The sequence below is a fragment of the Adiantum capillus-veneris genome, chromosome 16, assembly GCF_014529385.1.
Source record: "Adiantum capillus-veneris isolate H3 chromosome 16, ASM1452938v2, whole genome shotgun sequence".
NCBI lineage: Eukaryota > Viridiplantae > Streptophyta > Polypodiopsida > Polypodiales > Pteridaceae > Adiantum > Adiantum capillus-veneris.
The window spans coordinates 40,840,601-40,912,689 of NC_140946.1; the positions used below are offsets into that span (position 1 = coordinate 40,840,601).

Here is a 72,089-nt window from a genome sequence, read left to right on the forward strand (position 1 = left end):
GCTCGTGCTATATAGCACAACCCGCAGTAGACTATATAGGACTTGTTATGCAAAAAACGGCACTAACAAAAAATTTGCACTAAATGACAAAATTGCATATGTAGACCTGCCCTGTAGTGGAAACGGAGGCCGAAATGAGCCCGAATCAAAAATCTGAGCAGACTAAGCTCTACGTGCTTTCCCGAAATTTTTGTCGACCTGCAAACGCTCGCCAAAGCTCACTAAAATTGGAAAAAGTGAGCAAGCGTGTGCTGGAGCTACTAGCGACTAAGCCCGAGAGGACGCAACCTACTTTGATACCAATTGTTGGAATTAGGGTTGCAAAGAAACGCCCACAGCTTGGAGAAGACGAAGGAAGCTCAAGGCACACAACTGAGAGTGTATTACTTAGTGTGCAATGGAAAGATAGATAGCCCTATAGTGATGGGCCCCAGCGGTCCTAGTGTGTTCACACACATCACTACCACATGCTGGCATGCTTGTTTTTAGGGTAGAGGGGACACCATCGAAAACTATGATCTTAATAATGGAGGCTTTTAGACTTGTCTATGGCTTAACCATTATTGAGCTATGAGCTTCTTAATAGGAACCAATGTCAGGCTGACACTATGTTAGGCAGATATAGTGTACGAGCGCTCACCTAGCCGGCCACCTATGTGGATACAATGTACGAGCGCCCACTTAGCCAGACACCGCATTTTTTATGAATTTGTACTTTATTATTTTTTTGAGCTAGTGTAGCTACACTATGTGTAAGTCTATCCTAGAGTAACACGTCAATTCCATGAGTTGTCATTCTGTCAGGATATGTGGAAAGGCCCATGTGAGCCGACCATTGGCCATTTAGAAAGCCCTAGGTATAAAAGATAATAGCATTAATGTGAAAAGGAGGCTTGTCTTTGGGAGAAGAAGGAGCTCTGTTGTACGTACGCTCAAGCGGCTTCTCAACTCAAGTTCCTCTTTCTTTGCTCTTTCAATTAAGTGTAAGCATTGCAAATTTTGTTGTGGTTTGCGACTATACATCTATGAGCTTAATCTTCAGATTTGAGTGCTTAAATCATTTTTTTTTAAAGGTTTTGCTCATAGGAGAGTGTTATTAGACCTTAGGACTACCTGTTTGGGCTGTTGCGTTGCAATTTTGTGACTTGGGTCATGATGCATCGTGATCCATGTACCTTGTTAGAATACAACGAGACTTGGTAGACATGTCTCCTTAGTCCTAATATAGCTTCCCTTAAAGTTTTGTGATGATCCAAGTCCGTTTACTCAACAAAATGACGTGATGACCTAGAGTGGTGAGAAAGGACATAGGCAGATCTCCTAATCATTGAGTGGTGATTTGCTTGTTAAGTTGATGCGTTTACTTGTTAGGTCCACTTCTTGAGGACTGACAATCTGAAAGATTGTGCGTAGTTGAAATACCATGCTCACCATCATGTGAACTGTTAGAGTGGGAAGACATGCCCCTAGCCTTGTCCATAGGGCTTTCAAGAGGGATTAGAGTGCTAGTTTGAAGGGGGGGCTTAACTATGTCATGTTGAGGTGCAACCACATCTTTTTGAGCTTCAATGAGTGTTTGAGAAGTGGAAGCATTATCCTTTGGGTCAGCCTCTCCATCATCATATGAAGGGTCAAGAACATCATCCAAAACTGCCCCAAACCTTTTGACATACTTATTGGCATTGTTCCTTGTTCGGGATCTATTTTTATTGCTACCCCTCTTATTAACTTGTTGGAAGCCTTGACTACTCTTGTTTGGCTCTCTAGCATTCTCTACATCCTTCACCACCTTGCTAGCTAGCTCAAAGGAGTCCTTAATCAAGTGACCATGTCTGAGATAGTGAAAATAACCATTAGGTAGGTATCTTTAAATAACTATATGAACATGCAAAAATTGTCCCAGCTGGTTTTGAAGCTGTATGGTTTCTTTGAGAGGAGCATCAATATCAACTTTTATAAGCAATTGAGGGTCCTACTTAGGGTTGATACCATTAGAGAATTTATGTCCCAACACTTTCCCTAGTTGAGCATCAATCTACTTAAGCCAAGGAAAGAACTCAATTGGGTAGTCTGGATGTCTACCCACATGAACCTTGGAAGGTTTTTGGCCCTTTGGATCAATCCCTTATGCCATTTAAAGACAAACATGGGAGTGTTCCTAATAAGCCATTGACCTTTTCTTATCACTTGTAAGGCACTGTCAGAATCATCAAAGAAGAACAGGTAGTAATTTAGGCAAATATCGAACCTGAGCTGGGAACAACTTTTTCAACTCCCACTCTTGAGAAATCCACTGTTTTAGAATTTCAATAGAAGGCCTGATTCCATATGGATCAGAGCCCAAATTGACTACTCTTTCCTGCAAATGCTTGAACCAATTATTGAGTTCAGCAGTCCCAACTATGACTTCCCCTTCATTAGAACCCTGATTCTTAGATTTTTCATATTTAATCTCATCATGACAGTCATCAAAGTTATCAGTATTGTCAACTTTATTCTCTACTTCAATAGATGAAGATTTATGTTTACCCTGGACATTATTGCTTACATTTTGGACATGGGGGTTCCCTTGATTAACATCCGGAGCTTGAGGAGGGTTATCAATGTTCTGCCAGACATTTGAGATCAAAGCAATTTTTCCATTAAGCAGAGAGGAATTAGGATTTACCTAGTTAGGTCTCTGCAAAGAAAATAGGTGAACTATTGCATTATATCCTTGACCAGTTGGGCAAGGCAAAAGAGAGTTAAACAGATTGTGTTGAAAGTGCTACTGCATAGCAACAGAAGGGTTTGAAATGGGTCTAGTTTGAATTGTATGATTGTATGATAGGGGCCCTTGAGCTCTAGGCTACATGGAGGGATAGACCCTCTTGGTCCCAAGTTATGAGCAGGGTTAGAAGCTCCACCCATTGGTGATGTTGTACATGAGAAAAGACCATTGTGAGCATTAGGTTTTCCTCACTACAAATAAGCCCATTGACCAATGCGTCATTTAAAGACATGCTCCCGCCTAAGGGGGAAGTGAGAAAGAGGAACTTAGCATCAAACAAAGAGAAAAACCAACAGAGGCAAGAAAGGAGAAGTAACTTTGCATGCCACAATAGCAGAGCCAGTACAAAGCTCAGCTCAGTTCAATCTCCAAAGCTGGATCGATCTAGGAAGATATTGTCTTGAGATCATTTTTAGGGCCTTTCATTTTCAAAAAGATCGTGGAAATCCTTAAAGCAAACCAAAGAGTTGTGAGTGTTTCAATTTGGATAGCTACCTTGAGTTGCAATTGGGGTATAGGCGTCTGTGCCTTGCCGGCCATCCACCCACTGATACCTTATTCTTGTGTACATATACAAAGAATAAGGGGCAGCTCATAGTAGAGTCTTGCTCCACCCACACACTGTGTACTCTCTCCTTCTCTCCCTCCCACACGCACACATTCGTATACATGCACTCTTCATTTGGTATCAGAGCGCATGGTGATTGCGGAGAGCATGACGGATTTAAGAGCTTTGAGGCGATAGCTCGCTTGCTCTTGATAGTGGAGAGATCAAGAAATCTTGGAAGCTTTGTGAGAATGCAATGGGAGCTTGTGAGATCAGTTGAGAGAGATGTATGCTCTTGTGGAAGCTAAAAAAGGAGTGTGGAAGATTGTGTGTAAGTGAAGGTGCTGCCCTCAAAATTGTGTGCTCAGCATCACTGTTTTCATATTCATTTTTCTCCTTGTAGAATGCGGATTTGAGAATTCCGTCCGTTATAGCTATGCGTTTTGACGTGGTCTACAACTTTGCAAAAGAAAGTTTTTGCAGATTTCTCACCGTTTTGTTGATATTCAACTCAAATTGACTATATACAGAAATTACAGGTTTTATGTTTTTGCATAGTGTGCAAGTTTGATGCACTTTTGGCAACATGGCAGATGCTCCAAGTGGGTGCATAAATTGTGAGCTAAAGATGAAATTCGAGCTTGTGTAGAGCTTGTGGTTTGACAGTTTTTTGGTAGATTTGGGCAAAGAGTCATGGAGGCGTTTACACACCATCGAAGCGGTCTCTTGAGAGACACGATTTTTGAAGCACGCAGGTGGAGCTTCTTTCACAAGTTTTCACATAATACTTTGGCAATAGTTTTATGCTTGGATTCATGGTCTTTGCAAATGGTTTTCATATGGTGATGGCACACGGTTGATGCCCATTGTACATGCATTTTGGCGAGCACTTTCAAGTGTTGGTGAGCTGTCTTGAGAGCATTGTTTTGGAATTAATCAAGTTTCCGGATTGCAACTCTTTTGGTGCTTGCTTATGCGCGTCACTCCGTTGATATACATTGAGTGCGGATTGCCATTGTATGTGAAAATGTGGAGCCATTTTGGCATTTCTACTCATTGGCATTGAGTAGTGTTATGGTTTATGGTAGAGATTGTACTTGAGTTTTTGCTCGATTTTTAGGGAAAACCCTGACGGATGATTTTTCTCAGATTCTTGCCATGGTTTGCACGTATTTGCAGTTTACTCTCTGATGGTTTAGTGGTCAAGTTGACTCTCACTCTGGTAGTTATCTGCAGTTTTTTGGCTTGCGATTTGCGTTGAATTTTGACTCACTCTGGAAAGGAAATTCTGTTTGTTTTTCCCCGTCTTCTCGCCATAAAAGTTTGCAGTGTTATGCCATCTTGTACAGTGGTGGATATATTCTCACTTTGACAGTGATCAAGTGTTTACTCTCACTTTGACAGGTTTTGTCAGTGTGAACACAGGTTGGTGTTCTTGTACCCACTCTCGCAGGAGTGAGGATTAGTGTATGCTTGTGTGGCTATAGATTTTTCCAATCACGGGTTTCACATATTTTTTTCAGAATTTTGCAAGTGGTTTCTCTTGTGGAATGTGTCTTGAGCGAGTCTGCTCTCTGAAGGGGATCGGGGAGCACCACAGACGGAGAGTGAGAGAGAGAGAGAAGGAGACACACATACGATGTGGGTGGGGAGACTGTGAAGTGGCAGCTCCCCCTATACAGTATACTCACTATAAGTATAGGGTAACAGTGGGCGGGCGTCCATGATCTGGGCGACCGGTCAAGGCACATAGGCCTTAACCCCAACAACCTCCCACTTAAAGGCCAATGTTCCTTTAAGCAAGATCTACTAGTGTACAACTAATAGAAGGTGAGATATTCTCTTAACCTATGCCCACTGACTCTCGATGAGCTAGTGCATCCTGCTCTAATGATAGACAAACATCTCGCTGCGGAAGCCACACAGAGCTAGTTCCAAGCTCTGCAAATAGTCTATAAGAGCTCATGCACTCCTGCAAGTATCGGTCTAATACCTGCAAACCTCCCCTATGCTCTATGCCAAGATTAGTCATCGAACAACTAATCAACCCTGCTACAAATGCTCCCACTGCAGCTGCTATGTCGGGCCTCGAGATCAGCATCTCGTACATGAGGACACCGAACGTTGATGCAACCCTGGCAACCTCTGCCACCTCCAACTCAGAACTCAACTCATGGCAATCCTGTCCCCTATCATAGAGACCATGGCACTCTGACTCCGAGCTCTGGAGTGACTCCTCGTGCCCACCACATATCACATGTGTACCAAGAGTATCCATCTGTCCTGAATCTGCATCAAGCTCTGGCATAAGCATATCAAGAAATGACTCCACAATAGTCGACATCTCAGCATCCATGCGAGTCATCTCTGTCATCACCTCTGATGACTCATCCTGCTGTGACTCACTAGAGCTGTCCCGCTCTACCTGTGCATCCGTAGACGCAACCTGCACAACAAAGTCACTGCTCTGCACTCCATGCAAAGAATCCTACAACCCACAAGCAAAAGAGACTCGCCTGCTCTCTCGCTCTCTACCTGGCTGCATGATCACAGAGACAACACTGTCTCTCACGTGATCCACATGCAATGGGTAACCTGTACCACTCCTGGCACCTCTCGCAATCACTAGCGAACCCAAATGCATCACAAAATCTCGCTCTCGTAGCAAAATCTGACATCCACAATCTCTAAGCTGACCAATCGAGATCAAATCCCGTCTCATATCTGGCACATAATGCACATGACGCAGGGTAAATCTCATACCACTGGGCAAGGACAAACATACGTCTCCTGCACCCTCAATGTCATACACAACACCATCAGCCATGTGCACACAACCAAGTCTCCCACTAGAAAACGTGCTAAACCACTCACGATGCGACGTGACATGGAAAGTAGCATCTGAATCTAGTAACCAATGTGAAGACAATGTGCAATCCGATATGTAATCCGTAGACATAAGATCGTCTGAAGACAAGCTAGATGTAAATGTGACATCGCCGTCACAAGCATACTCAGTAACCACCGTACTGATCTCACTAGCATATGTCATGCCCAAATTTGCATCACGCATCTGTCGCCTCCGTTGTCTCAAACGCATGAAACATCGACGCCTAATGTGCCCTCTATGTCCACAATGCCAACATGTCAAATCTCTATGCCGTCGAGACTTGCGTGTGGGACCAATCTCTCCCATGGACATAGAAGTGGGACTAGACTTCCCTGTAGACATGGATGTCGCGTACATAGCATGTAAACTCTGCCATAAAGCATGAGTTGTAGTCTCCCTCGAGACCTGCCAGTAAACAGACTCAACCAGATGCAAACAAATCGTAGACATGGCTAACTCATCAAGATCCTGCCAATCATCATCACACATAGAATTGGGCTTCGCCGATAAACCACGCAAGGGTTTATTCTGCCCCAAATCCGCCAGTGCAACAAGCATATGTTCCTTCCAAGCAACAAAATCTACACCATCAAACTGTGTCAGACCATAACGCTGGAAGTCAAATGAAAAATTAGCCATAATGCTCGCAAAAGAGCAACCAACAATGAGTAGCAAATGTCAACCAAATCAGCCCTAAACTGGCTCGAATCGCATCAACAAAAGTCTGCAAATATGGCTGTAAGATATGGCTGCAAATCAGCCCCAAAATTCAGCTCTAAAACAACTGCATAAACAAGTCACAAATGTGTCCCAAATCAGCCTACAACTGAGCCATACATGGACACCTGCAAAGAGGAAACAATGGCTGAAAATTCAACGCCCAAATAAGCCCTCAAACCTGCCTGTAAACTTGTAAACCTGTAGCTGAAACCTGCTGAAAAACCTCAAGCCATAAGTGCTCGAATCCGGCTACCTAGCTCGTAGCCACACAAGCATACATCACAATACTCACTCCTGTGAGTGTGCCAAGATAATTGTACGCCTGTCAAACCTGTGAGCTAATCACCAAGCCCACAATGTACGGTATCGATGCATACACATGCACAAATCTCCCACCTGCAGAGAACACCGCACGCAAATGCTGAGTGCAACCCGCAATCTGTACCTAGATCGCATAAATGATGCGCATAAAACTCATGGGAAAATTTCACCAGAGTTTCGTCAGTAAAACGGCCACAAAACAAGTAACCAAACTAACTGCACACTCAAAACCATGAGCAACCAAAGCGCATCAAACCGCACTCCAAATGCATGCACCAATCTCCACACTTTGCATACATCATTGCAAACACCTGCAAATCTAGTACACAAATATCTGCTCTACCTGTGACTGCCAAAAAACATGCTCGAGGCATACATTGCCGAGCTCAAAATGCAATCACATTAGTCTCCCTGAGCATCAAACCACATAAGGCATACATCGTATCCTCCCACCTGTGAGGAAACCTGCAGCAAATATCACTCTCACATCTGAGAGCAAACCATGTGTGGAATCCTCGACACACAATAAACAACTGCTGCTGCAGAAAATTCAGCGTTCAGAATTTTAAAATTTTGATATGACGAGCGCGTCCGGAGCGTGCCAAACCCCAAGGTAGACTCCTGGATCACATGTATCCGAGTCCGGGTGTGAAAGCTATGCCAAAAACCTTCGTTTCGACCCAAAAACGCAGCATAAACTGCCAAAAGAGGGCTGAAAATGCAGCTCCTCAACCGTAGCTCGAATGAAGTTTTTGATGGCTCGAATGGCTTCAAAAGGGGGGTAAAACGTCAGGATGCCTTGGGAAAAAGCTCTCGGAAAGCTGAATTTGCCGATGCCGAAGTCGAAACCCTATTTGCACTCTTGAAAGTGCGCACGCGCGGACACGATTTCGGGAATGAAACTGGCTCTCCACTGTCGTCGTGACTGTGCACACACGCGCTCCCTCCGCACCTACGCTCTGATACCAATTGAAGGGGATCGGGGAGCACCACAGACGGAGAGTGAGAGAGAGAGAAGGAGACACACATACGATGTGGGTGAGGAGACTGTGAAGTGGCAGCTCCCCCTATACAGTATACTCACTATAAGTATAGGGTAACAGTGGGCGGGCGTCCATGATCTGGGCGACCGGTCAAGGCACATAGGCCTTAACCCCAACACTCTCTACTTGCATATATGGTTATGCGCTTTACGCTCGGTTGAGCAATTTGTCCGAGATTATATGCTTGCAGATAGCATATTGTGGAGTTGTTTTATGCATATGCGAGCATCATTTTTTATGCGATTGGTCATGGTTTCATGATTGTGTAGTTGTTGAGTGATCTCCCACTTTTGTTGCCATTTTCGCGTTCACTTATGGCAGCAGATATGTGTGACAATGAGAGACGACGGTCTTGTTCTTGCCGATATGTACATTGTTGGCATTGTGGCCAGATATGGCACATTTACGTCGTTGTTTCAGACGTATGAGACATCATCGGACATGTATGTGAGATGTGGATATGGCTTTGACACATGTTAGAGAGGCAGTTCCAGTGGCAGTCTATGCCAGTGATGATGATGTCATGTTTGCCTCAAGTGTACCTCTTGCAGATATGTCTATGGATAGCACACTTTCTCCACAATGGTTACTAGGTAGCAATGCTGCTTTCCAGGTCACACCATGTGGTGAATGGTTTAGCACATTTTCTAGTGGGATACTTGGCTGTTTGCACTTGGCCGACGGTTTGGCGTTTGACATAGAGGGTGTAGGAGATGTTTATTTGTCTTTGCCCAGTGGTGCATCATACATGCTACGACATGCTCGCTATGTTCCTTAGCTGAGACACAGCTTGATCTCAATGAGACAATTAGCAGACTTTGGTTTTCAGATATTGCTTAGAGAGCAGTCTTTCCAGATGCATTGCGGTTCATTAGTGATTGCCGAAGGAGCCCATAGCGGCTTGGTATATCCTATGCATGTGTTTGAGGTACGAGATGACATAGTCTTGATTTTGTTGCTCACATGCTTTGAGCAAGATACGAGACATGTCTCCTTCACGGGTGATCTCCACCAGGCTCATGATACGGATACAGATCATTTAGCTATGCAGGATGTGCTAGCAGACTCTCTAGAGACAGAGATAGAGCAGCAGTGCTCTAGTGAGACACAACAGGTGTTGTTAGAGTTTGTGCAGGTAGAGGTAGAGCAGTTCTACTCCCTAGAGACACATACAAAGATGATAGATATGGAGTTTTTTTATATGCTCATGCTAGAGGTTGATGAGGTGATATCAAGACACGTGCATCAAGTCCGTATGGATGAGGCGGAGGTGGTCCTCCAAGAGACAAAGTCGACACGTCCATTTGTGACAACTAGTCCTAATAATGCAGAGTATGCACATAGCACAGGGGAGGCAAGTACAACTAGGTTTGCACAGATTTTGTCAATGTTTGGGCGTCTCATGTACGACATGTTAGTGTTGAGGCCCGACCTAGCAGCTGTAGTGGAAGCATTTGTAGTAGGGATTGTCAATCGTGCAATGACTGACACTAGCATGATGCATAGTGGAGTTTTGTAGACCATACATAGTAGTCTACAAGATTTACATGCAGGCTCTAGCATGGATACATACGCTCGCCTACCACGAGAGCCGATATGATTGAATGTAGATCAATTGAGCGTGCCAATGGGTGTAGGTTGAGAGAGTCTCTCGCATGTTTTCTTGTACATACTATTAGTTTAGCTAGTAGGACCCACTTATCAGCACATTCACCTTTAAGTGGGAGATTGTTGGGGTATAGGTGTTTGTGTCTTGCCTGGCCGCCCAGGCTACGGGCTCCCGCCCCCACTGATACCTTATTCTTGTGTATATATACAAAGAATAAGGGGCAGCTCATAGTAGAGTCTTGCTCCACCCAGACACTGTGTACTCTCTCCTTCTCTCCTCCCACACGCACATCGCACCATGCATGCACGCGTTCGTGCACATGCACTCTTTAGTTGCACCGCCACCATAAACATATATGGTTTGGATGCCTTAGTTCAAATTTGGATTGCTAAGTTTCCAAGATCCTCGTGTTTGTTGTATCCAGGTTGCAAGAAAAAAAAATTGTCATTCTCCTTCTTCTTTGTATCTCCCATCGTTGTATGTAAAAGTTTCCATAGCCACGATTGTTCTATGCCGAGGAGCATAGTCATAGCTTTGATACCACTACTGCAAGGCGAGAGCATAGACGGCCTTGCAAAATACTCAAAACAACAAATTTCACGGCGTAAAATAGCAAATCTGGCATTTTTCTCTTGCGCGTATTCACTTATAGATTTCTTGAATGCTAAAAATGAATACACGTTGGTCGGCCAGAAATAAATGGCCATAGCTCATAAAGAGCACTTGAATATAAAATGTACGTAAATGTGATGTCTCTTTGTATAGCCCTTAGATCGGTCATGCTTTTTTACACCTATCAGCTGGAGTAAATAACTATATATCAATTTCCATTACATCATTGCCTACTTTAGGAAAGAATGTTTTTTCTCTCTAGCCTAGATGTCAAAATCTATTTTCTTCTTCTTCTTCTTCTTCTTGTAACCTAGAGAGAGAAAAATATTCATCAAGCCCTATGCTTTCATTTTGATCACTCTATAGTGATCGAAATGATATTTGTTGCTTTTAGAGGTTTTTTAGCTTTACCACAATATTACTTTGGAGACAATTGCATAGGTATATTTATTTCAAGTTCGTGGAGGTCTCCTCAGGTGTTGTGTGAGGGATGGACCGTTGTCGAGAAATTTGCGGTCTTGACAGGAAAGCACCGGGCTTATGGCTAGGAGAGTTTGTGAGAGAACTCAAAAAAAACTATATGAAGGGGTTAAACCATAGATGCCATGAAGACTAGGGTTTGGAAAGAAGTGCAATCAAAGAAGACCCACTCTTTCTCTCTTGCACTCACACACACAAAGAAAGAACACAAAAGAGAATGTCAAAATAACACAAAAATGAAAACATCAAGGCTATGGTCATATTGTATCATGGGTAGTATGAAAAGGTTAATAGATGAGTTAATGGCATTCAATCTTGGCTGACCAAATAGGCTACGAATTGTTCTTTGGAATTGTAGTTTTGTGCTTACCATAATATATATATTTTCTCTAGTGATTGGGATTAATTGTGTATACAAATCTTCTTGGTTCATAGCAAGATAACTACGCTTACGTCAAAAGAAAAGTTATAGTCTATAAGAGGTAGTATAATGGGATCCGGTGATAGAAGTATTTCATTGAGCCTTTCTGGGCCAAAGAGAAACACTATACGTTGTTGAAAGTGTATTTTACGGATAATCCATATGTTAATTCTAATAGATTGTACCGAGTGAAAGCGATAGAAATTATCATCATGTGGATTATTCATCTAGGATAGTATGTGAGAAATGTAGATATGAGAGAAGTGAAGAGATGAGAAGTTTCCCTCCCAAGCCCTATTCTTGCCCGTAGGCAATAAGGATACTGCGGGGAGAGATGTACCTGTAGCAGAGAGAACCTAGAATTTGTAGAGAGGATGAATTACTGAGAATGAGAGAGATAGGTTTGGTTAAGAATATGAGATTAGATACATATATATATATGTTGGATTAGAGATGAAAAAGAAAACAACAAGAAATCAAGAAAACATCAATGTAGAACACATCTTACTTGACAAATCCTTCGGCACCATTATTGATGGAGAGAGAAGAAGAGTGGAGAATTCCACTTTGCTTGATACGCCAAATGCAAGACCTTCTTTGATTAGAGTTGATCTTCCAAGGTTAGCTTGTTGCAAGAATGGCTAGTCTCCTTCTAGGAGAAAGTGTAGGCTTAGGCTTATGTTAATGGCTAAGTACAATTAAGCATTACTACACACTCCCTCATGAATTCCTCTCATCAATGGCTTGAATGCTTGAGTTCTTTTCAAGGAAGAAAAGGTCCCCTTTTATAGGTGAAGGGAACCCCCAAGGGTTTACACAAGAAGAGAGGAGCCAGTGTGAACAGAAATTGGAAAAGTTGGAAATGAGTTGTCCCTGCATGATGTGGGCAAACTAGGGTCCAATATTTTGATCATATCTCCTCAACCGTGGCTCCAAATAAAAAAATAAAAATATGGGCAGAAAATTCAGCTCATTAGCTACGATTTTCATTTTAAAATCGTTTTCCAATTCGGATTGGAACCTTGTGTAAAAAATTCATCAAAATAGGGTCCATTTATGGCAGCAAAAGTCTTCCTGTGGTCCCCTTAGCCTTGACTTTCATTTGATTCCAAAGGACACCTCATGCCATATGAAAGCATGAAATTGGTCCTTGACAAAGTTTTGTAATCATGCTTGCAATAATGCATTAAAATAAGTGTATCTTTGAAATCATGCCACCTAGTGTCCCACTAGGATTTGATTCCCTCCTAGTAGCTATTTAAAAAGAAATATAAGAAAAATATGAAAAATACATAGAATATATATATATTGGAGTTTACCTTAGATATAGGATCTAGCTAGGGTGTGAGATGATAATGAGATAGTAGAAATAAAGAATCAATGCTTTTTGCCCCAAGTTAAAGAGGCGGAGCTATTGATGCTTTTCCCATAGTATTTTCTGATGGTAAAGTAAGAATAGGTTACCCTTGAGAAAAATAATAGGATGAGATAGAAGGCTTATTATTATACTTAAAGATGCATATGTACATTATAGGAAAGATAATTATGTATCTAAAAAATTACAAGATAGATCTTGTAGCATGCGTTCCCACTATGTACATGTCACAGCACGACACCGTTACACATTTATGTGTGTTCTTTATACAGTACTCAAAGAGCCACAATCCTATATTCCTTTGGCCTAGAGGGTTGTCTATGCTACATTATAGAGACACTATACGATTAGAGTCAGCAGACAACCTCTTCTATCTTGGATGCTTTGATTGAGTGGACTTTAGAGGCAACTAAAAGTGTCGTGGACTATGATTTTCTTTGTTTTTTGGTGGTTGGTCAAATAGAGGATATCTTCCCTTGGTGTACATTGAGATTTTATAATATGAATTGCATTTTCTTGGTGTGCATGTAGGATTCAACCTATCCACTCTTTTGATGCCGCACTATCTGAGATTGCCTATATCCTACCTATGGGAGGGCACTTTAGTCTACCACAATCTACATGACAATTTGTGATGGCTTTGGCTTCACAGTTTTATGGCCTACTCCTACTAGCTCTACTTCTAAAAGATGTCATTAATTCTTTGAAAATTTTCTCATTCTGCATTGCCTAACACTAATTGCTCCCTACAGCAAGGCTTCAATACACAACCATGTAGTCACCCTACACGTTGGAAAGGGGGAATGCACACCCAAAAACACTCATAGGTTGTCTTGTTATAGTCCAAGTTGATCACAATACCCTAGTCCGCTCCAAATCACAACAAAATGACACAATTTTCCTTACACAGCTTCTAAACCACCAAACCAGCAAGCTTATCCGCACCTTGGTGAATTCCAAACCACACAACACCGACATGGCTTCAATCACGCATGCCAACACCACACAACACTTCTCTCTTGCTCACTCTCTGCACCACACAAAAGAACGACCCGAGGGACTACCCACACACATCGACACCAACGACGAAAGAGTACATAGTAGAGATTAGAAGGGGGATGGGGGGATTGCACTTTCGTAATCACTTCTCAATGTCTCTTGACCACCCTTGCAGGTCGTCTTCGCCAAAAACGCTTCCTCTCCCTTCTCTTCTTCTCTGTGGCTACTCGCCAAAGAACCTCCTTCCAAGACCTTTGTCTAAAAATATAAAAATATGGCCCCTTATAGGGCGTCCTCTTCTTTTTTGGAAATCTCTATCTTTATCAGACACCAAGTGGATCTGGGTCCACGTGGATTGCATTCGCACCCTGAGTCTTCTGTGACCACAACCTGTTAGCCCAAAAACCGAGAAAATCATATGGCATGCTCTGCCAGCTATTGTCCCAAATTTTGACTGTCAGTATCTCACCGCTTTGGACAAAGATTGATGCCCAGTAACTTGCTATAGCCTTTTCATGCCACATAGTACCCATGCAAACCCTTTTTAGCTCAGAAAACTTTAGATGGCACACTTATCAAGGCATTCAAATTGACACATAATTGGCCCCTAATGATGCTTCAACTGCTCATATCTCGAACGCTTGAACTTCAATTGCCAATCCAAAAATACCGACTTACACTGGAAGACTAGCACTGCAGGCCCATGCATTTGCTTCCATGGGGTTCCACCATATGTTGTTGCCCAGTCCGGCAAGGATCTGCAAACCACTTCAAACTTCAAACCACCATAACTTACCCTCTATAGCTCTGATCAAGGACTTGTCTAGACCATCTTTTGTAGACCACACTAAGAACCTCCTCTGGCACTATTATTCCTTCACTTTTCACACTTAGAACAACCACCTTTGATAGGCACCATGGCAGAACACTCTGGCCTAAAAACCACATAAAGCATACATATCCGCTACCCTTGACTTTCAGATCTGCCTTACCACTTTGACATGCCCTAGAGAGCGTACATAACCTTGCATTGCACTCTTCATAGCATCAAACAATTTTAGCTACACCATCATTGCCCAACCCCCTTGTTGAACATTTATATTCAACCAAAAACATAACTATTGGAATTTGGAAACTGCAAAACTAGCAAACATGTGAGCTAGGCAAAAAATATTATTGTATGTACATAGTATTATTCGTGGTGTAGACGACTCCTGATTAGGTTGGTTACCCAACCCCTTCTATCAACACTTGATGCACCTCTGTAGGTACCAACTCCCTTTCAAAATATAGCTTGAGATGCAAACCATTCACCCTGTGTTTGAGAAACTGATCGTTCATCCTCATTGATTGATAGTTGCCAATGGGAAAAACATGATGGACCTTGTATAGCCTTGTCCACTTATTCTTGGATTTCTTCTAGAAAGTGAAATCAAGATAGCTCTCATACGTCATCATCGAATCCTTTTCACTATCTGCTTCTTCTCGGCAAGTACTGGCTGAACTTTGCCACTCTTTTCTCTCGCTACTTCACATAGAAATCCACTGCTGCTTCTCACTCCATCTTCAAAGCTTCTAGACTTCTAATTTTGTCTTGCAAAACATCTTCGTGAGTTTATCAATCCACCACATACCTTTCAATGCACCTAGCTGAACCTGCACTAGCAGCACTACCTCTTTTCCATAAACCAGCTTATAAGGGTAAAGTTGGTGGCAACTTTATAAGAAGTCATGTATACCCACAAACACTTGTCAAGATTAGCTTCTGATTCTTCAATCTGCTTGTACACACACTTGGTGAGCATTTTGACAATATTCCCATTTTCACTCTCGACCAACCCATTGCACTGTGGATGATAAAGAGAAGAAAATTGGGGTTGGATACCCAACTTCTCCACTAATGCACTCACTAGCTTACTTCGAAATGCTTGACCACGATCATAAATGAGCACCCAAGGAACTCCAAACCGGCAACATATGCAATAAAAAACAAACTAAGCAACTGTTTGAGCATTTATCTCTTTTACTATTTTTGCTTCAACCCACCTAGTTAGATATCAATGGCCACCAGTATGAATTTCTTGCCGCTTGCCGACTTGGGTAGTGGGCCAATAGCATCCAAAACCCACTTTTCAAATGCATCTTGAGCTATGATAGCCCCTTATGGCTCAGCTACCAGTCGTCTTTCACCCATGGTTTGACACTCATGGCATGTCTTGCACATCTTGTACGATAGAAGGCCCCCAAAAAACCAGCTCTAAGAACACAAAAAAGTATTTGATCTTTGCCATGTCCACTCTCTTCATGACACTGCTCAAAAACCATATCGGTTTCCTCCTTGTAGAGGACTCTACGTAGCACTCCATCTCGACCATATGTCACTAGATCTTTGCCAACCAAAGTGAACTTGCGAGCCTTTTCCTCTTTTGCATCTTTGACAGCCCTTTCGAAATTGACTCGTGCTCAAAAAATCATCAATTTCTTTTAAGGTCTCTCTACGTGCATACATGGCGGGTACCACATATAAACTTGGTATTTGGAGTTGCACTTGACTACTAGCCAATTGATCAGCTTCTTGGTTCTGCTCTCTCCTAGCATGCTTAAACTGCACCACTTCAAAAAACTTCAATAGCCTTTTTATGAAAAAAAAAAGTTTTTGAGAGAATCCCTTTTTACCTGCCATTGACCCAAAAGCTGCTTAATAACTAAGAGAGCATCACCTTTAATCACCAGTCTAGAGATGCCAAACTCCACACATTGCTTTAGCCCCAAATGGAGTTTCAAGTACTCCTCTTCATTGTCATGTGAACACCTTCCAAATCATCGACTTTGGAGAAAATTACCTTACCTTTTGGGTCCTGTATGATCACACCCCGTCCTGCTTTGTGTGTAATGGAAATGATATTTTATTATTTAATGCGGCTCACAGGTGGAAAAAGCTAACCGAGCTATTGACTATGGAACAAGATATATATTCTATGTATATTTTTATTATTCACTTGCTCTTCATGGGCTCTGGCCATTTATGACCGATCGATCAGTTTGTACTCATTTTGAGCATTCAAGAAATCTATAAGTAAATACGTGCAAGAGGAAAATGCTCACTCTGGCACAGGGGGAGATTGCACCTAGTGCTTGTGTCTTTCTTCTCTCCTCTCTTCCCTTCCCTCTTGCCATGCCATCATAGAACTCCGGTCTAGGAGGTGTACTTGCACGTGTTTTCCTACTCTCTGTCGCTCTCTGTCTCTCTCCTCTTGCACATAGTTTGGGTTATGTGTGAGTACAATTAGCAGGTATGCAGGTTTGTCGTTCATGAGCTATGTTGTGCTATTTTTGGTATTTTGGAAGGATCTCCACGCTCTCGTTTGTAGAAGTGGTATCAGAGCATTGGATATGGTCCTAGCTTGGTATGCAGGCATGGATACAGAGAACTTCACAATCAACCATCAAAGCTAAGTGTGTTTTATCATTATATTGGTAAATTTTTTTCCCTTTTACTTTGATTTTTCTTCTTCATGCAGAGGCAAGGTGTTTGTGCTTGAGAAATTCATAGCTAGGCTAAGTGAACTAAATAGCAAAGAAAAAAAATTCACTTTTGATGGGTGAAAAACAAGTTATATTTGAGTTGGCCCGATAACGAGCATTCGATTGCATTTATGGTTATATGAAAGCAATACATGTATAATAGATTGCATTTATGATTATATGAAAGAAACACATGTATATTAGAGAAGAAGCGATAGGTATAAGAGTTGTAGAATAACTATGAGTATATGCAGGTAGTAATTGAGGAAAAAGGAAAATACACTGGAGCACGACGGGTTTTCTTTCAACTTCACAAAAATAATCTTGATAGTCGTTGATTGTCCAAGTGAGTTTTGCTTGGGCATTTGTCTCGAAGAGTTCCAAGTGTCCTTCGTGGTTCTTCCCGTTGTGCAACACCATAGGGAAAATCAGGGATTGGCCACGCCATTGCTGAAAGCTTGGAAAAATAAGTTTGAAAATCTTGTTATCGTAGGAACGACCCCATAGATAACAATCTCGTTACAAGCCATCACATAACTCTCATTGCTAGTTTACAAAAACGTAAACCACACCCTTGTGACAATGCACAATAGCAACAACTGTAGCGTGAACAACGTCATCACTCTCACTTGGGCTCAACCGCCTCCAACACACTATGGATCGGATGGTGTGTCGCTCACCCTGCAGGGTTGACTTGACTCTGGCTTGGCATCCGAGGGCTACGACTACTCTGCACTGGCAACAGCTCTAACTCGCTCTTGCATGCAACACATCTCTCTCTTGCCTTTGCTCTCTCCTTCGCACCAGTCGACGCACACCCATAAAGGAGTGAACCTCGTGAGTTTGATAGTTTATGACTAGGTCTTCCCTACCTTGCCATGCATGGGGTGCCAATTTTCTACTGGCTAGGAACAAGTGACTCGTAACCACCCAATTGCAAACTTACACACTCTCCCTCTCTCTCATTTGTAGGCCCATCACCTACCTGCCATGCAATGGGCATCACCAATCTCCAACTCTCTCTCTCTCTCTCTCTCTCTCTCTCTCTCTCTCTCTCTCTCTCTCTCTCTCTCTCTCTCTACAACGACCACCCAATGACTCACTCTCTCCTTCGCGGCTGGCGGCCACATGCTCTCACACCTAGCATCCACACACACACATCCAATGCTTTTAGCATGTTCACAGTACTTCTAGTGCACCATGCTTTCCCTACCGCTTTCCTCTACCTCACTCTCGACCTCTAGGACCATTGACCTGGAGCAGTGGCCACGGATTTCTTCTTGGAGGTATATATCCTAGAGCACATGCAGGGCAAACAGCAGGTGTGTATCAGCCTGGTTGTGTGAGAGAATCTGTGTGTGTGTGTGTGTGTGTGTGTGTGTGTGTTTGATGGAGCCGACCATTCCCTCTATTTACCGCAGTGGATCTCTATCTCTCCCTCACTTGCCAACGACCCCTCCTACCAATCACCATGCAGCGGCTCGCCCTCTTTGTAACTCCCCGGGACCCTTTATTTAATAGGCTATAATACTTACAGAGGCGAACATTTCTGAGAGCGGACATCAACAAAGCTCTTCGGTGCTCGATGCAATACTTTCTCTGACAATGCATGACGATGGGCATCCTCGGGCATTGACGATGATGATGTTGTTTTTCATCTGACAATTTAAGGCTTTTAATTCTAGTCTGTTTAGTATTTCACTTTACTTCATTTTAGTTTTGTACCTAAGAATTGTATTAGATCCATTAAGGATTGTATGGGTTTGTTCCCATACACATTTGGAAGACGGTTAATATAACATTTCATTTCTCCTCTCTCTCTCCTTCCCCCTCCCACTACGACTCCAATGCAATACTTTCTCTGACAACGTCTGATATCGGGCATCCACGTGCATCGACGATGATGATGACAATTTTCGTCTGACGTTTTGTTAGGATTTAGTTTTAGTTCTCTTTAATGTAGTCTTTCACCTTACTTTATTTTATTTTGTACTCAGACATTGCATTAGATCCACCGAGATTGTATCACTTTACTTTCATCGGTCATTTTGGCCTTTTGAAGATGGTTCATATAACATTTCATTTCATTTCTCGCTCTCCCCCTTGTCTACTGCATTTGACCCCCCCCCCCCCCCCCCCCCTTTATGTTTTGGTAGTTGAGATCAATAATGTTATATATTTTACGATAATAAATTATTTTTATATAATACTCCAATAATTGCATTAAAAGTACATTAAAATAAAGTATATCGAGAATGAATGTACTAACTAAAGAATATATACAATATAATACAAATCCAAATGTGTGTATTCTACTACTATCGTCGGTAATTGTAGTTCATTTTCGTAATTTTCTTCTTGAGGACTTATATGTAAAATATATTTTTTGTCATATTAGAGTTTATTAGCATTTATATTGCCTTTAGTTGATACATTCTATGTATTATTTACATTTAAAGATACAAATAAGATGTAATGTATATATATTATGAATTAATGATTTAAATCTATGTTTTTTGTTTATTAATGATTTAAATTATGTAGTTGTTTATTATATAGGTAGTAAAATGTGCTTATTAATGTGATATCCAAATATGCTATTTTGAGTAAGCAGATGGTGCGACCCATCTATCATGATTGCATTTGGCACACTATCCATGGCCATTACTTGTGTAACCACACAAACACACATACTGTATGAGTGTCTCGTGAATATGCAAACTGGCATCCCTACTTGAGGGATCCTTATTCTTCTATTCCAACTAATTAGACATTTACTTTGCTTAATTTTGAATAACAAGGATCTACCCCGTGTGGTTTGCGTTATCTGACTTTCAAAGCATTATTTAGCCTAGTTTACGTAATTTGTACAAGCTGCAGACTCCCAAACTACCTACTACAAGTTTAATCAAGAAGTTTAAGTATGTGGTTTTGCAAGGCATTTTCTGTGCATAACCTCCATTCTCTTACATAATTTTATGTCTAACTGGCAATCCCTGTCATAAATGGAAACTTCTTAGAAAAAGCATCTAGATCGAATTAATTTTGTGATGTTCATAATCTGTTGGACCAATAATTCCATCTCCCTTTCTACTCATTCCAAGGCTAATCATCGTAGACGTCTGTAAGTAATTAGTGTAATTTTGTCTCTTAAATTGCGCTATACAATCAAATCGGATCTGGGTTCCTACATTTTCTATTTGTTTGTGACTTTAGTTTATCTGTGCTATTCAATTAGAATTGCAAATTTTTCCTTCTTGCTAAGTTGTCTCACATTTACGTTTTCGTGCAAGGTTATGGATAACTTTTTAGTTGTGTTCCAGCTTAATTTATTTTTAACTTTGCGATTGTCGAGTCAAGGTGCCAAGACTTTACCTTCTAAATGTGCAATCAAACACTTATATTGAATCAAATTCTAGATATTAAGTGACCATCCTATCCTATAAACTAATAAAATATAGTTTTAATTCATGATCAATAATTAACACAAAATTAACCCATTTTGGATTTATTAACTATACTTTGATGTCAGTTTGTTAGTTGCAGCTCTCTCCTACTTGTACATCTCTCCGACATTGGTAGATATATTTTCAAATGTTGGTACATACATCAAATACCTAATCCCTCCTTTTCTCATGTTATGTTATGAGTTATGAAGGCATCCATCTCTCATATTCTGGCTTGACCTTTGTACTAAATGGAGTTGTTCTCAAAATCCTTTGACACTAACCAATCTAGCTACTCACATTAGCTACGATATTCTGAATTCATGCACAATAGTTTGTAAGTGCTTTGCTATACTCCAAAATGGTGTCAAACAGATAGTAAATATTTTCCTCTTTTATGTCTTGTCTAGTTCATTGGTCACATGCACACAGCTTCCCCGTTTTAGGCAGTGTGTAAATGCTCATCTTGGTGTAGATTTGTTGATTTAGGCAGCACCATTTGTCCATGCAGATCTGCCAATTTAGGCAGCACACTGATAAATAAGACATTTATTGTTTCCAACAATATTAAGTGCAGATCCTCCGCTTTAGGGAGCACAAGTGCCGACTCGCCAATTTAGGCAGCATGTTTGGTGTAGATTCACCGATTTAGGCAACACCGATCACACAATCATGCTACATTGGTGGTTGGCCACCACTGTCCTTAATATGATTTTTCAACCCGGGTATATGGTGGTAGATATTTGGATTTGGATTTGGAATTGATATTTGATGATTTTTTGTCGCGAAGGTATTTATGGAATTGGACTTGAGATTGATGAGAATTGATTATTGAATGATGAGCGTGACCGATGATATCCTGATTCATCAAGGTATGACATATACTACTTATTCTGATGGTATGAGACACCCGAATAGGTAGTATGTGGATGACAGCATGCATAAGCAATGTTGTTTAGTTTCATAAATTTTCCTTTACTATGTAATATTTTTGTCTAAAAGGATTCCAAGATGTGTTCATCGATGATATCCCTATGGACTTACCTCCAAAACGAGGGGATGATGACCATCAAATTGAGCTCCTACCAGGAAGCTCACCACCTATAACAAGCCTCCTTATCGAGTTTCTTAAGCTCAACAAGAGGAGATCATGAGGCAAGTGCAAGAATTGGTAGACAAAGGGATGGTGAGGCCTAGCTCCTCTCCCTTTTTTTCTCCAGTCCTTTTAGTGAAAAGAAAGATGGTACATACCGCATGTGTGTGAACTATCAAGCACTAAACCATATCACTATCAAAAACAGATTTCTTGTAGCTCGAGTAGAAGATCTTTCGGATAAGCTACAAGGCTCTACCTACTTCAGTAGGATTGACCTTAAAAGTGGCTATCATCAAATAAGGATAGTGAATGAAGATATCCTAAAGACCGCGTTTTGTACAACGTTTGGTCTTCGTGAATATCTAGTCATGCCTTTTGGCCTGACTAATGCACCAGCCATGTTCAATAGTTTAATGGAGAAAATCTTTAGACCCTATCGCAAATTCATTGAACTGTTCTTTGATGATATCATCATCTACTCCAAGTCCTTGGAGGAATACAAGCAACATCTCCATGTGATGTTTCAAGCATTGAGGGAAAACAAGCTTTTAATCAATCAAAAGGAAAGCAAATTTTTCCTTCAAGAGATTCAGTACTTACATCATATTATCTCTCAAGATGATATCCATATGGATCCATCAAAGTTGGAGGTAATAAAAGCATGGCCTAACCTAATGAATCTACATGAGCTAAGAAGCTTTATTGGTATGTGTGCATATTATAGACGCTTATAACAAAATTCTCTCAAATAGCAGGACCATTACATGACTTAACAAAGAAGAACGTTAAGTACTCATGGATTGCTAAGGAGCAAAATGCTTTTGACAAGCTCAAAGAGAAGCTTACCTCCCAACCAGTTCTTATGCTTCCAAATCTCTCAAAACCATTTGAGGTCCAATGTGATGCTTGTGGTGATTGCCTTGGAGCAGTCTTTCTTCAAAAAGGGCATGCCATAGCATATGAGAGCCGAAGGCTCAATGCCGATGAGCGAGTCTTGGGCATAAACGAAAAAGAGTTTTTAGTTGTTCTACATGCCCTAGACACATGGAAGCACTATCTATTGGGGACTCCATTTATTTTATGAGCAGACCACCAAAGTCTCAAGTACTTCATGACGCAAACCAAGCTTTCCGACAAACAAATGAGGTGGGCAAATTTTCTTTTGTAATTTTATTTTCATATTGTTCACATTGCTGGTAAGCACAATCAAGTGGCCGATGCACTTTCACGACAACCAAAAGTTAATGATGTGTCTATAGCAACTCACAATGATCTATCTTCTATGATAGATGAGTATGCTACTGACCCTGACTTTAAAGATATATGTCAGTCCTTGCTTTGGGGAGGAAAGAGTAACCATTCACCTTACAAGATGGTTATCTTCTCCATGGCAATAGGCTATGTGTTACCCACTCCCTTCATGAGAAAGTTATGTATGAATCCCATGTTCCTCCCTATGCGGGGCATAGAGGCATTCAACCCACTCTTCGAGGAGTAGAGACATACTTCTATTGGTCTACCATGAAAGTGGACATGCTTGCGGCAGCTACGTCTCCCAAGCACCAAATAGATTACTCATCATCTTGGAATGATGTCGTAGGGTAAAAAGGGATCCTCTACCCGCTAAGAAACATTGACTAATGACTAAGACTTTATCTCTTCTACCTCATAAATTGAGGACAACTATGATTTCAAGAGAGAGGTAATGTCATAAAATCTAATATCAAAACGATTTTCTCATATTAAATCGATCATTTAATGTAAGAGAATAAACGAAAACAAGGGCTAGAATATAGACATGTGCTTATAGATCTATCTGAACACGGGGCCAATGGTAAAGGGGTCAAAATAAGAAATGGTATGTCAAAGAGCAAGGCTGGCTAATGGAGCTTAAAGACCTTAGGTTTAGCTTCATTAAAGACCTCCAAATTAGTGTTAATAAAAGTCCTTTGACCTTAGGAAAGCTAGGGCTGTGCTTGGTGGGAACCCGGCCCAAGCTTGAGGTGCTTGTCATGCTTGCTGACTAATGTGCTTGAGGTTCTTAATGACTAAGGTGCTTGAGGGGTTAAGGTGTTCAAAAGTCAAAGCACATCCCTACTCATGAGGGGGTGAGCCCTCTTTGTACACAAGGCAAGCTTGGTACAAAGAAAGCAAATAGGACACCTGTCAAGATCCTCTTCATGTTGCCCTCATAGTGTGCCTAAAGCCTATTGGTTGGCCTCCCAAGGGGTTCAATGACAATTTAGTTAATTCAATTAATTGTTTATGCATTTATCAAGTCCTCTCTCTCAAAGGGGAAAGGGGGACACTTGTCCCAAGGCTAACATACTTGCTTGCTATGCACTAAGCATGTGATTGGCCAGGCTTGAGAAGGTCCAATCAAGCGCAAGATAGTGCTAGAAGAGGGGGTCAACCAAAGCAAGGAGGGGACTAGCTTGGGTGGTATATCCCTCCCCCGCCCCACCCACACACACACACACACACACACACACACACACACACACACACACTCATTGTGTGGGTTGCAAAGTGCAAGAGCTCCATCTCCTTCTTCAAAGCTTGTAGAGAAGTTGAGATCATACACCAACACTCTTGGCTATGGAATGCAAATCCAACCAAGAGCCATGCTTCAATGCTTAAGCTTGCCATCTTCTCCATCTTCATTGCAATGCTATTATGTATGCTAAGCAAGAAGAGTGATGATAAGTGAAGAACTATTTCTTTCTCCTATGAATGTTTCTTCTTCCTCTTCCCTACCCTGATTCCCCGCTAGCTCTCTCCACCTTTGAAGGTGTTTGAGGCCTTAGGACTGAGGATGGGGATGGTTAATGCTTTTTACAAAGTCTATGTTATGTTCGTGATGCATAAAGCTTTCCATCTTCATTGCATCACCTAGGTCACAAGGAACACAAAAAATATATTGTATCAAGTCTCTCTTGATGGGAGAATCTATAATACCAAAGAAGCATGTGTTTTGAAATGTTGCAGCAGTTAGCGAGAGGGTGTTGGCGCCAATTGGACAGCGATAGCGGGTGGGACAAGTACAACCCCCTGCCCCCCCCCCCCCCCCCCCCCCCCCCCTCCCCAAAGCGCCACCCTTGTTTCTTGAGACATTGAGTCGACAATCCATGGTGCCCCTTCTCCCTGCTGGCAACGTTTTAAAACGTTGCCCTCAGGCAGGGCTTTAACGTTGACCAATTTCCCCCCTACATCGTTGCCCACTGTGCACTTTAAAATGCAGTCAGTAAACGATGGCCCCTCCTTGGCAACAATTCCCTTGCAACGTTCTGAAATGCCAGAGCCTACCAGGAGTTTGGAGCATTCCTTAGGCTGCAAAGAGGGAGAAGGTGGCAATTGCCTTGGTGGCCTGTAAGAGGTAGATTTTGGGAGAAGTTTGGAGTTTTGAACTTCAAAGAGGGAGAGCAGGCATTGCAGAGTCACTTGGGACCAATCGAGGGTGTGAAGCGGCTTGGGAGACAAACAACCAATAGCAGATTTTGAGGATTGGCTCGAGAATTTGAGGCTTGGTTTGTGGTTCTACCCTTAGAGTGCGAGAAGGATTTTTCAGGATTCTAGATCTTGCAACTTCATCATGGCTCCCCCTTGCTCGAGCGCTAGCAACAATTTGAACGGCAATAACTACGCTCAATGGAATTTGATCATGCGACTTTGGTTCTCATGGAAAGGCTTATGAGAAAGTTGTCAATGGCTCAAAGCCCTGTCCCACGAGGGATTCCCCCAACATGTATACCCGCCTTTAAGATGATGAATATCTCAAATCGTGTATCGATTGGGATGCGGCTAATGCGAAGGCAATGTCAGTCATTGCGCAATCTCTTACAAAGGACCTTTCTCCAACTATTTAGACTTTAACGACTGCCAAAGATATGTGGTTCAAGCTCGTAGGAATGTTTGATCGGGATTCTATGATGGGAGCAGTCACCCTTCTTGGACAGTTATTTGCCATCCAGTTTCCATGAGGAAGTTCCATGCAATCATTTCTTATGAAGGCCAAAGTTATTCATGATCAACTATTGGCTATAAAAAGTTATTCACGATCAACTATTGGCTATAAAAAGTGCATTGACAAGTACACAGTTAGCTTCTTTGGTTCTCACAAAGTTGTCCAAGGAGTATGAAACAATGTCTAGGACACTTTGGCTACAAGTCATGAAGGAAAACCTAGAATTTGATGATCTCAGCTCTTTTCTCATTGAGGAGGAAGCCTTGTTGATAACTCAAGCCAAAATTCAGGTTTCTGAGATAGATGGGGAAGCCCTTGTTGCTTCGGATTCCAGAAAGAAGACGAAGAACCGTTGTTACAATTGTGGAAAGTGTGGTCATTTGGCGAAGGATTGTGGATTCAAAGGCAAAGACAAAGATTCTAAAAAGCACAAAGGTAAAAGCAATAGGAGGAAAGCAGTGATAGTGACTCAGGGAAGGACCGCAAAGAGGCTGCTGGTGTGGTGATGACTACATTGACACAGATTTCCGCTTTCTAGTCACATAGTGTCCACCAGCTTAAGCCAGAGAGAGGCTTGTGAGTGGCTGGTGTGGTGATGACTACATTGACATAGATTTCCGCTTTCTAGTCACATAGTGCCCACCAGCTTAAGCCAGAGAGAGGCTTGTGAGTGGCTGAGAGGGGCAAATAGTGCTCTGTATTATTAATTTGGACCCTTGTGTTGGATTTCAAGTTATCTTTATGATGAATGCACTGTAAAAGCCTACCAAGCTAGTCTCGGTCCATGTGAATCGCACCGCACCTCGAGTCTTCTGTGACCACAAACGGTTAGCCCAAAATTTGAGAAAATCATATGGCACTGCTCCGTCAGCTATTGTCCCAAATTTTGACCATTAGTATCTCGCCGCTCCGAACTCTGACTGACGCCTCGTAACTTCCTATAGCCTTCTCATGCTGCATAATACCCATGCAATCCTTGGAAAGCTAAAAAAAAACTCCAGATGACACACCTATCGAGGCAGTCAGATTGGCACATAACTGGCCCCCAATGATACTTCCACTGCTCATATCTCAGACGCTTGAACTTCAATTGCCGATTCGAAAACACCGCTATGCAGCATAAGACTAACACTTCGAGCCCATGCATTCCCTTCCATTGGGTCCACCATCTGCTACTTCCCAATCTGGCAAGGATCTGCAAACCACTTCAAACTTCAAATTGCCATAACTTGCCCTGATTGAGAAGCTGTCTGGACAAGCTTGTAAACCACACTGAGGGCCTCCTCTGGCACTTTTATTCCTGCACTTTGCCCACTTTGACCAACCACCTTTGATAAGCGCCATGACAGAGCACTCTGACCCAAAAGACCACATAAAGAATATATATCCGCTTACCCTTTGCCCACCCTTGACCTTCATATCTGCCTTACCACTTTGACATGGCACATAACCCTGCATTGCACTCTTCATAACATCGAGCAGCTTTAGCTGTACCAATGTGTAGGATCTATAGGGGCTTTCCAACTACTTCAGATGGAGCAATGAAGGGATGCAAGAGAGATTGTTGTTATGAATCTAACATGAATCACGAGCGCACATTCTGTATGCAATGAGAGAAGAGAGAGCGAGGAAGGAATGCAATAAAGATCGCTGCTTTGGATCTAACCTAAGTGACGAGCACCCATGTTGCATGCAACAAGATAATAAAGAGATTTTTATTTTATACCAACTATCCTAAGGATTCTTGCATGCTTTGGAAATCCTTACCTCCAAAGCTTAGAACACACTGCTTTTTTGGGGCATGTCGCCAAGGTGGACAAGGTCAAGACTCAAGAGTCAAGTCCAGGAATCTGGAGCAGTCCTACTCGTTGTTCAATTATCGACGAATCAGTCGCGTGGCCCCCGGGGCCCGTAGTGCCCGCACTCATGTCTCTCACACACCAGTGCCCACAATCGGATTCGTAATCTTCATTGGTCCTCTGCTCCAGCCTTCCTGCTATAGAGGTCTAGTCGTGCGATGCGTCTTCGTAGAAACACCTTGTGCGCAGGAGCACAAGCCATAACTCACTCACACGCACAGTCCTCTCTCTCTCTCTCTCTCTCTCTCTCTCTCTCTCTCTCTGTGCGCAAAATGGAGTCAAACTTAAATCGCAGTGTTGGAGTAAGTAGGTAACTGCGGCCTTGCAAGCGCGTGCGCGCGCGCATTTGCTCCCCGCCCCCCCGGCCGCCCCCCAAAAATACACACACTCCCACGCACGCAACAGCCGGCGGTTCCTTCCTGCTCCTGCTTCTTGATCTTACTGAATTCCATCTCCAGGCTCTTGTTGGCACCCTCAGACATCCCTCTTCTGCAAATCTTGCAAGAATGGAGAATCTTCCTGCCATGGAGCCCTTCAACATCCCCAACAAAGGCGCGTCAGACGAGTCTCAATTGAAATGGAGAGAAAATACCTTAACACTGAATCCAACACGGCGATTTCGACACACAGCAAATGTGGAGAAGCGCAAAACAGCGGTATGTATGTCAAAGAGAGTGTTTGTCACATACAGTGCTCTGATATCCCTTTTTAACACGCACCTGTGATTTCTCGTGCCACATCAACACTTGGTGCACTAATGAATGAACCAGAAGCTAGTCGCAATTCAGTACATGGTGGCAATATGTGAACTGGTGTTCTGGTCTTCTGTCATCATGGTGGTTGGCTGTTGTGTCAGTCATTTATGTACACTTGAGACTGAAGATGTGTGTAGCATTTTCTGTTCTTGTTGATCTGCTGTGTAAAGCTCATATGAGTTATGTATGCTTCTCTTAAGTTTTTCGGGACATGGACGAGGTTAATTCTTTGTGATAGGCATGCCATACTCACGTTTTTTGTTGTTGCCAGATGTCTGCACAGAGGAAGGTCAGGACTGGCATCACGGCAACAAGGGCTGCTTTGAAGTTCATAGAAGGCAAATTTTGCAAAGCTTTACCACCAAGTTTCTGCCTCACCCATATTGTGTACATATTTCTATAGCTCAGAAGATGTTGGTGGATTGCCTGCAGGTGGTCTTATTGCAAGCAACACTGCAAGCAATGTCAAAGAAGCTGTTGCCAAAGCAGAAAAGCATGGTTTCAAAACTCATGCACAAGAACTTACGCGCTTGAATGAAAAAATTGGAGTTTATAATGCCTTGGGTCGTCTGCAGGGAATTGCCGACAAGCTTCAAGTCCCTTCACTTGAGGGTGGGATTGATGGAACTTTAGATGATCTCAGTAGGAGGAGGGAAATTTTTGGGCATAACACTCATACCGAGAAGCCTCCCAAGGGTTTTTTGGTGTATGTGTGGGAGGCTTTGCATGACTTGACATTGATGATCCTTGTAGTATGTGCAATCTTATCCCTTATCATTGGTGTGTCCACTGAAGGTTTAAGCGAAGGATGGCATGATGGTGCGGGCATTTTAATGAGCATACTTATAGTTGTGCTCGTCACAGCAACTAGTGATTACAGGCAATCTCTTCAGTTTCGTGATTTGGAAAAAGAAAAGAAGAAAATTTCAGTTCAAGTCTCAAGACATGGACGCCGTCAGAAGGTTTCCATTCATGACTTAGTAGTGGGTGATGTAGTGCACCTGTCTATAGGTGATCAAATTCCTGCAGACGGTCTTTTCATCAACGGGTTCTCATTGACTTTAGACGAGTCCAGCCTAACAGGAGAGAGTGAGCCTGTCTTGCCTAGCTTGAACAAGCCCTGTCTTTTGGCAGGTACAAAGGTGCAAGATGGGTCGGGAAAGATGTTGATAACGGGGGTTGGTATGAATACCGAGTGGGGGAATCTACTATCCAGCCTTAGTGAGGTTGGAAATGAGGAGACTCCTCTGCAGGTGAAGCTCAACGGGGTTGCAACCCTTGTGGGAAAGATTGGATTGGGGTTCGCCATTTTGACTTTTGCCATTCTACTTTTCAACTTTTGTGTTGAGAAAGAGGATTTAACACAGTGGTCAGGAGAGGATGTGGAGGACATTGTAGAGTTCTTTACTATCGCAGTGACCATTATTGTTGTTGCGGTTCCAGAAGGTTTACCACTTGCTGTGACTTTGAGTCTTGCCTATGCCATGAAACAAATGATGAAAGACAAAGCTCTTGTTCGCCACCTCTCGGCTTGTGAAACAATGGGCTCAGCGACCTGTATATGTAGCGACAAGACTGGAACTTTGACGACCAATCAGATGACTGTCGTAAAGGTATGGGCTGGTGAGGGGATTCAGGAGCCACACAAGATGACTTCTTCTCTTTCTGAGAAGGCTCTAGAGGTGCTTCTTGAAGGAATTTTTCAGAACACTAGTGGAGATGTGGTGGAATACAATGACCAGCGGGAGCTTCTTGGCTCACCAACTGAGACTGCCATATTGAGGTTTGGTTTGAATCTAGGAGGAGCTTTTAAAGCAGTTCGGTCAAAAGCCACTATAGTGACAGTGGAACCGTTTAATTCTTTAAAAAAGAAGATGGCAGTGCTGCTAGGATTTGGAGATGGTAAATACCGTGCTCATTGCAAGGGGGCCTCAGAAATTGTTCTCAGCTTGTGTGACAATATCATGGATTCAAATGGAAACGTGAACCCTTTAGACTATGATAAGAGGAGCGAAGTGGAGGCAGTGATTGATATGTTTGCGAAAGATGCATTACGGACGCTATGCCTTGCTTTCAAGGACATGGAAGGTGAAGGTTGTGGAATTCCAGACATGGGATTTACATGTGTAGCAATTGTTGGAATCAAGGATCCGGTTCGCCCTGGTGTTGTAGATGCTGTTAACCTTTGTGCACGTGCTGGTATCAGAGTGAGAATGGTTACTGGAGACAACATAGAAACTGCAAAGGCCATTGCTCGAGAGTGTAATATTTTGACTGAGGATGGAATTGCTGTTGAGGGTCCAGTTTTTAGGAAGTGGACAGAGGCTGAAATGATGGAAAATGTCTCAAAATTACAGGTATTTCTTCTCTCTAGAAAACTTCTAATGCAAGCACATGTCTTACTGTTGATGCTGCTTCCCTGGATGCCATTGTGGTAGCACTCTTTGCTTGTTGGCCTTACTAAAAAGGCCTTACTATTGGTGAGTCCGTGTTAGACTTTGTATGCACAAGTGACAATTTTTTCTGATCCTCCATTCTCTCTTGTTTGTACCTTTTCCTCTTTGTTGAAATGTTCATTTATCTTTTCATTAGTTGTTTTTTGTTGTGATGGGTCGTTTTCCATGATCGAGGTATGATGAGGAGTGTAGAGAGATGAGAGTGAGACTTAAGAGGGAGGTACTTTTGGCGATCACTACTTACAGACAGTCCAGACTACCTTCCGGCGTTTAGTGCGGCGGAAGAAGAGGGCCTACCTTGCCCATCTAGAGCGGGACCTGTACCAGCTATTTTTGAGTCAGGACTCGGGTGAGGCATGGAGACTTTTTCATAAGCATTCCCCACCCCCAGCCATTACCTGCACTGAGACTTGGGGTGAGTATGCAACATCTCTCTACACAGTCTCGGGACAACCACCTTTACCAGATCCTCCAGAGCCATACCTACAGACATGCACTTCTTTATCACTGAGATGTTAAAGAAAGCTATTGACAGAACGAGGACTGGGAGGGCATATGATCATGATGGCCTGGTGGCAGAGCACTTCATACCTGCGAGAGATATGCTTGCAGATTTTTTAGCAATGGTGAGCCATGTGCGAGGGTCTCCCTGATACTTGGAGTAGGTCCACTATTGTGTCTATCTTCAAGGCGGGAGATCCTAAGGAACCTAGGAACTATCGTGATTGGACACACATTGGCTAAGCTGTATGCATCCATTCTTGAGCAGCAATTGAGTAGATGGGCAAAAAGGGCATCGAGCACCAAGACAAGCGGGTTTCAGGAGGGGGTTTTCTACTCTGGACCATGTATTGACACTCAGAGCTATTATTGAAGAGGACAGATTACATAGGAGGAGGATTTATTGTAGCTCTGTGGATTTTCGCAATGCTTTTGATACAGTTTCTAGAGCCAGATTGGATGCGCAGACTACAAGAGATTTTGGTGCCGATAGAGCGATTTGGGGGGTCATGGCTTTATACAGTATAGTACTGGGGCAGGTCCGCACTCTCGAGGGACATCTGAGTCGGTTCACTCCACTAAAGGGGTGAAACAAGGTTGCTCACTCTCTCCTTCTCTTTTTGGTATGTATGTGGATGAGGTTTCAGATTACATAGAGAGGGAGGGACCAAGGTGATAGAGGAGCACAACTGGCAGGGACATGGATTTCATTGTTGCTATATGCTAATGATATTGTGTTGATTTCTGACTCTTCAAAGGGAATGCAACATCACTTCGATGCCTTGAACATTTTTGATCAGATATTGGCTTGTTTGTGAACCTTGGCAAGACCAAGATCATGGTGTTTAACAGCACACCACATTGGGTCAAGAGATCAACACCCACCTTTACCTATGGTCTAGAGATGGTGGATCAAACAGATGCACACACTTATCTTGGGGTAGTATTTCGTGCCCTAGTGTTTCCTTGAGGAGAACGACAGAGACTAAGCTGACTAGAGTGTATGCAGCTTTGGGAAGACTAGAGAGGATGAGTTTGCAGGCTCAACTCCAAGAACCTCTAACCTTTTTAATACTTTGGTGACTCCATCTATGCTTTATGGAGTGCATGTATGGGGGCCTTCTGTATCTCGTACCACTAAGGGATGGAGATGTATGGAAAGGCTGTTGGTTTCTATGATCTCTTGGATAGCTTCAGAATCACATGAGAATATTCGGGCAGAGCTAGCTGCCCCCCCCCCCCCCCCCCCCCGGTGGTAGAGGCACTTACTAGATCAGTCTCCTTTATACATAGTATTTGGGACGTCCCTAGAGAGAGATGTCCGACTAGCCTTTAAGTAGTAGCTAGAGAAGCAACTACCACAACAAATTTCAGAGTCCACCTGTACTAGAGGTACATTGATTGACCGATCCCTTGAGCTTGGGAGATCCAGACGCCCATGACTACGAGGGGCATCACGACATTGATGGAGATTATAGCAGAAGACCAGGACTCTCTACTACAACATGGGAGACGCCAAGGTCAGAGTACTTACCATTGAGGACATCAACGAGATTCGCCAGCACTGAGCGATCGATGCTGGACATCCTGGACACCGGTGACGATGATGATGTTTTTACCCTCTTGATTCCTCACAAGATTGTATCTTTGTTTTTTCTAGAGAGCTCCTAGGCCCTATAGTTCTATTTTAGCTTTTTTGCTTTCAATTTTAGTTTCTCCAGACACTTTATCAGATTCTTTTGAGATGTAACTTTTTGGGTCTCATAGGTCATTTTGGCCTTTTGAAGACCTTTAATATAACATTTCATTTCATTTCATCTCTCTCTCTCTCTCTCTCTCTCTCTCTCTCTCATCAACTTCAATCTTGTCAATTGATTTCCATGTATATGTATGTATGTATCTGCTTTATATTTGTAAAGTCTGCTTTATCTACAAATGTGCCATTTCCTTTTCTTTAGAAGGCCTTTATGAGTCTTTTGCTTTAGTATTATGGATGTAACTTTCCAATAACAAGGCATGTCAAACTCTCTTTTGAGCACTTCAAAATAGCGGGACTGTGCCTATATTCCAACTGAAATCTGTCAAAGCAGTCTAAACACAGATGACCTCCTTCTTTGACGCTATGAACAATAAGTGGGAAAGCGAGGTTTGAGTGATGGTGGTGATGCTTGGTGACCTACTTGCTTCCAACAGATGGAGGTGTTCTGGTTGAACTCGACGAAATAGAGGTTGATTATTCTTGCGTTGCTATCTATAACAGAGTGAACGGTGTGGATTAGCAGCTTAACTGCTAAGTCGTGGATGCTGTCTGTCACAGATGGTGGTTGGCATTGATTGGCGTTTTACCCCTTGGCTATTTGGGTGTTAGGTTGCATGTTCTTTTGAAAGGTGCATGTTGTGGATTCTGTGATCTAGCATTGTGACTAATAAGTGTATTATTTGTTCATTGTTCAAGGTTATGGCAAGATCGTCACCTGGGGATAAGCTGTTGCTAGTGAAGCATCTTAAGAGAGAGCAACATGTAGTTGCTGTGACTGGTGATGGGACGAATGATGCTCCTGCACTTCATGAAGCTGATATTGGATTGGCCATGGGAATTGCTGGTACAGAGGTAACATATTAACAACTGGGAACTCTACTTCCAAGATGTCTATATTTGAATCTTGGGCATATGCGCCTCCAAAATCTAGATGCAAATTTGTGTATTTTAATGGTCTCAGGTGGCTAAGGAGAGTGCCGATATTGTTATTTTGGATGATAACTTTTCCACCATTGTGACCGTGGCCAAATGGGGGCGTTCCATCTACACAAACATTCAGAAATTTGTACAGTTTCAGCTTACAGTGAATCTTGTGGCTCTTCTCCTGAACTTTTCTTCTGCTTGTATAACAGGTATGGTGCTTATGGGTGCCTACGTTTGTAGAGTGTGCCTTTGAAGCATTTTGGTAGGATTTGCAGTTTGGTCTTTCTGTTAGGTTTTAACTTCCTTCATTGATTCGTCAGGGAGAGCTCCTCTCACTGCTGTGCAGTTATTGTGGGTCAATTTGATCATGGACACGTTAGGAGCTTTGGCTCTCGCTACAGAACCTCCATATGATGAGTTGATGGATAAGGTGCCCGTTGGCAGGAAAGGGACATTGATTACGCCAGTCATGTGGAGGAATATCTTCGGGCAAACCATTTATCAGCTGTTTGTCCTTTGGCAGCTGCAATCACGAGGGAAAGTTCTCTTGAATTTGCATGGGGATGATGTGCAAGATGTGTTGGACACCATGATTTTCAACACTTTCGTTTTTTGCCAGGTAGTGTTTCTTGTTCTGGTTCGGCCTTTCGATTCTGCTTGTCGTAACTCTTAAACTGGTTGTGTTCTTGTAATTTGGCTGCATTGGTTCTTGTCCAACCTTTCCACAGACATTACATCATTCATCTTACCGAATAATAGGCTGCAGAAGCAACTTCCTGTGATGCATTATAAGACGGTGCCATGAGACAGTTGGCCGAATCCATTTGTTACATAAGATACTTAATGCCCATGACAGGAAAATATCTATCTGGATTTCAGCTTTTGTTCTTGCAGTATTGAGCGTTCACTAAGGGCCAACTAAGTGCAGGCAGTGAATTGCCTCCTTTGTTTGTGATACGAAGAAAAGAATTGTTTCAAATCAAAGCCATAACTAATGCCTTTCCATCTTGCTCAAAGTGAGGTGAGCAAAGGTTTCTTTTAATCATTACCATTCCTCATAACCAGCTCTAGTGCTTGCTTGATCGGGTAAGCCACATCCTGCTTGTTTAGAATGCGGCAGGAGGTGCTCTGAGTGACAAGTGAGCAGCAACTGGTGCACACAAGTGGGTAGCCTCACATGGGGGTGGCAGCCCCAAATGAGAGGGAAAGAGTTAATGCTGAAGGAGAGAGGTAAGGAGAAAGAGGGAGGAAGCCTGGGCTTTGTGTTGCTTTAGATGATGCTACAAATGTGTCAAGGGCAGGACATACATTCGTGTTTGTGTCCACATGCCCTGCTCTTCAAAACCAGCCCATGATGTGAAAGTAGGGGCTTATGATAGGAAAAACGAGGAAAAAGACATAAAGATGGGACAAAACCTCCCTCTCGGCACTAGAAAAAATGCTGGGAGAGCCAAGAAAATTATCTCAGCCCTGCACATACATGCCTCCAAACATGTCCTCGATATGAGAGAACTACCTCACAAGGTGGAGAACAGCCACAAACCAGCATTCACTCCCTATCCAACTCTTTGGAGATGTAGCAAAATAAATGCAGTTGAGTGGGGGAGATCATGACACTCGTATACCCCCTTGGGGCTCTTGGAAGAGAACCAATTCAAGGGAGCTGATGTGCGCTCTGAAGATGAGGAAAGCGGCTTTATACCTTCTGATGTGTGAATAGAGGTACAAATAGGAGTTATCCAATCTTGGAGAGTAATACTAGAGTCTTATCCTGCAGTCGCATACCTAAGACCTAAAGTTTGAGATTGTCGCTTTGTATGTTCTCAAGGGGGATTTTTTTAATAAAAGACTTGGACCTGATTATTGACACCTCCTGGTAGTCTCAACCCACTGTCTATTTAAATTGACCCTTGGGGTCTTATTGGAGCCTCCCTTCCCTTACCCCATCTGTGATTAGAGCTATGTTGGTCGGATGATTGGATGCTCTCCCTCCTGCAGTTAATTGAGCTGAGATTGGCTGCTGGCTTTCTTGTCTATCAGAGATGGCACATTGAGGACATTATCTTCTGGGTAGGAGCACATTTGTTCTTGTCTTATCTACGAGAAATGTGCTTACTCTCAGATGGGATGCGCTCTCCTCTCCATTGTTAATGAGTTGTTTTTTTTGGTCACTTGGTAGCCAGATTTTCATGTGGATTGCTTTGAGGACATGTGCCCGGTACCCAAAGTTCAGCTTTTTTAGGGTTTCCACTAAAGTTAATAGTCTCAATGAAGTTTTTCTTTTCTAATTCCAAAGTTAAGAGTGTCTTTAGTACAGTGCACTGGAGCAATGGTACTTCCTTTGGTTGATGAATACAATTACAAACATCTGTTCCTACCATGTTATTCCCTCCGCAGAGTTTCCAGGCATTTCATTTGAGTGGTTTGCAGTCAGAGGATTGTGAACACAGGTGTGCAAAACCAATGCTTGAGTTGCAATGCGTTGGTCAGTCTTTTAAGGATTGTCCTATAAGCGCCACATAGGACAGTTTGGTCAAAGGAGATACTGATCCTATCAGCCGCATTAAACTCAGCGCAGATAAACAGAACAGAGAGTGTGCACGGGTCCGAATCAAAGTTTCTGTAAGATTGTGAACCTTCTCCTTGATCAGGCCAATGCGAATTAAGGCTTGCATTATTCTTTTACTGTGGGCTCTCGATGCTGATCAACGATGGCTCCTCTGCATAGACGGCTTCAGCTTCTTGTAATGCAGAGGGGGGGGAGGCTCTGTCAATCTCTGCACAAATTTTCATGAAATTGCGGGTTTCTTTGCATCCAAAAGACTTTGAATAGTCTTTTGTATCCTATCAAATACTTCACGGGCGTTTGGAGCAGGCGAAGTGAAAACTATGTCCAAAACAATCCCAATTTCAGCTGAAAAACAATCAAAACATTAGTTATAGACCACCCTAAAGTATGTCATTGTACAACCCGCCCATATGGGAATATGAAGCTTCTCCTCTCCCTCAGATGTCCTTTTTATGTTGCAGCTTTCAGTTGGAGAGATGTCAAAGAGTGCAGTCATAGAGACGCTGCATAGAGTCCTTGCTACTTGGTTTTACTTCTCCTTAGGATGTCTTACACAGATTTCTGGTTAGCTCCTGGTAGCGTCTTCTACGCCATCCTCATCCTCAGCTATTTGGTGTGGCTCTCCTTGGTTGGTGCATTTGACATTGGACCTTTTGCTCAGCTGAGCCCCCTCTTTCAGTTTAGTAGGTTGCGAGGGCACTTTGTACTTTCTTTAGGAGGGTTTCGCCCCCTTGAAGTTATTTAATTGTCAGTTTTTGGGCTTTGGCCATTGTACATTATACAGTTTATAGTTCTTTGACATCTTGCCTACTCATTGCGTGTGGGCTCAGTTGTATCCCTTTTTGTGCTGCCTTGGAGAGAGACCTGTTTTGGACATCTCTAGGGATTTTCAGCATTAGGAAATGCAACTCTGTTTCCTTGTATGTATATATGTGTATATAGATAGATAGACAGATAGATAGATAGATAGATAGACAGATAGATAGATAGATAGACAGATAGATAGATAGAGATATGATATATATGATATGATATATTAACGTCTTCAAAAGGCCAAAATGACCTATGAGACCAGCTGATACAAAGTGGTGAAACTAGTACAATGTCTGAATACAAAAGTACAAAGGTACTGAATGCAAAAAATAAAAATGAGAAGTGAGTAGTGACAGTGAAAATGAAGTGTAGAGTAAGTTCTCAATGACACTCCGGATGTCGTGCTAGGATGTCCCTGATCCTCTGCTGAAGTCTCCGTCGATGGAGTGTGCTCCTGTGTCTCGGTCGTGGTCGCCTCGATCTCCCAAGCTTAATCGCCTTGTCAATGAGGGTGCCTCTGGTATGCACGCGGGCACAACTCTGCGCTGGTGGCTGCTCTCTTGGCTTTCCCGATCCAAAGAAATCTGTGATCGGTCTGTGTGACTGTTGTGTCCCATGTTTCCTCAACAGACTATCCCTATGCCGCTGTAGCTCAAGTAGATATAAGCCAAGGCATCTCTGATCCTCATACTTCATGACTCTATCTAGGGGTCCAAAGCCCTCCCTGAATAAGCAATGGAAGCGCCCTCGTATCTCATAATACACAGTGCAGTGGCATATGTAATGTAACTCTGTCTCTGGCTCTGTACTGCATAATTTACATATCTTGCTCTCCGGTGGTATCCCTCTGAATCTGCCTGTCTCAATCTCCAAATGGTGCGAGGATGTGCGGATCTGACCTATAGCGCATCGCAAACTATGAGACAGATGAGTGTCCATGTAGCTCGAACCAATCACAAACCCATCTCCCGAGAGTTGGAGAAGATGCTCCTTGTAGAAAGCCATCTTCGTGCCCAACTCCTGCACTGGCTCTACCCATGTCCTCCTGGTGTCCAACTGTATAAGATCCTGACGAATAAGTCTAGTGATCTCCGTCCGTGTGACTGGTAGTGAAGGTGCATCCAGGGAATACTGAAAAGGAGGCAATCTATCTAGGTTGAAACCATGCCGCTGAAACCAAGAGGTCATCTGCGCATACCAACATGATGCGTCTCCTTGCGTTGCTAACTGTCTAGAAGACTCCAGAGCCAATCTAGCGTATTTGCCTCCACGTGTATCCCATAGGCTGTGCAAACAGGACACGGATCTGGTAATAGCCTCAATCTCTATAGGAGGGGCTGCTAGCTCTGCTCGAATAATCGCATTTGGTACGGAGGACTTGGCTCTAATCATCGGAGAGATCATAGATACCAAGGGCCTCTCCATGTTCCTCCACCTATCATGATCCACAGATGGTCCCCACACCTGTACCCCATAAAGCATAGCTGAAGTAACCAAAGTATCAAAAAGCCATAGCTTTGTTCGTGGTTCCTGAAACTGAACCTGCGAACACATCCTCTCTAGCCCTCCCAGTGCTGCATATGCTCTAGACAGTCTAGTCTCTGCTGCTCTCCTCATAGCAAACCTCGGTCGCGAGAATACCACCCCAAGATATGTATATGCTTCTGTGTATTCCACAGTGTCCTGACCATATATGAGTGTATGTGCTGGTCTCCTGACCCACTGCGGAGTAGTGTTAAACACCATAACCTTGGTTTTACCAAGGTTCACAGACAATCTACTATCCTCCGCAAAGCTGTGTAATGCATCCAATTGTCTCTGCATGCCCTTTGGTGACTCTGATATCAACACAATATCATCAGTATATAGTAACAAAGGGATCCATGTCCCTGCTAGCTGAGCACCTCTGTCGCCTTCTCTGTCAATGTAGTCAGAAACCTCATCTACATACATACCAAATAGTGTATGGGACAGAGGACACCCCTGCTTCACACCAATAGTGGAATGCACAATGTCAGAAATCCCCTCAGGAGCGCGTACATGGCCAATCACTGAGTCGTATAAAGCCATGATCCCCCAAATGATCTCTGTGGGCACTCTCAACTCCTGTAACCTGCGCATCAATCTGGCTCTCGGTAATGTGTCGAATGCTTTGCGGAAATCCACAAAGCAACAATACATCCGTCTCCCATGTGCCCTACCCTCCTCAATAATGGTTCTGAGTGTAAGAATATGGTCCAAGGTGGAGAAACCCCTCCTAAATCCAGCCTGTCCTGCTGCTCGTATGCCCTCATTTTTTGCCCATTTGCTCAGTTGCTGCTTCAAGATGGACGCTTACAACCGTGCTAATGTGTGCCCTACCATAATAGTACGGTAATTCCCTGGTACCTTGGGATCCCCTATTTTAAAGAGAGGTACAATAGTAGATAAACTGCAAGACCTGGGCAGTCCCTCACACATGACCTGGTTAAACAACCGCGCAAGAACCTCTGACAATAAATCTCTAGCATGTATCAAGTGCTCTGCCACCAAACCATCATGATCATATGCTCTCCTAGTCTTCATCCTGTCAATGGCCTTCTTCACCATCCCAGTGGTAAAGAAGGTACTGGTGTCTGGGCATGGCTCTGGGGGGTTTGGTAGAGGCGGTTGCCCCGGTATTGTATATAATGATGCTGCATACTGACCCCAAATTTCGGGAGAAGTAATCACTGGAGGGGGGGAGTGCTCATGGAAGAAAGGCCAGGCCTCCCCTGAATCTCTACTCAAAAAGAGCTGATACAAATCACGTTCCAATTGGGCTAAAAAGGCCCGCTTCTTCCGTCGTACTAGACGCCGAAGAGCAATCCGAGATTGTTTATATGTGATCACCCCAAGTACAAGCTCGCACTGAATCTGAGCTCTCATCTCTCTGCACTCATCATCATACCAACTATTTTGAGGTATGCTCCCAGAACGTCTTCTCTGATCTGGTTGAGTATGTGGGTATGCCTCTGTTGCTACCCCATGCAAGATCTCAGTCAATAGAGTAGTAATCTCCTCCACAGTATAAACTGGCTCGGCTGCCCACATCCGTCTGTAAATCTCCTCTACATACACCGAGTTGGTCTCTGGTGTAAAAGCATATCGTGTGTGTGCAATCCTTTGTGGTGTCTGAGAAGCACTGTACTGGAAGGAGACTGAAAAAGTCAAAAGAGCATGGTCCACTGCTATTCCAACAGGTCTAGATCCCACACTAAGATCCTGAATACTAGAAATGAAGCTCGATGAAGTCGTGACATAATCCACTGTACTAGCCCCATGTCTGTGCGAGAAAGCATGTAAATCCCCCAGAAGAAGGAAAAATCTCTATTCCATTAAGTATGGCCAAACCATGCATAGCCGTCATCTCCATGAGATATCTCCCATACTCTGTATGCTCCCTATCTGTTGAGTGTCTATCAAGCCTCATCTCCGAAATATCCACTTCTCCGAGTATCTCCTCTGAGGTATCATAGAATACCGTTTGGGAGTTGGCCGTCCTGGCATTAAAGTCTCCCAGGAGAATGATATCTCCATCTCTAGAAAACTCCCATATGTCATCATCAAGTATAGAGAAAGGAGATTGTCCTCTGGGTGAGGCATAGACTGAAGTACTAGGGGGAAAGTAACATATAGCAATATATAAGAATCTGCCCGTCTCAGCTCTTAGTCTCACCCACATGTATCTCGCCTGGTCATCTCTCCGAACTATCTGTAATAGCGGCTGCAATTCCTCCTTGAATAAGACAGCTACACCTCCTGAAGCTAGCTCCCGTGCTGGGATCTAGCATCTGGTCTACAAGCTGTTTCCCATAAATAACCAGTCACACGTGGCATCAATTGTCCAGACATCAAATGCGTTTCTGAGTAAAAAACAATGTCTCTATCTCTGAAGCTATCCTCAAAAGCACTCACATCCAATCTATAAGATCCATTACAATTCCATGCCGGCATCCGGAGTGTGGTCCCATAGGTCTCGCACCGTCAGGTTGTGCGCTTTTCCAAAACCACTACTTTCCCTCCTCTATAAAATGCAATTTTTCCTTTCTCCCTTGCTGTCTTAATCTCTGGCATCAACTCTTGCATATGTGTTATTTGCGCCAAAGTAAGGTCATCCCCCATAAATATCCCTGTGTTCTTAAGTGCTGGTCTCTTCTTTAGGAATTCCTTCCTTGATTCCATAGTTGGGAATCGCAAAATAAGTGCTTTCTCTTTGACATTTCCCTTTCCATCAATTCCCTTCTTTCCTACTCTCCAAGCACCTGTATGGGTAGGTTCCGGGATGCCCATGCGTTGCAAGAGTTCCTTCACTTCATCCTTTACATTTCTAGTGTCTTTGATACCTGTAATACGCACATGCAGGGCTCTATTCTTCCTCTTCTGTTCCTCTTCAATGGTCATATTGATGATGGTAGAAGTCTGTACGGCTTCTGGCATCTGGGCCTTCCCTTTCTTTGCACCCGCAATCCATTTTTCTGCTTCGTCAACCTTCTCTTGTGTTTTAAAAAGGCGCTCCGCCCATGAAGAGGCCGCTTTCGAATTTTGCTCTTCCCCTTTGCGCAAAGTTCCACTTGCTCCTTAATTTCCTCAAGCTCCTTCAACATCGAAGGCTGATTTTCCCTCTCCATTTTGGGCATAATCTTGCAAGCTGCAAGCTCCCCTTTAAGCTCTTCAATCACTGCATCCTTTTCCTTTATGCACTTTTCCACATTTGTTTACCAGGCATCAAAGCTTGCAATTGCCTCATCTAATTTTTTCTGCATAATACATTCCATAACATTCACTTCTGCCCGCACTAAATTCTGCATCTCCCCTTTCAAGGATGTGTACATCTCATCATGTTTACCAAGCATCGCTTCATCCAATTCTTTCCTCATATCTGCATACATAGAATTCTTATAGTTATCCACATTTGCTTACATCTCTTTCCTAATATCATCTCTCATAAAGCTGAGCTCTGATTTAATCATTACTTGAATTCTTTCCATTAATACATCATCCTTGACTCGGATGGTTTTCCCTGCCCGTAAAGAACCTGGCGAGAGTATACTTTCTCTATTCCTCCGCTTGAAAGTCGCTTGCATTTTTTGTGGAGTGACGAAGCTACTTGTATCATCCAACTCATCTGGTTGGTCCATCCTCAGAGAAAGTTGCTCCTTCAGCTGTAGTCCCCTGCCTGCTCCTCTTTCCCCCGCTTCTGCTTCTTCCGCTCACACTCCTCCTTCCCCCTGCTTGCTTTTGCCTGTCGCGTCCTGGGTTGCGCGCATCAATTTCCTGCACTTCTCCCTGCTTCGCTTGCAGGCCTCGCTCGCCTCCCCTTCACCTTCGCGCTGTTCTACTCTGTAGTTGTGCGCATTCTGCACTCTTCAGCCCCTTTGCTGCGCAGGCTGATTGCTGTGTACACCTTCAGCCAGCCAACCACTCGCGATGTTCACCAGCGGGGGGAAGGAGCGCAACCCGCGATGTTCACCCGCAGAGAGGGAGGGTATACGCGCAGCCGGCCACAGAGAGAGAGAGAGAGAGAGAGAGAGAGAGAGAGAGAGAGAGAGAGAGAGAGAGAGAGAGAGAGAGAGAGAGAGAGAGAGAGAGAGAGATGAAATGAAATGTTATGTTATATTAACGTCTTCAAAAGGTCAAAGTGACCTATGAGACCAAAAAGTTACAATGTGGTGGATCTGATACAAAGTCAGAGTAACAAGATGACAAAAATGAAATGACAGAATGACAATATAAAATACTATGGAATCCTAAAGTGCTAGGTGTGAACTAAGCAGTTAGCTGGGAGAGCTAGATCAGAGATCCAGCATCGGTCGTTGGCGGATCTCATCAATCTCCTCCATGGTCAGTAGTCTGACCGGGCGTCGTGCATGTCGGGCCAAAGTGATCCGAATCCTCTGATGCAGCCTCCGTCGATGTTGTGTAGTCCTCCGCAGTCGTGGGCGTCTGGATCTCCCCAGCTCAGTTGCTCGGTCGATCAGTGTGCCTCTGGTGTGAGGCGACGAGCTCTGCTATGGTAGTAACTCCTTCGGGTGTCCAGTGGCAGCTCTAAAGAAGTCTGTGATCTGTCTCTGAGATTGGCTAGCCTCTCCTCTCATCAGGCTCTCTCTGTGTCTGCATAGCTCGAGAAATGAAATTAATATTAACGTCTTCAAAAGGCCAAAATGACCTAATATTAACGTCTTCAAAAGGCCAAAATGACCTAAAGGTTACATGTGGTGAATCTAATACCAGGTCTGGGTACAAAAAGTACAAAGAACTGAAAAGAAAATAGTGACTAGGGGTGGGGTGAAAGCTGATACAAAGGGAAAACAAAGGGTGAGCTGATACAATGGAGCTCTCTGACAGTCGAGGCATCATATACATATACATCAGTATCCGAGACGGCTCCTATGTCGCACCAGTATGGTGTGAATCCTCTGTCGCAGTCTACGTAGATATCGAGAGGGCCCTCTCATCCGTGGGCGACGGGACCGCCCCAACTCTATCGCCCGATCAAGCAGTATGCCTCTGGTATCTCTGGTGTTGTTATGGGGGCTGCTCAAACTCCTCTGTCTGTGACTGAAAGAAATCTGTGATCTTCCCGCTGTCACTGAATCTCTCTCATTGTGCCCCTCTTCAAGAGGTCCTCTCTGTGTTTGCGAATCTCCAGTAAGTATAATCCGAGGCATCTCTGATCCTAGTATCCCATGACTATAGAAAGTGGCCCAAAACCCTCACTGAATAGACAGTGAAAGCGGCCTCGTATCTCATAGTATACTGGGCAGTGACATATGTGTATATATATATATATATATATATATATATATATATATATATAGAGAGAGAGAGAGAGAGAGAGAGAGAGAGAGAGAGAGAGAGAGAGAGAGAGAGAGAGAGAGAGAGAGAGAGAGAGAGAGAGAGAGAGAGAGAGAGAGAGATTCATTAATGTCTTCTAGAGGTCGAAGCTGGCCTTTGAGACAGAATAGTGGACATGTGTCATGTATGTGTTCTCTGGTATCCGAAAAATGAGAAAAGTGTTGAAAAGAAACATGTGTTTTACAAATGAAAATAGACTGGCGTGGGGGTGCGTATACATGTGTGAGAGATGTTGGTAGGGGGGACTTTTACTAATGGATGTGAGACTACATATGCAAGGGAGTATGGTCATGGTAGGTAAAATCGTAGTTACAGGGAATGGCCATTTGTAGGTCTCCGTTCACTGTTCCCATTCCACCTTCCCGTTCCAAATCCCCGTTCCATGTTTTAGATGCGAGTATCCACAAATCAGCCCTAAAAGTGAGTTGCATAACTCAAATCAACCCTAGAAAGTGGGGTGCCCTTCTTTTTATAAGCCAAGGGATTGAACAAATGAAAAGCCAAAGGTCGGACAAATGAAAAGCCAAAGGTCAAATAAATGAAAAGCCAAAAGTCAGACAAATGAAAAGCCAAAGATCGGACAAATGAAAAGCCAAAGGTCAAGGGCACCCAAAAGGCTAGGCTTTCACCTATATAAGGACCTCTTGAGGGCATTTGTGGGGATCATCAGGTTTTGGGTGATCTCTCTCTTTGAGCATTTCTTGAAGACGACAGAGGCTTGAGTCTTGTGAAGATCAAGAAGGCTTTGAGCACATGTGACAACAACTTGTATTAGCCATCTTTTGCGATATAAAAGAAATACCCTTTGGGGGCGCTCGTCTTGAGGGCCAACGTTTCTAGGGAAGGAATTCTGTCTTCCTGTGGCTCATGTTTGGTCTCTCTCTCTCTCTCTCTCTCTCTCTCTCTCTCTCTCTCTCTCTCTCTCTCTTCAAGTAGAAATATTTGCTATTGTGATTCACCTTCTATGATTACGTACATAAAGGTTTCAGTGGTATCAATTACGTACATAAAGGTTTCAGTGGTATCAGAGCCCAGTTGATTGTTCTTCTACGACAATCTGATCCTTCCCACAGTAGTAGAGCACGATGTTTCATGGCCTACCTCTTACAAAAGTGAAGAGGAGAACAACAATGAAGAAGTAGAGCTTGGGTACGACATCAAAGAAAAGGATCTCACGTTGGATGTAAAAAATCAAGGGCGAGTCTATCACAGTTGTATCTGCTGCTGCAGTTTCTAAGTTTATGAAATCTCATATTTCTGCTTGATTTTTGTTCGAGACAGGTCTCAAGATGAATGTAATTCAAATTTATCTACTTGGAAACATTACCTTCTTGGAGCTGATTTCAAAGTTCATATTGATCATCAGAATTTGAGATACTTCTTGTCACAATCGAAGCTATCAGGCAAACAAATGAGATGGGCAAATTTTTTCTCTTTCATTTTCAAATTGTTTATGTAGAGGAGAAGAAGAATATGGTTGCAGATGCCTTATCTCGCAAACCACAAATTTCAGTAGTCACTACTATTTTTCATCATGAGTTGGATGACATACGACAACAATATACTACAGATCCCGATTTTAGAGCATTTATGACAGCTTACAGGATGGCCAGGCTAATCTAGGTTATGCTCTTAAAGAAAGGATTCTTTATGAAGATAATTAAGGTGTGTGTCACACGACAACTTAGACAGGAAGTGTTGATTGAATGTCATAATCCATCTTTTTCAGGGCATCGTGGGGTTGAGGCTACTTTAAAAGCAGTAGATACTTACTTCTCTAAGCCTCAACTAAAGGTAGTGAGTATGACATACATAAAACACCAGGGCTTCTGCTACCTTGCTGATTCGAGATCGACCATGGGAGAGTATTGCTATGGACTTTATGTTTGATCTTCCAAAGACATAGGGTGAGCATGATGGCGTATGGACTGTTGTAGACAGGTTCAGTAAGCAAGCTCATTTTATCCCTGTAAAGAAGACAATTAAAGCGGATCATATGGCAAAGTTGTTCATTACTCATATCTTTAGATACCATGGGATGCCTTCTTCTATTGTTTCAGACAAAGATTCTAGGATGGCCAGTCTCTTTTGGCGAGCTTTATGTGAGAATTTGGGAACTACATTGAAATTCTCTTCTTTTTATCCACAAACAGATGGGTAGTCAGAGATTACAAATTCTGTTGTGCCGGATTTGTTAAAGTGTTATGTTTCAGACCACAAATCGTTGTGGGACAGATATCTGCCATTCGTGGAGTTCGCCTATAACAACACGGTCCATACATCGACAGGGAAGGCCCCATTTGAGATTGTTGAAGGTGGCAAGAAAGTTCCGCCTATCTTGTGCACCAAATATAAGATTTTTGAGGCCGATCTGTTTGTGGAGAATCTTGATACCTCATTTTTCAAGGTAAAGGAGGCTTTGCAGAAGTCTCAAGAAAAACACAAAAAGGTAGCCGATAAGCATCGCATAGACATGCAGCTTAAAGAGAACGATTGGGTGCTACTAAATCTTTGAGAAAGCACTCAGAAAGAAAAAGGGCAAAGAGAGGCTTTATCCCAAGCTGAGTATGCGATACTATGGTCCTTTCCAAATAAGTGAGCAAATCAATGATGTTGCGATTGCTGACGAGCAACCTGAAGTTCAGGAAACAAAGGAAATCCTTCAACCTGTACTGGCACACAAGGAAAGAAAGATTAAAGGAAAGCTAATCCAGAAATATTTGGTCAAGTTTTGGAATTATCTAGCCTTGGATGCCAAATGGATGGAGGAGGAGGACTTGGCAGATACTCCTCAATTATTAGAGCTTTACCTTGAGGCTTTTGGATTGGCTCCTACTTTGCCACCAAGAGTTCATGATGATTCAACGGTTGAGTCTTGTGCAGGACCTGCTGCATAGAGGAGAGCTGTTTCACTCTCGTGTCACAGATCAACACAAATGATTGATAGTGGTTTTTGCTGACTAGTTGTTATCCTTTCAGAGGTGTTGAGCAAACAACACTTTGCCATCACTATGCATTTCGATGAAAGTTGTAACGAGAATGATTTACTCTCATTTTGACTAATGTCTTATTATTTGATTGAGTATGATTGGATGGAATGTCTGCAGCATTTTATCTTGATGATGTACTAATTCATCAAAGACATTCGTAAAGTGCGAGTTAGAATTGGATGTGATGATCAGTATGGATAAATGTAGTGCATCAAAAGTTCCAATTTGGATGAAGTAAATTGGGTAAGTGGTTTTAGTGCATCAAGACATCTGTCAAAGATCGGTGAGATCTGGATGTGATGGCTAATTTTGCTACTCCAAGACATGATAAAGGTGATAATCTGATTCTTCCTGTTTGGACAAGCAGCGAAGTTGAGGTTACATATTGTCAAGTTTGGATCTTTACTCTTTGTAGGTTTGTAGTAGTATTCATTTTTTGATTTCGTATTTAGCTTACCTGAGGACTTAAGAATGTGTTCCTTTAGAAGTTGTTGTGTGAAGTTTGATTTCTAGGATCAAGTTTTTAAGATGTCTTATCCTTTTTTGCTTAAAGTTGAGTACTTGTTTTAAGCCAAGTAAGTTGTCAACTTATTTTACGCATGCCTTTTCTAAAAACATTTATAAGTTAATAATACTTTGTTTTATCTAGTTTTGTTTCGTAGCAAACAAAGTGATTTAGTTAGTTAGTCTATTTGTTTTTGTTTTTTCTTTTCTTTTCTTGTGTCTCTTGCTTTTATAGTTTTATGAGTGCTTTATTCCCTCTTATAATTCGTGAGTTCAGACTATTCTGAACTTATGAAGGTATATATATCAAAAGTTCTAATGAGGATGAGATCGATTAATTCTAGTGCATCAAAGACATCCAAGATAAGAACTGGATGTGATGACTAGTCTGATTGATTTTAGTGCATATGGAGTATCTGAGAGTTCGACATTGAACTAGATACTTATGCCTAGATACATGTGATGCATGCCATGTGGTTTGTACCATTCATGCATGTACACGATTGATTGACTAATTGATAAATATTATTGTGTTATCCTTGTTCTGTTTTGCAAATGTAATTGAGGAGGATTACTATTTTTTCAAGAGGGGGTTTGGGGGGGTTATATCACAAATTAGCCCTAAAAGTGAGTCGCATAACACAAATCAACCCTAGAAAGTGGGGTGCCCTTCTTTTTATAAGCCAAGGGATTGGACAAATGAAAAGCCAAAGGTCAGACAAATGAAAAGCCAAAGGTTGGACAAATGAAAAGCCAAGAGTCAAGGGCACCCAAAAGGCTAAGCTTTCACCTATATATAGACCTCTTGAGGGCATTTGTGGGGATCATCAGTTTTTGGGCGATCTCTCTTTGAGCATTTCTTGAAGACGACAAAGGCTCGAGTCTTGTGAAGATCAAGAAGGCTTTGAGGACTTGTGACAACAACTTGTATTGGCCATCTTTTGCAATATTAAAGAATACCCTTTGGGGGTGCTCGTTTTGAGGGCCAACGCTTCTAGGAAAGGAAGTTTGCCTTTCTATGTCTCATGTTTGCTCTCTCTCTCTCTCTCTCTCTCTCTCTCTCTCTCTCTCTATCTATCTATCTATCTATCTATCTATCTATCTATCTATCTATATATATATATATTTCAAGTAGAAGTGTTTGCTATTGTGATTCACCTTCTGTGCTTAACATACATAAATGTTTCACATTTCATGTGTGTTGTTGTTTTCTATTCCCCATTCCGATTTTTTAGTTCCGGGTAACTATGGGTAAATTACTAGCTAGCTTTATTTGGCACCAGGTTATAGTATGGCATGCATAGGTGGATAGGGAGTGAAGAGTCCTTGCAGCTTAGTTATAGTGTTAGAGAGAGAGAGAGAGAGAGAGAGAGAGAGAGAGAGAGAGAGAGAGAGAGAGAGAGAGAGAGAGATGAAATGATATATTAACGTCTTCAAAAGGCCACAATGACCTATGAGATCACGCTGTTACAACATAGTGAATCTGATACCATGTCCGGAATAAAAAAGAACTGAAACAAAAAATACAACTACTACGAGTTGGGACTGTGTGAATGTGCCAGCTAATACAAAAGGTGCCCAATACAATGTGTAGAGCAATGAGGGAGGGTGGGGGCGGGGGGGGGATATGGTAGAGATCCATCCTCATATTCACTCTGGACGTCGAGAAAGTATTGCTCGGATCCTCTGTTGTAGTCTCCGTTGATATTGTGTAGCTCCTCTCCTCAATTGCGGTCCTCTAGATCTCCCTAGCTCCAATGCTCGGTCAATGAGAATGCGAGTAGTGGTAGTATGAGTGCGGGCAGAGCTCTGCAATGGTGGCTGCTCCTCTGGTTGCTCCTCTGGGTGTCCAATATCTAGTGTAAAGAAATCTGTAATTTGTCTTTGGGACTGTCTCTCTCCAGCTCTCCTCAGTAAAGTGTCTCTATGCTTGTGTAACTCAAGTAGATACAGTTCAAGACATCTTTGATCCTCATAAGTAAAGACAATGAAAACGGCCTCGTATCTCATAGTACACTGTGCAATGACATATGTAATGTAACTCTGTCTCTAGTTGACATAAGGGGCATATCCTGCTATCTGCTGGTATCCCTCTAAATCTGTAAGTCTCAATCTCGAGCTGATGTGAGGATGTGCGTATCTGGCCAATGGCACAACGCAAACCATGAGAAAGACGTGTGTCCATATAGCTAGGTCGAATCACAAACCTATCCCTTGTGAGGTGGATAATACAATAGGGTGATATAATGAAAGATAAATCCATCCTCATTTGTACTCTGGATGTCGAGATAGTATGGCTTGAATCCTTTGCTGTAGTCTCCGTCGATGCTGTGCTCTCCTCATTCGTGGGTGTCTTGATCTCCCTAGCTCCAATGCTCGGTCAATGAGAGTACTGTGTGTGTGAGTATGAGCTGAGCTTTGCAATGGTGGCTGCTCCTCTATTTGTCCAGTGTTTGGTGTGAAGAAATTAGTTGTCTGTGAGAGAGAGAGAGAGAGAGAGAGAGAGAGAGAGAGAGAGAGAGAGAGATGGGGGAGGAGGGTTATCAAAGTGCGTGCCACCATTGCTTTGGGAGGTTTTTAGGCAGATTTATTGTGGATCTTCTACTCTTTGTGTTATGTATCCTTCTCTTGTCCCGAGCCTTACGTTTTCCCTTCAGCTTTGTTTCCCTTGAAGATCTTGAGGGGTTTTTTCTCCTATGGTTTGCATTTTGTATTCTTGACGGTTTTTCCACCTATGGTTGTATCTTGTCTTGCTTCGGTGGTGTTTTGCAAATTAGCTGTGTCTTGGAATTTCATTATAGATTTCAGATTTTGGGATCACTCCTCTCTGGTGGTCGGCATGTTTTGTATATTTATTTTGGAGACTGCTCCTAGGAAGTTTATTTTGTGTGTGTGTGTGTGTGTGTGTGAGAGAGAGAGAGAGAGAGAGAGAGAGAGAGAGAGAGAGAGAGAGAGAGAGAGAGAGAGAGAGAGTCACCAATTTGTATGCAAGCAGGTGTTCAATGAGTTGAATTCACGGCAAATGGAAAAGCTAAATGTTTTCAAAAATACCCTCAACAACAAAGTGTTTGTTGTGGTTATGATCAGCACTGTGGCCTTTCAAATTGTTATGGTGGAGGGTCTTGGAAAGTTGGCAAATACAGTGCATCTCACGAAGGAGCAATGGCTCATCAGTGTTTCGATAGGCAGTGTCAGTCTCTTTGTTGCATTCCTGGTCAAGTTGCCACTCAATGGCAACTGGAGAATAGCAAAGAGATTTATTCAGGAACAATGGTTGGTGGGCAGTGCTGTTGCTGGACTGGCATTCATCGTGGGAGCAACTCTCCATTTCTCGAATTCTCGCTTCTTAGACTTGTAGTCTTGTCTGATTTCTCGGAAAATGACCCTCGGGCTTTATCCAAGTCAATGGGAAAGCATGGATAACTGCAGACTTACATGTCCTCTTCAGCAGTATCAGGAGGAATTATGACAAATTCGAGTCCTCTCCACCATTGTGGATATAGTGTGTGTATCGTTTTGGTGAGCATTGCAGGTTCCATACCCTGTTCAGCATCGCGAATACTATAAGCGATTTCGTGGTGACATGACAAATTGGGTGAGTGGACTGCACTTACTGAATGCAAATCTTATTTGCATTGCAAGTTAGGCCTCTCTTTAGCTGACTGGTTTGTCTCTTAGGGATCTATATATTAGATTTTCTGCATGGAAGGTGAGACATAGCTAGTCACATGTCAAATTTGAGCAGAAATACATTGTTTTCTGCCATCCTCCTTGCAAGCGCAACCATTTCTTCTTCTTCTTCTCTCTCTCTCTCTCTCTCTCTCTCTCTCTCTCTCTCTCTCACACACACACACACACACACACACACACACACACACACACACACACACAGTCCTTGACTCTATTTTTGCCAATGTTGTTTCTACTCTGACCCTCTATGGGGTTTGAAGCATAGTAGTTCCACCCCATTAAGATAGTGATGGCCCTTGGAGTCATTAGAAGGGTGTCATTTGAGTGCCAAGAGGCTCTTAATGCACCCAACAAGAGGTGGAGCTAGGGATACAAGCATAATGCAACAGCAAATGGATGGTGCACAAATACAAGAAGGATTGGACCTCTAGCACCTGTGTAGCCTTGCCCGTTAAACTTTGAATCGTAATCATTTTATGCCCTTGTAAAGTTCTATGTTCTGATTTGAGCTCACTTTGAAGTTGTATTAAAGATGTCAATCAGAATATATGGTTAGAGTGGAGTCTTTAAGGCCTTTGGCCCCCGCCGCCCAAGGCTTTTAAGACTTCACTTATGCATTGGCTCCCGCCGCGCAATGCATAAGTGAAGCCCTAGGTATAGAAGGTAATCATAAAAGTAAAGACCTCATTGTGTGAAACTTAAGCTTGTGAGAGTTGAGCATGTTTGTGGCCATGGCTATGGAGTCCTTGAGCTTCAACCTGCTCATCTGATGGGAACAGGGTTTTGGCAAGGGAACCATATCTCGAAAGAGGTGCCATGATCAGGTTTGATCTACACCATCAAATCCAAAGTGAACTAGGGGGGGATTAGGGATTTGTGAACTAGGAATGAACTAAGAAAACACTTTCCTACCTACCTATCAAGATTTAAAATAAAAAATATGACCCATCACCTCACCGACGCAAACTCACTCGCACATCCTAACCATTTAGACCAACCCTCCCATGAAATATGGCTATTGAGTGTCAAATGGCATTGGTGTTGCTAGGTGTTTTGTCTTCTCATCATTCCACGCAGCGCATATGTAGTATGTCGAAAGTTCAACATAATCGATAGGCGTTGACATTTACTTGGATTGTTCTGAGTTCGAATCCCCCTTTTACACCAAGCTTCGGCCCTCGAATTTTTCAAGGTCCTAACAATTTTCGACTCACCCTTGTAGTTGACTCATGCTACGTTTCACGTCACTTCACCTCAACTTCACCCCTAGTTCACCTGGAGTCCATTGTGTAGTTCACCACCTAGTTCCACCCTATTTCATTGGATCTAACAACATACATCAAACCTGATCATGATGCCTCGTTCTAGCCATAGATCCCCGATCCCATGCCATAGGGTGGCGAGGACATTTGTTTGCATTGGGGGCCCATTTCTTTTTGCTAGTGCTCATCCATCCCCTGCTTGCCCACCCCCAGTCTTTAAAGGCAGATGGTCCATTGCACTTTAACAATTTGCATCTAAATTTGGGACTCCTTTTGCTAGGCCTATAAAGATTAATTCCTCTTTCCTTCTCTCAGAGTAGCAGTGCCTCTCTCTATGGATTTCCATAGTGCTCATCTTCTGAGTAAAAGGGGGCGGTCATCTATTCTTATTATAATGAGGCTAAAGGGAGGCCATATCAGTATACAAGGTTCCAAGGAGACAGTTTGGCCGCCGAATAGCCACGTCTTTTAGCGCCCAATCCATAGACACGTCTTTTTGAGTGCAACCAGGGGCCTACATGATGGCTTTGCATGAGCTGCTCCAAAAGCTACACCCCATTCTAGCCTCCATCATGCAAGTATATTGTAGTAATCTCTTGTTGAGTTCCATGGTCTACAATTATCCAAAAGTTATGCACATATTCACACAAAAATAAACATATAAGGGCCATGCACACACAAATAGTGGCTAGAAAAAAACTGTGACAAAACATATTCAACTTGTAGCTTGAATTTCCACTTGCCATTACTAAACTATGGAAATTAGATAAGTAGTAGCATTAATCCTCTATGATTAACACTAGGTTGGTAGCTTAAGAGGACATAAAAGTGTCCATTTGCATACTAATAAGGCTAGATATTTTTCCTCAATCATGAGACAGCTTTTTCCACCAAGTTTAGTGGGTTGGTGATTGCACCATAAGGTCAAACAAGGTATCTTTCCTATAGTGCATCCACTAACACTTGACCTTACTACCTCCCTTTGGTGGCCAAGCTCAAGTTCCCACCCCCCTTGACCTCATAGACATAGATGCTACTTATTTTTCGACGCTAAGGCCTTGTTCACACAACAAAGAAGCAGTATTCCAAAGAAGATATATCAAGCATTAAACTTGGCAAGTTTTCAATACCTCCCAATTCAATTCAGAGGGTGAACAACCTTCCTCCATCAAAGTTCCAATCTTCCTTGCTTGCATTGGTGATGCATTTGTCTCTTTGTGAAAAAAAAATCAATGTTCATGCTATGTTTGAGTGATAGGCTCTACCCTATTGCTCTCTACAAATTTTAAAGGGAAGACACTGCCAAATTTATTTGATAAGATTGCCCTACATGCACAATGTCCACCACGAATATAAAACAAATCAATGACGCTAGGTTACACACTAGGCAATCCAAAGTGAAGGAGGTGCCTTTGGAGCAATGTAAAACCTCCATTTGGTTCAGGGGAAGCTGCAACAAAAACTTTGAATGCTCAACAACAAGCCAAAGACCAATAAATACTTGGAATTATCATCACGGTTTGAGAAGATGACTTCATCCAGCACATTAATGACGCTACATCCGTTCTTTTTGCTTGGCAAACCCTAGATCGTTTTATTTGATGCTAAAGGTAAGCACTCCACTTTATAATTCAACTTTATGGTCTCACTATGCAAGATCAAGATGATGTTGCTAGTTTTGTCAACAAACTTAAGTGTATCTGAGCCCAACTCATTAATCCCAAGGTACAAGTTCCAGATGATGATAAAATAGCCATCCTTCTTAGAGACTTACCAAGGAGCTTTGATAACAATGTAACTATGTTAAAGGAGATGGATTCCATCCCTACACTTGAAGATGTAATCAATTCACTTGAAGAATCCTAGGATTACAAATTCAAGGCACATGTAGTAGTATTGACAAGCTTTCGAGCACATTCACATGCAATATTTTGACTTGGTTTGATTCTAGCTGTTGATCATACGCTTGAGCATACGATTAAAGCCCGATTTGGTACGTTGACTGACATTTGACTACGGTTGGCTTGATTCTAAATGTTGATCTCATGCTTGAGCACACGATTAGAGCCCGATTTGGTATGTTGACTGAGATTTAACCACGACTTGGACCTAGAGATGATTTTAGAGCCATTTCACACGTAGTGAGCCCTGACTAGCTCTTAGATTGTTAGATTATGCACCCTAAATAGTGTGCTTACATATAGACCTCCTTGATGCCAAGTTTGACCTAGATTGATAGGAGTTTGGCAATCATGGATCCTACGGCCCTATTTGACAGGCTATTGTGGGTTCATGGTGAGTTAGACGGATTATATATACACATACATGTAGACACCCAGTAGAGGTATATCTAGCTTTAACCCTTAGACTGTCAAGCACCTACATTCCAGATGCTTAGAGCCCAAGCACACACGATGTTTTCAGATCACCTTCTTGATGGTCCTGGTAGATCATATACACACATGACAGAGGATAGTCCAAAGAGTCATGGTAGCCCTTTGTGAGGATCGCCCAAACACCCTTGAGATACCACAAACTTGTTAAGTATGGAGCCTGATTTACCCTTGTAATTTTCTGTGGTAAAAGCGCACATTTGTAAGGCCCCCATTATGAGGAGAAGCCATCGTGCGTGAAGGAAAATCACTCACTGGAAACCAAAATTTTCAGAGTCAAGAATCAGGGGCAACTTTAGGGGCCTCGGGGACGGAAGCCCCCGAGACTTTTTTTTCCCTCGCCGGAATATTATGGCCAGACGGCGGTCGGAAAACAAGCGTTGGTTGGCCGGTGACCGGTGGCCGGTAGTCAATGGCCGGTGGCCGGTGGTCGGAAGTCAATGGCGGGTGGCCGAATTCAAAAGCGGACTTGTCTTCTCAAGGGCGGCCACACATGGGCGGATTAGAGGGTCCGATTTGGACTTATTCGCACAAGGGCGGCTACACATGGCTGCCTCTCATAAGAGAGGGCAACCCTTTTGGCCTATAAAAGGAGGCCATTTCTACACACATTTCATAGTGTGAAGTTGATGCAACAAGGTGAGTGTGAGGTGGTGAGAGTGAATCAAGGCGGGAGCTCTATTAAGGGTTTAATCCCTTTGTAAAGTACTTCTTCTTTTGAAGTGCTATAGCCATTGAGTGACTGCTTTCCCGTGGACGTAACCCACATTGGGTGAACCACGTATATCGTGTGTACTCTCTCTATATTTCTCTCTCTACTCTATAACCTCTTGTGTGTGAAATCTGTCTCTCTCCATTAAGTAATCTACTCAAATATCTATTTAGCTACGTCTTATTTCCTAACAACTGGTATCAGAGCAAGGTTTGCTCGTAGCTAAATTATCTCAAGGAAAGGATTCCTTGAATTGAGTGGAGTTATGGCGGAGGAAGGGAAGCTCAAGATTGAGAAGTTCAACGGCAAAAACTACCAACATTGAAAGATGCAGATTGAAGACTATCTCTACCAGAAGGACCTCTATTTGCCACTAGGCGGTCTTGCAAAGAAGCCCGCAACAATGGCAGATGAAGCATGGATTGTCCTTGATCGAAAGGCACTGGGAACAATCCGGTTACGCTTGGCGTCAACAGTGGCCTTCAATGTTTCGGACATGAAGACCACGGAGGACTTAATGAAGTCACTTGACGACTTCTACGAGAAACCATCGGCATCCAATAAGGTATTTCTTATGAAGTGCTTGTTCAATCTAAAGATGGCAGAGAATGGTTCAGTTTCAGAATACCTAAATGACTTTAACACAAACATAAGTCAACTTCGATCGGTGAAAATCAATTTCGATGACGAAGTGCGAGCTCTCCTTATACTATCATCTCTACCGGATAGTTGGGACAGCCTTGTGATGGCTGTAAGTAATTCTATTTCTGGCACAAATACTCTTAAGTTTGATGATGTTGTGGGTGTTCTCCTAAGCGAGGAAATACGAAGGAGGAGCACAGGGGAATCATCAAGTGCTGCACTATCAGTGAAAACAAGAGGAAGGCCTAAGGAGAGGTTCAAAAACCAAAAGGGTCGTGATCGCTCAAGGCGGAGCAAGTCACGCACAAAGTCAGTTCTTGAATGTTGGAACTGCGGCAAGAAGGGCTACGTCAAGAAGGATTGCTGGTCCAAGAAGAAGAAGGAGACAGAGTCTCAAGACAACAAGCCAACATCGGAGGCCAATGTGGCAGGTAAAGTAGAGCAAGATGCTCTAATTCTCTCATTAGACAATGTGTCTAATTCCTGGATAGTAGATTACGGGGCTTCATTCCATGCGACACCACACAAGCAACACTTCCAAGACTACACCAAAGGTAATTTTGGGTATGTATACTTGGGAGATGATGAAGCTTGTGAGATTGTCAGCAAAGTAGGTTCATGGACAACCCAGGTAAAGAGCATTGGCAAGTTGTGAAGTGGATACTTAGGTATCTAAAAGGGACAACAACAAATGCTTTGTATTTTGGAGGAACTAATATTTTTCTAGAAGGTTATGCTGATGCAGATATGGCAGGTGACAAAGATACTCGAAGGAGCACTACTGGCTATGTGTTCATGGTTGGATACGCACTCTTTTGGAAGAGAGACAACTAAAGCTAGGAAAGGTGCATACAAGTGAAAATCCTGCAGACATGTTTACAAAGGTGGTCAAAGGAGAATTTGAGCTTTTGCTCATCTTCAATCGGCATTCAAGGATAAGAAGCCAGAATGGAAAGCAGTCACAGGTTTGGTTTCAAGGTCAGTCTCCAAGTGGGAGATTGTTAAGTATGGAGCCTGATTTACCATTGTAATTTTCTGTGGTAAAAGCGCACATTTGTAAGGCCCCCATTATGAGGAGAAGCCATCGTGCGTGAAGGAAAATCACTCACCGGAAACCAAAATTTTCAGAGTCAAGAATTAGGGGCAACTTTAGGGGCCTCGGGGCCGGAAGCCCCCGAGACTTTTTTTTCCCCTCGCCGAAATATCCCTTTTCGCCGGAATATTATGGCCGGACGGCGGCCGGAAAGTGGTCGGAAAACAACCGTTGGTTGGCCAGTGGCCGGTAGTCAATGGCCGGTGGCCGAATTCAAAAGCGGACTTGTCTTCTCAAGAGCGGCTACACATGGGTGGATTGGAGGGTCCGATTTGGACTTATTCGCACAAGGGCGGCTACACATGGCTACCTCTCATAAGAGAGGGCAACCCTTTTGGCCTATAAAAGGAGGCCATTTCTACACACATTTCATAGTGTGAAGTTGATGCAACAAGGTGAGTGTGAGGTGGTGAGAGTGAAGCAAGGCGGGAGCTCTATTAAGGGTTTAATCCCTTTGTAAACTACTTCTTCTTTTGAAGTGCTATAGCCATTGAGTGGCTGCTTTCCCGTGGACGTAACCCACATTGGGTGAACCACGTATATCGTGTGTACTCTCTCTATCTCTCTCTCTCTCTCTACTCTATAATCTCTTGTGTGTGAAATCTATCTCTCTCCATTAAGTAATCTACTCAAATATCTATTTAGCTACGTCTTATCTCCTAACAAAACTATATCTTTGCACTTGTTTGACACTAGACCCTTGTTTACTAATGAGGATCGGAGGATGTACATGAGAGAGACAACTAGACATGGAGAGTAACCTCCTTACAACACAGTAGTGCTATCCTACTAGGTTTCTTACGAGGTACTAATAAGAGCGTTTACGATGACGCTACCTATACATTGTTGTGTGGACTACTCTATTTTCCTTTTTGGAGTAGTGCTGCTGAGCCTATAGTAGACTCGATGAACATACCACCTGCACAACCAACACAACTTGGATCACCTCTAGGATTCACATCATCCATACCATCTAGGAGATAGACCTTTTCTCAAATCATGGTTGAGAGGAGGGCTGATATGGATCGCAAGATCCACAACACTTTCATGGGTTTAAACAATGCTTGAAACCTAAGTTTTGGTGGTAAGACCTACCCTCTTGCATTAGATTCATCTTTATGCACCATATGTAGTTATCTAATGTAACCCATATTAAATTCCATTATTAGAATCCATGCTTCTCATATAAGCTTCAACTTACGAGGGTGGTTGTTGGGGGAAGATTTTAGCTTACACTCTATGTGATGAATCCCTAAAACCAAACATATATGCATACACCTCTATGTGCATGGATACGACCGTTTACATAGAACTCCCAAACACATGCTATCATGCTATGCACACATCCTATTCAAGCATATATCCATACACCTCTATGTGCATGGATAAACGTTTACATAGAACTCCCTAACACATGCTATTCATGATATGCACACATGCTACACATTGTAACCCACATGCTACTTGCCCTCTACCATATGTGATGCATATCCCTCACCTTTATTTTCACCTTTCTTAAGCCTATAAAGACACTATGAAAAGCTTGCATTTCTCTCTCCTAATTCTCTCAATAATCAAGCAAGTTTCCACTCCATTGTGTATTGAGCTTACACTATAATCTACCTATTCTCTATTGCTATGGTGAATGCCACAATGTTTTTTCCACCGTAGCTTACAAAAGCCACCAAAAAATAAAAGAAGTGCAAAATTTGACAAAAATAAAGGTTGATAAGTTCTTATATTTGGTGAAAACTTCCAATTTAATTCTCCTTAGAAGCATGAAAACATGTTGAGAACTACTAAGACTAATCCTCTAGCCTTCTAAACCTCACAAAGATAAGTTTTATAGTGTGTAATTGCAAATTTAAAAAAAACATGATATATTTTTTGATAGAGTTTTGGCCGAGTTTAGGTTGAGAAATGATTTACAAGAATAAGGTTAAACATGATTGATAACCCAACTTTGTGGATATACAAAACTAGAGATTTCATTTTTAAACTCCTCAAATAAGTCAAGATAATTGGTCACTAAACATAACATGAAAACGCCTCACAACATATAAATGTCCAGTGTTAAGAGAGCGCTAATGCAAAATGACAAGTATGTCACATGCAAACAAGGATCAATGCTTGTCTTGTTGTTGATCCTTTTGTGTGCAATTTTTGTAATTCAATTAAGTAATCCTTCAAATTGCATACCCAAGACAAAACATTTATGAGGGAAAAAAAGACTCCTCTTGGTGTCATTGTCCAATGAACTGGCTTTGATACAAGTATAACATTGTTGATAGCCCTAGTTGCTCGTACATAGACACGAGCTCCCTTACATTGCACTCCTACATAGTAGAGCTGAGACTGGCAAATCACCAAACATCTTGCACATATAAGGTGTTTCCTTATATATAGCCCCTTTTTGGCTAGCTCGTCTCTTGGGGTGCCCCCACTTAACCTTTTTCCTAAAATTTCCTTGATGTTGGAGCTTGCTCCTTTTTTGAGGTTGTTTTAATCCCAAAAAAATTTGTAGAGTGTCTTGTACCTGTGAATACATTTAACTTGAAATTTTAAAACTTGACATTGACATTCAAGTTATCACCTTATTTGATTATGCATCCACTATGACCATCCAATTTGTCTGATGATCCGACCGTAGTAAAGATATATATTAGTTAATATATCAAAATTACCAAAACATACTTCCTCATTGAGAAAGCATTTATTCTTAGTTGCAAAGTAGAGAGAAAATAAAGGGCAATAAAAGCATTTCAAACAATAGAGTAAGGATTGCATTAAACAAGACTATAATCTGCAAGGGGGTTTGCTTCCTGCAAAACCCATATGTATAAGGTGCTATTGCCTAAATTGAAAATCGACATCAAGGAGACATGCTTGCTAAATTGGAAAATCAACACTGCTAAAAACCATCCCTATATGCTAGAGGGGAAACTACATTAGGGAAAGTTTGAGGTCTTTTTTTTCCTTTTAACGTTTAGAGAGAGAGAGTGCTCTAAGCCAATGAGGGGAGGGCTTCCGTTACAGAATCTTCTTTTTGGAAATTACATTTGCTTTTCTTAAATGAATTTTCTTTGAGCCACAATCTGAGGCAACTCTTAAGTACATGTGTCTTTTACCTCAAAGAGGTCTCTTTCACCAACCCCAAAGATTTTTTGAATCTTCTCACGGTCTTTTTTTCCCTCCTTTTCCCATCCCTCTTTGTCTCACCTCCTCTTCCCTCCTCTTCCTACTGTCCTCTCCTCACCCTCAACTACTATGCATCCTATTATCCTTAAACAATGGAGTCCACCCAAATCCAAACGCCCTAGCACATCCATTGAATCTATCACCACTTATGCCACATTAGATGAGCACAACCAATGGATTCGAATATCTATAACCAAGGGTAGTTGGATTATTATGTAACAGAGCAGGAGGAGAAAAGCCTCATCCAAGAATCCATTCTTGTCATGCTAGAAAGGGAGAGTGAAAGACTTCTGACTTGTTGGAGCCAAGAAGATAATGAAGAGGTTTTGGTGCATCATGTTAACATGCACAAGTTGCTTCACCTACAATCTGAAAGCTCAAATCTTCCTCTGTATAGAGCTAACTGTAAGTGTTTCACACTTCTCTTATTGTTGTTCAGATGTACACAATAGATTGTTATAATTTTGGTTTTTGGTTCTCTACTATGCTCATTACAGACCCATATCCCTCAAGCATAGAGGAGTGGCAACCAGTGGAGTGCGTCATAGATATTTTAGATGTTTGGCATGGATCCATTGGTGAAGAGATTTACAAAGGGAGAACACATAGTTCTCTGCCAAATAAAGGGATATTCTTTTATGATCATTTTTATGTCCCACCAAAATCTATGAAGGATTGGGGCACTGTCACCAAGGTTACACTGTCTAGTTTTAGAAGTGGAGAGTGGCCATTGCCAAGCTCAATAACAAGTGAAAGCTATAGGTGTAAGATCTTTTATGAGATCCAAAAATGTCTAAAGGCCAACATTGCAAGCAAGCTGAGCAGAGTTTCAATGTTTATGCCTATCATTGTCTTTGTGGATTTCTTTGCAAAGATTGATGTGAAAGTCTCTAGAAAAATGATGTCGGGTAAGTGCTTAGACAATGAAGATGTGTTAGAAATTTGTGGATGAGGGTTGGAATGAAAAAATAGTGAATGGAGTACTTTGCAAAGTGCAATCTGGCTCCATTACTTGTAAATACATGATCCATACCCAAAACTTCATGATTTTATTCTTTTATAGTCGATGGCATCATGTGGAGAGGGACTTGGTTCCTTTAGATCAAAACATGGATGATTTCAATGAGAAACCCATTCAGGACATTGATGTATGCACAATGAACACTTGACAACATTGAAGATAAGGACCAAGTGCTCATTGTATCAAGTGAGACACGACTTACACAATGAGGAGATATATCTACCTTCAATTTTTGCTTTTCAAATAGCTGGAAAGAAGGTATGTAGGAAATAGTTTATTTTCTGATGGAGAAATTTTAATGTGACCTATTCTTACTTTTCCTATTTTTCAATATGGATTGCAGGTCCCGAGGAGGATTGAGAAGAAAGTTTTATGCCAAGAAGTGCCATAAGGAATAGTACATCTTCTTCCAAGTTAAAGCCTGCTAAAGCCCTTAAAGCCTATGCAAATTGTATCAAATTGACATTTAGTACAAATGTAGCAGATTGACATTTTGTACATTTCCATATCAATGACAAATGACATTTTGGTTTAGATGTCTTATCTTGTTTGATTTATTGTTCATATGTTTTGTTTTATATATTATTTGTTTTTTATTGTTCAGATGTCTTGTTTGATGTCAATGTCATCAATATTGTATGCCTTCATAACACTATAAATAGGCAAACCTGGTTTAGGTTGTCACCCTTTCTCCTCTTCCTCTTTCTGTGAGCAATAGGTTAAGAGATATGGGTAAGGATTCTAGCTTCTCTTCCTCATTTCTTGTGAGCAAGAAGGGGAAGAGAAAAGCCCATGATAAGGAAGAGAATGAATATGAGGAAGAGGTGGAAGAGAAGGAAGACCCTGAGCCAGTTTTCACTATCTCCACTTACTTGAAAGAACTCCCACCATGGTTGGCATATTTCCTAGGCCCTTCTGGAGTGGGGTTGCAGGATGACATGGATTATGGATTGGGCCTTGATATGTGGCTATCAACACAGTTGGACTATGAAAAACATGCAGAGACAAATGCAAGGGCTGCTAGAATTGCAACAGAAACTGAAAGACTTTATTGGGAGCTACAGGAGAAATGGAGCCAGTGAAAGTTGTAAAATTTACATCATACTCTCAAGGAGAGAATTTGTAATGTTTATAAAAAAACTTTGAGTATGTAATTTTTTATCTTTACAAAATGCTCAAAGAGTATGCAATGTTTTCTCTTTACAAAATGTTCTCAAGTAGATAGTATGTAGAGAATATGTCAAGTAGAATATGTACTGTTTTGCTATTTACAAAACTCTGCTTCACAAAACACTTTTGGGGCTTTTGGGAGTCCTAGGAATCTTTCTTGTGCTATCTTCTGACAGGAGCAAAGCGACACCTGAACCCCAACGGCCTCTAAAATGCCGTGGGCCGATGGCACGCCTTGAGCCGGTCACGGTAAAGCGAACAATGGGCACCACCTAGCTTTGAGCGGCTAGGACGCAGACCACGATGATATGAACACCGCAAACTTACACACACACACACACACACACACACACACACACACACACACACACACACATAGAGAGAGAGAGAGAGAGAGAGAGAGAGAGAGAGAGAGAGAGAGAGAGAGAGAGAGAGAGAGATTGACAAATGATGAAAACCCTCGGGGGTGTGAGGGAGAATTATTTCTGCAGTATTTACAATGACCTTCCTTCCAGCGAGGTGCCACACCCTGGTGATAGAGAGGTAAGGATAAAAGATGGTGAAACTACTTGGTGCGTTCTCTAAAGACGACTCGATGATTGTGAAACTTGCTACCAAGAGCGTGTATGTGTGTGTGCATCGACCATTGGAGTCGAGAGGTGGACGTGGCTCCCTTCACATGGTGCAATTCCCAAAGCAAACCATCACACAAGCCCCCTCCCCGTGATGCCAATAGTGTCAATTCTTCCCACTAAACTCTACCAAGTGTTGACCTCTCATGAACTGCTCCCCCCCACGATAGTGACCTCTTAGTGTCCTTTTATAGGTGTTGGCTGCTTGGATTAGGGTAATCCCTGTTTGATTAGGGTAAGCTAATCGAGGAGACAAAGCAAGGCGGTGGGCCCGGTGTGGTTGACCCTTGCTTTGTCTTGGGAGTTATTGAAAAATGAAAACCTCTAGGTGGGCCTTTGTGACCATCACCTAGAGAGAGGGAATTTACAAATTGGGAATTTATAAGGCTTGGGTGAAAACTGAAAAAATGATGATGATAACCTACGAATTATTGAAAATGGTGTCGTGGTTGCGTGATGCCGGCAAATAGTGTGTTGTCGGTGCGTCGGTGTAGCGTGTACTTCTTTATGGGGTTGGCCGGTGCATGCCTTCGGCGCATTTCTTCTTTTTGTTGTCGGTGGCGCATGCTTTGGGCCGTCTTCTTCTTTGTCGATGTCGATGTCGTTTTTCCTTCGGTTTTTTTTGTATTTTATGTGTGGTGCGTATATGCGTGTCATGTGTATGTATGGGTGAGTGCGTGAGCATGTATATGTATGTGTGTGCACGAGTGTGAGTGTGTGTGTGTGTGTGTGTGTGTGTATTTGTATGTGCATATGTGTGTGTGCGTGTGCGTATGTGGGAACGGGTGTGTGTGTGTATATTAGTATGTATATATATATATATATATATATATTCTTTCGGCGACGCTGTGGCGATGCAGAGGCGGAAGGGGTGAGGTGAATGGAGTGAGAGAGGGGGTGGGTGCGCATGTGTGGGTGGGTGAGGGGTGTGTGTGTGTGTGTGTGTGTGAATTGGCGGTGAAAGCACAGCGCCTGTGGGCTGTACAGAGAGAGAGAGAGCGAGGGTAATCGGCCGCCTGCGGGCTGGTACAGAGCGTGAGAGGGAGAGTGAGGGTGGGGTGAGATGGTGAGGGAGGGGAGAGGGGATAGGGGGGTTGTGAGGGCTGTGTATGGCAGAGAGCGTGCGAGTGCGAGGCTGGGGATGGGGTAGCCGACAGAGGGCGAGACAGGGGGGGGGGGGGGGTGAGGTATGGTCAATGAGAGAGAGAGAAATTTTGTGGCTTAGGGGTGGTTCCCACCAAGTAAAGAGAGGGAGAGAGAGGGAGATAGGGGGTTGTGAGGGGGGGGGGGGGGGGGGGGGGGGGGGGGATAAGGTGGGGGTTTAGAGGATAGAGGAAGAGAGGGCGAGAGAGATAGAGGGAGGGAGAGAGAGAGAGAAATTATGTGGCTTAGGGGTGGTTCCCACCAAGGAAAGAGAGGGAGAGAGAGGGAGATAGGGGGTTGTGAGGGGGGGGGGGGGGGGGGGGGGGGGGGGGGAGAGGATAAGGTGGGGGTTTAGAGGATAGAGGAAGAGAGGGTGAGAGAGATAGAGGGAGGGAGAGAGAGAGCTTGCCCTAAGGCCCGCGGGGCCGCTCCATAGAGAGAGAGAGAGAGAGAGAGAGAGAGAGAGAGAGAGAGAGAGAGAGAGAGAGAGAGAGAGAGCTAGGTGAAGATGGGGGGGGGGGGGGGGGGGGGGGCGGGTATAGTGGCCCGCCGTGGCTGGAGTGTGGACAAGCAGAGAGAGAGAGGGAGAATCTTTGAAAGAGAGAGAGAGAGGGGATAATATCTGTGGCGGCCCACCGGAGGGTGTGACAGAGGCACCAATGCACCTACTAGGCCGGGTGATGCAACGGCAGAGTAGGAGAGAGAGAGAATATTGGCGGAGCCGGGAAGTAAGAGAGAGAGGGGTTTTCTTTTGGCGATAATGGAGGGGTGTGGCCAAATTGGCGGCGCCCCACTAGTGGTTAACCTTGGGGGGCGGGGGGGGGGGGGGGGGGTATGGTGAATGGTAAGGGCTTTTTTTTCTTTTTTTTTCTTTTGGTAACAAACCTTCCCTTCCTTAGGGTGTGGTTCTCAGGCTCATGGTTTCGAAAGCCGGCCATCATTAGCCCTCCCATCCGGCTAGAGGCATTCATGCTTCTAGCCCTTCCTTTGCATCTTTAGTTGTGGAGTTAGAGGGTTCTCTCTCTTCTGGAATGTCTAGCATGAATTCTGGATCAAACCTAAGAAAATACCTTTTCAGCCTCCATCCATTGACTCTAGTCTTGTGAATTCTCCCATCTACTTCCATCAGCTTATAGCTGCCGTTGTCATAGCGTTTCTTAACAATGAACGGTCCTTCCCATCTGGGTTGAAATTTCTTGTCCTTCCTGGTGTCAAATTTGTTGTCGTATCTCAGCACTAACATATCTTTTCTAGGCCCTTCTCTTTAAGCCCTTGATTGAAAGTGAGTCGGCGTCGTTCTGCCTGCACTGCATAGTGGTTGATTGCTTCTTCCCTATCTAGTTGGAGCCTCTCCGGATCCAAGATGTGGTTTCAGAGATTTATAATTGGGCGTTGTATCTGGCTAGCCAAGACTCGTAAGCTGGCTATCTGTACCTCAATGGGTAGAACTGCCTGCTTCCCATAAACTAGATGGAAAGGGGTGAAACCTAGTGATGTTCGGAACGTCGTTCGGTAGGCCCAAAGAGCTTCCATGAGATGTTTATCCCAGTCTCCTGTGTGATTGTTCACCTGCTTTGGGATGATTTTGCAGATCATTCCATTTACCTTCTCTACCAGACCATTGCATTGTGGATAGTATGGTGTGGAATGTCGGCGTGTGATGCCTAACTTCTTCATCAGTTCTCCCACCAGATCACCTCTGAAACTTGGCCCCCTATCTGATATTATCTTTAGAGGAGTGCCAAAACGGCAATAGATATGCTGAAAAATGAACTTTGCTACCTCTTGGGCTGTAATGTGGGTGGTGGCTGTTGCTTTTGCCCATCGAGTCATGTAGCCTACACCCACTATGATGTACAGTTTACCTGATTGGGCCCTTGGTAAAGGACCGATTGCATCTATTTCCCATTTCTCAAATGGACCATATGAGATGATAGGAGTTTGTGGCTCGTAGGTTAATGCGATCACTGGCCACTTGAAAAGCCTTGCATGTTTTACACCAATGGTGTACATCCCTCTTCAAGCTAGGCCAAGAGTATCCTGCTTGTAGAATATTCCTACTGCTGATATCTAGAGCAAAATGACCGCCGCAGATGCCATCATGGAAACTTGAAATTACCTCTGTGATCTCACTAGAGATTGGCACCCGCCTGAGAATCTGATCCTTGCCCTTACAATACAAGTGGTCGTTTACAAGGCGGTATCTAGTAGCCTTCCTTACCAGCCACTGCTTCTGGCCTTTGGTGTACCCTTCCGGACATTCTCCTGTATCTAGAAAGCTGACGATATCAGACATAGCATCACTACCTTGAAAGAGGGGTAGCTTTAGTTTGATTGCTCCTACGGGAACGTCTTGTATTCTTTCTTTGGCTAGAGCATCTGCCTCCTGGTTTTCTGCTATGGGGACATGAAATAGTTTCACTGCTTCAAATTTCCTTAGAAGATCCTTAACTTGGCGTAGTTGACCAAGTAAAACTTGATTTTTACAAACCCAAGTGCCATTTATCTGCTTTATCAAAAGCAAAGCATTGCCAAACACATTTAGGCACTGAATTCCTTGTGAAATACATTGTTCCAACCCAAGAATTATGGCTGCATATTCTGCTTCATTGTTGGAGTGGGAGTGTGTAATAACTGCCCGATGGAGAATACTCTTTCTTATTGCTCATTGAAAATGACTATGCCAGCTGCAGACTGGTCCATTGTTCTCTTGTATGCTCCGTAAAAGAAAAGTGAGTGAGCTCTTTCTAGCCTAGGACTCTCTACCATTGGTGTTTCTTCCTTTGCTTCCGTGTTGACCTTTAGATTCTTCTCATAGTGGCGATGAGTGAGAATTCCCGCTAAACTAGCCCTGGTGCAGTTTTCTACTTGCATGGTGTAGTCAAACTCTTGTAATCAAATTAACCACTTAGAGATCCTAGATGAGACATCCATGTGTCGCATTACATATGGGAAAATCTCTTCCATTGTTGGGATTACAAAGGGTCTAGACAGGAGATAGGAGCGGAACTTTGTGGTAGCAAACATTAGTGCCAGAACCATGTGTTCTACTTCGATAAATCCCTTCTCCGACGGGGTCATGACACGACTAAAGAAGTAAATAGGATGCATGAAAGAAGTTTGGGGTCCTTCTGCATTAGCACGGCTCCGAGTGTATCACTTCTTACACTAGGGTTCAAATAAAATGGCTCGTCCCACTTAGGGGGTGAAATGGTGGGAAGCTTAGCTAGGATTTGCTTTACCTCAGTAAATTGATGCTCATTTTCTTCACTCTATGAGAAGACATCCCTCTGGGTGATTTGTTGTAGGGGGAGGACCACTTGAGATAACAAGTGAATGAACCTGCTTAAGTATCTTACCTTCTGAAGGAAAGAAACCAATTGCTTAGTGGTGGTGGGTGACGACAAAGATACCAGGACTTGAATCTTGCTAGGGTCAGCCTCAATCTCTTTTGCTGAAAATACATGGCCAAGGAGAGTGACTTTGCTTTCACCAATGTGACACTTATCTACGTTGAGCTGGCCACCCAAGGTTTGCAGCCTGGTTAAGCCATCATAGCCTGGTTAAGCCTCTAAGGACTGCATACCTGATGGTTCCTCTTAGTTTTTCGGGGGTATTTCAGATTGTGTCAATCTTTTTGGGTCTTTAAGAATGACCCCCATCACTTCGATGCGACTGTCACTTCCGTCGGTGGTGGTTGTCTCTTCTCGTGAGGTAGATGAATAGTCGCTAGTGGACTCATCTTCTGAAGCCACCAAGATCATGTTGCGTTGCTTCCCTGTCCTCATGTCGTAGAATATGGACTTCCCTTTAGCGTCCTTCATCTGAATCATTTCGGTGCTCCAGTCTTGTTTAGCTTCCATAGCCGTAAGCCAAGGCCTCCCAAGAATGATGGGGTAGCCCTCTCCTTTGTGTGGTATGACAAAGATGTCTACCTCCACTTCTGTATTGAATGCTTTTACTTTGACCGCATTCACAATGCCCACACATTTCACTCTTACATTGTTTGCCATTTTGGCTCTGTAGGGTGCCGGCCTACTCACCTCTAGACCTAGATGGTGCATCATCTTTTCACTCATGACACATATTTGTGCGCCACCATCTATGTAGACGTTTGAGATTCGTTGCCCCTTGATGTGAGCATCCATGGTTGGTAGGATGTCGTCGAGATCCCTTCTAGAGATAGCCCCAGCTATCCTGGGTCTTGATTTCCTGGTACTCACCATTTTTGTCCATTGTCTCCTCATTCTTGGTGCAAGGTGGAGTAATCGGGGCCAAGTTATCTTTGGGCCCTGCATTAATACATCCTGAACTAAGTCATAGGGTTTTGCATACTCACCTAGTGAGAAGTCCACGATGTCTATCTTCCGTCGCGGTTTAGCTGCTTGCTTGCTAGACTCGACCTTCCCTTTCATTTTCTCTTCTCTTTGAGAGGCTTCCTCGTGCCTGACACGCTTCACTCCCATAGCATCCACTTCTTCTACCTTTGCTTTCCCTTTGTGCTTCTCTCGAACTGATTCTTCTACCTTTGCCTTCCCTTTAGCCTCCAAGCTAATAACACTCACCGCTTGGTTCACAGCAGGTGGTGGGGGTAGTGGTGGAATGAGGGGTTGTGGTGGTGGTTGTTGTTGTACAGGTGGTCGAAGGATCTGGACCGGTGGGATCGGCCCTGGTTGCCTAGGTGGTGGTGGTCTTGCTCTTGGTGGAGAGATCTGATTCTGTCTCCCCCCTCTATTGAAATTCTGCCTCCTTGGATGTGGGCATTAGTACATACCATGGCCGTCTTCCCTGCAATTGTAGCAGTGGTACTCTTGGTTCTGCCTTTGTTGTCCCCTTCCTTGTTCTGGATTCCTGACAGGTGCATGTCCATGCTGCACGAGATGCACGGATAAACTCTCTAGTTGGGTGGTGATGTGATTTAGCAGGTCTTGCTGCTCCTATGATGCCTCTTGCGGTTGGGCTCTATGACTGACTGTTGTAGTCACTAGGGTTGGTCGGGCCGAGCTTGTTTCCTCTGACTCGTTTAATCTTGCTTGTATGTGCAGCTTCTTGTCTTTAAGGCGGGCTACTTCTACTACCAGCTCATATGTTGCAGGAAACCTTCCCTTCACCTTCTCTCTAAGCGACGACCACAGACCAGCAATGAAACGGTCCTTCTTTAGGAAATTAGGTGCTCCTTAGCCTTCCTCTAGTTAGGCAACCCATCTCTCCCATAAATCCACAAATTTGGACTGGTAGGTGGCATACTCTAGAAGACCCCCCCTGCTTCAATTCCGTCAGTAGCTGCCATAGCTTCTCCGAGGTTGTGCCTCCACCAAACCTCTTAATAAAGGCAGCCTGTAACACATCCCATGCATTCTTTGTAGCCTGGGGCAATGAATTATACCAGGACTTGGCCTCTACTTTCAGAAACGACACAAGCAATGTCGAAATCATCCAAAATGTAATGGAATTTGCCTATTCAATTTGAGAGTAGCGGAATTTAATGAGAGTACTTTCAAGAAATGATTTTGTGAGCATAGCGGGTTGACATAATTGAAGATAGCAACATAATCATAGCAATTAGTTAACTTGGCATAGACAATAGTTTTGCAAGAGAGAGAATTTAGAGAACATGACAACAGTTGAGGACCGGATTTATGTGGAGCCGGTCCCCCCTCCAATAGGCATTTGTGTTATGATTTCTCCCATAAAGAGAGACTTGTTACAATACATTCTTTGTGTTCCTTGTGACCTAGGTGAAGCAATGAAGATGGAAAGCTTCATGCATCACCATCATAGCATAACCTAAACTTGAAGAAAGATTTAACTATACCGAGCCTCAGTCCCAAGACCTCAAACACCTTCGAAGGTGGAGAGAGCTAGCAGGGAATGAGGGTAGGGAAGAGGAAGAAGAAACATTTCATACGAGAAAGAGCTAGTTCCTCACTTATCATAACTCTTGTGCTAGCATACATAATAGCATAGTAATGAAGAAGAAATAGATGGCAAGCTCAAGCATTGAAGCATTGCTCTTGGATGGATTTGCACTCCATAGCCAAGAGTGTTGGTGTAGGCTCTCAACCTCTACTTGCTTGGAGAAGGAGAGGGAGTTCTTGCACTTTGCATAGTAATCAATGAGAGTGTTTGTGAGTGTGTGTGGGTGATTATACCCCCTAAGCACCCCCCTAGCTTGCTTGGGTCGACCCCCCCTTGTAGCTCATGCTTGAAGCTCATTGGACCCCTCCAGGTCTAGTCAATCACAAGCAGGAGCCATTACAAGCAACATGGGTAGCCTTGGGACAAGTGTCCCCCTTTCCCCTTTGAGAGAGAGGACTTGATAAATGAAAAATCAATTAATTAAATATCCTAAATTATCATTGGACCCCTTGGGTGGCCAACCAATAGGCTTCAGGCACACCATGAGGGCAACATGAGGAGGAACTTGACAAGTGTCCTTGCTGCCTCTTCAAGATGGGGCTTCCCTTGTGAGTGTGAGTGTGTGTTCTCTCTCTAATCCGTAGGAAAAGGGCTCGCCCCCCCTCTTGTAGGGATGCTTTTGAATTTAGGAGCTCAAGCACCTTAGTCATCAAGCATGACAAAGCACTTGGACTAGGGGGTATTCCCACAAGCATCTCAGGCAAGCATGTCAAGGCACCTCAAGCACCTTAATCAAGCGGCAAGTCAAGCACCTCAAGCATGGAGTAAGTCAAGCACCTCAAGCACCTTAATCAAGCACCTCAAGCAGGACAAACACCTCAAGCACGACAAGCACCTCAAGCAGGACAAACACCTCGAGCTTGGGCCAGGTTCCCACCTCAAGCTCAGCCCTAGCTTACCTAAGGTCAAAGGACTTTTACACACATTATTGGAGGTCTTCAATGAAGCTAACCCTAAGGTCTTATGCTCCATTGGTTAGCCTTGCTCTTGATAGACCATCTCCCATTTGGGCCCCTTTACTATTGGCCCCGTGTTGAGATAGATCTATAAGCACATATCTATATCTTAACACTTGTTCCCGTTTATTCTCCCACATTAAGTGATCAATTTAATATGAGAAAATCATTTGGATTGGTTAGATATTAGATTTTATGACATTACCTCTCTCTTGAAATCATAGTCGTCCTCGACTATGAGGTAGAAGACATAAAGGCTTAGTCATTAGTCAATCGTACTTAGCGGGTAGAGGATCCCTTTTTTACCCTACGACATCTTTCCAAGATGGATGACTAATCCATTTGGTGCTTGGGAGACATAGCTGCCGCAAGCATGTCTGCTCTTTAGTCCATTTCATTCTCCCAAAGTAGAGTGACAAATTCTACTTGGTGTT

General features: G+C 43.1%; 1 protein-coding gene across 1 annotated transcript; it reads left to right on the top strand.

The window, feature by feature from the left end:
• The first annotated feature begins 27,751 nt into the window (after nt 1-27,751).
• Nucleotides 27,752-51,589, top strand: LOC147438893 (putative calcium-transporting ATPase 7, plasma membrane-type). Its single transcript, XM_086484853.1, has 7 exons — nt 27,752-28,333; nt 28,704-28,770; nt 28,865-30,789; nt 33,845-34,000; nt 34,110-34,281; nt 34,393-34,691; nt 50,820-51,589. The coding sequence occupies exons 1-7, from the start codon at nt 28,184-28,186 to the stop codon at nt 51,180-51,182; spliced, it is 3,132 nt and encodes a 1,043-aa protein (XP_086340979.1). The 5' UTR covers nt 27,752-28,183; the 3' UTR covers nt 51,183-51,589.
• Nucleotides 51,590-72,089: the final 20,500 nt, after the last annotated feature.

Bases quoted from the DNA above. Each gene is read 5' to 3' on its own strand.
- LOC147438893 (XM_086484853.1), top strand. From the start codon at position 28,184: ATGGAGAATCTTCCTGCCATGGAGCCCTTCAACATCCCCAACAAAGGC. The intron at 28,334-28,703 runs GTATGTATGTCA...TGTTGTTGCCAG, and splicing joins TGGAGAAGCGCAAAACAGCG to ATGTCTGCACAGAGGAAGGT. The intron at 28,771-28,864 runs GCAAATTTTGCA...GATTGCCTGCAG, and splicing joins TGCTTTGAAGTTCATAGAAG to GTGGTCTTATTGCAAGCAAC.